Genomic DNA, 61,245 nt, shown 5'->3' on the forward strand with positions numbered 1-61,245 from the left:
TCTGGTAATTACATGAGTTGTATCCTGCATTTTCATTAGCTTCCTTCTCTACAGGCTCTCATTTTTAGTTGTCTGAGCTAAAGGGAGGAGACAAGCTACTATGATGTCTCACATACACAGAAACATAGTTGCCTCTCTCAGTTTAGCACATGTTCAGGACTGGCAGCAGCAAGAAAGACAGTTTTGCGCAGTGTAGCTGTGAATCCAGCTCTGGGATAAACCTCACTAACTGCAGCACATTCTGCCAATGCTTGTTTTTGCACTCTGCTCCTTGCTCCTCTCTCCTCCCTTCCCCAAAGAGTAAATAGGAAACGTAGCCTGACCCCTCAGTGTGACCAAGATAGAGTTGAGCTGCTTTTTCAGAGTAGATGATAAGAGTAAAATAATGGTGAAGGGAGAAGTGGCAACAAAAAAAAAAGAAATCAGAATTCTATGATAAAATATATTAAGAGTTTCTTATAATAGCCTGTAGTTTTGATTTATGCAAGGTGTGCTGAAATGATAGTGCCCAATTAAAGGGAACCTGTCACCCCCAAAATCGAGGGTGAGCTAAGCCCACCTGCATCAGGGGCTTGTCTACAGCATTCTTGTATCCTAAAAGATGAGAAAAAGAGGTTAGATTATACTCACCTGGGCAGGCGGGCGGTCCAATCCGGCGGGCGTCGCGGTCCGGGGCCTCCCATCTTCATAGGATGACGTCCTCTTCTGGTCTTCACGCTGCGGCTCCGGCGCAGGCGTACTTTGTCTGCCCTGTTGAGAGCAGAGCAAAGTACTGCAGTGCGCAGGTGCCGGGAAAGGTCAAAGAAGCCCAGCGCCTGCACACTGCAGTACTCTGCTCAGCCCTTAACAGGGCAGACAAAGTACGCCTGCGCCGGAGCCGCAGCGTGAAGACAAGAAGAGGACATCATCTGGTGAAGATAGGAGGCACCGGACCGCGACACCCATCGGACCGGACAGGGACCACCCCTGGGTGAGTATAATCTAACTTCTTTTTCTCATCTTTTAGGATACATCGGGGGCTTATCTACAGCATTGCAGAATGCAGTAGATAAGCCCCTGATGCTGGTGGGCTTAGCTCACCCTCGATTTTGGGGGTGACAGGTTCCCTTTAAAGGGCCACTGTCACCCCCTCCAGCCGTTATAAACTAAAAGAGCCACCTTGTGCAGCAGTAATGCTGCATTCTAACAAGGTGGCTCTTTTAGTTTTAGGTTCAAGTATACCCCAAAAAACGCGATTTGATACTTAGCCATAATTGGTGTCTCTAGCCACGTAGGCTGGTCCTCCCTCCCCAGCTCGAAACGCTCCTCTGCCGTCACTCACATCTTCTTGGTCTTTCTGCGCCGCCCCCTCAGCGCTGTTTACGTTTTCAAACCGGCGCCTGCGCTGTGTAGTACTGTTCTGCGCAGACGCAGTAAGCTCTGGCCGTCTGCCGTCCAAGCCAGGCTTTCACACTGCGCCTGCGTGGGCAGTGCGGCCCCCACCTTTGGAATCCCCGCTCCGCACTGTGTTATGCATTACGCACAGTGCGGGGCTGGTATTCCTGGGCATGCGCACAGCGTGTTGCATCCTGTCAGCCCGGTCCCCCGCCTTACTGCGTCTGGATACAATATACAGATCGTGCCTCCTCCTCCTAGCAATCGCCGGGCAAGAAGCAACTTTGGAAACTTGCCTGCACATCTTTGGGATGTGCAGCCGACAAATCTGCGGCAACTGTGTGATGCCATCATGTCAATATGGACCAAAATCTCTGAGGAATGCTTCCAGCACCTTGTTGAATCTATGCCACGAAGAATTGAGGCAGTTCTGAAGGCAAAAGGGGGTCCAACCCGTTACTAGCATGGTGTACCTAATAAAGTGGCCGGTGAGTGTATATATAGCAGCCACATAGTATATAGCACAGGCCACGTAGTATATAGGAGCCATGTAGTATATAGCAGACAAACAGTACGTGGCCTGTGCTACATACTATGTGGCTGCTATATACATACATACTGTAGAATACCCGATGCGTTAATACAGGCCACGCAGTATATAACTGTGGCCACGCAGTATATAACACAGCTCAAACAGTATATAACACAGCCAACGTACTATACAACACAGCCCACGCAGTATATAGCAGCCACGCAGTATATAACACTGCCCACGTAATATATAGCACAGCCCATGCAGTACAAAAACACAGGCCACATAGTATCTAACACTGGCCACGTAGTATACAGCAGCCACGCGGTATATAACACAGCCCATGTAGTATACAGCAGTGTGGGCACCATATCCCTGTTAAAAAAAATTATTAAAATAAAAAATATACACTCACCCGCAGGGATCCAGCGAAGCTCTGGCGATGCGCGCACGGCTGCCGCCATCTTCCGTTCCCAGGATGCATTGCGAAATTACCCAGATGACTTAGCGGTCTCACGAGACCGCTAAGTCTTCTGGGTAATTTCGCAATGCATCTCTGGGGACGGAAGCTGGCTGCAGCCACGTGCGCCTCGACGGAAGGTGAGAATAGCAGGTTTTTTTGTTTTTTTTAAATTATTTTTAACATTACATCTTTTTACTATTGATGCTGCACAGGCAGCATCAATAGTAAAAAGTTGGGGACACACAGGGTTAATAGCAGCGATAACGGAGTGCGTTACCAGCGGCATAACGCGGTCCGTTACCGCTGGCATTAACCCTGTGTGAGCGGTGACTGGAGGGGATTATGCGGGCGCCGGGCACTGACTGCAGGGGAGTAGGGAGGGACTAATCGGACTGTGCCCGTCGCTGATTGGTCGCAGCAGCCATGACAGGCAGCTGGCGAGACTAATATAATAATAATAATTTGTATTTATATAGCGCCAACATATTCCGCAGCGCTTTACAACTTATAGAGGGGACTTGTACAGACAATAGACATTACAGCATAACAGAAATCACAGTTCAAAACAGATACCAGGAGGAATGAGGGCCCTGCTGCTCGCAAGCTTACAAACTATGAGGAAAAGGGGAGACACGAGAGGTGGATGGTAACAATTGCTTTAGTTATTTGGACCAGCCATAGTGTAAGGCTCGGGTGTTCATGTAAAGCTGCACGAACCAGTTAACAGCCTAAGTATGTAGCAGTACAGACACAGAGGGCTATTAACTGCATAAAGTGTATGAGAACATGATGCAAGGAACCTGATTATGTTTTTTTTTTTTTTTTTTTTTTAATAGGCCACACAGGGATAGTTAGGTTAATGCGTTGAGGCGGTAGGCCAGTCTGAACAAATGCGTTTTTAGGGCACGCTTAAAACTGTGGGGATTGGGGATTAATCGTATTAACCTGGGTAATGCATTCCAAAGAATCGGCGCAGCACGTGTAAAGTCTTGGAGACGGGAGTGGGAGGTTCTGATTATTGAGGATGCTAACCTGAGGTCATTAGTGGAGCGGAGGGCACGGGTAGGGTGGTAGACTGAGACCAGAGAGGAGATGTAGGGTGGTGCTGAGCCATGGAGTGCTTTGTGGATGAGGGTAGTAGTTTTGTACTGGATTCTGGAGTGGATGGGTAGCCAGTGTAATGACTGGCACAAGGTAGAGGCATCGGTGTAATGGTTGGTGAGGCATATGATCCTGGCAGCAGCATTCAGGACAGATTGGAGCGGGGAGAGTTTGGGAAGAGGGAGGCCGATTAGTAGAGAGTTACAATAGTCCAGACGAGGATGAATAAGTGAGACAGTAAGAGTTTTTGCAGAGTCGAAAGTAAGAAAAGGGCGAATTCTGGAAATGAGACTAATCAGCGACGCGGGATTTCCGTTACAGAAGTTGAGGACAGAAAGACGGAAGTAACCCTTAGACAAATATTATATATATATATATATATATATATCTTTTTTTTTTTTTTTAGTTGGGGTCAGTAGAGCCAAAACCGGTCTACACATCGCGCTCTGTAATCAAACCTGGAAACATGGATGCGTGAAAGCAGCCTAAAATGACGCTGCAGATCCTAAAACCTCGGCACTAGTCAATATACGCTGTAGACATTTAATGCAGAATGAGATTTAGTTAAAGGGGTTTTCCCGTGAACAAAGTACATTTTAATAAACAGATCTTGGAATAATAATAATTTCCCCAATTAGATGGATTTTTTAAAAAATGTTCCTGTGTGGAGATAATGTTATAAATGTGCCCCTGCTGTGTACTGTGTAATGGCTGTGTCTTATGAGTCATGGAAAAAGCAAAAGAATTGTCAATGGAGGTAGTAGAACTGTATAAAACAGGAAAGGGATACAAAAAGATATCCAAGCAATTGATAATGCCAGTCAGCAGCGTTCAAACTGTGATTAACAAATGGAAAATCATGGGCTCTGTAAAAACAAAACCACGGTCAGGGAGACCAACAAAAATATCGTCAACAACTACCAAGGAAAATTGTTCGGGATGCAAAGAAAAACCCACAAACAACATCATCTGAAATACTGGACTCTCTGAAAACTTGCGGTGTGGCTGTTATACTGGAGGCAAATTTGCAATCATCGGCCCGGAAGCAGCGCATGGGATGTACTTGGATGTTCCAACATGACAACGATCCAAAACACAAGGCCAAGTCGACCTGTCATTGGCTACAGCAGAACAAAGTGAAGGTTCTAGAGTGGCCATCTCAGTCTCCTGACCTCAATATCATTGAGCCACTCTGTGGAGATCTCAAGCGCGCAGTTCATGCTAGACAGCCCATGAATTTACAGGAACTGGAGGCGTTTTGGCAAGAACAGTGGGCAGCTTTACCATCTGAGAAAATAAAGAACCTCATCCACAACTACCACAAAAGACTTCAAGAGGTCATTGATATTAGAGGAGCGCAGGCTCCGGGACAGATTCAAACAACGCTGAGGAGGTGGCGCCAAGGGGATATGAATGAGGGCTGTGCTGTGTCTAATTAGAGGTGAAAGACCCGCCTCCCTGGCGATTTGACGGTATGAGGGAGCAAATTTTATAAGTGTTCATTTCAGCGTGTGCAAGGAGCATAACTAAAAGAGCCACCCTGTCCGAATGCAGCATTAGTGCTGCACAAGGTGGCTCTTTTAGTTACAAACGCCTGGGGGGGGGGGGGGGGGTGACAGGTTCCCTTTAAGATACATCTTGTAGATGTGCCAGAAATGTACAACACAAGAACTGCTGAGTGATCAAGTGATTTTCACTATTGATGATTTTATTGAAACTTTTTCCTCTTTACTGTATTTTCCGTGGGTCAGCGGTATTCCCAGAATGACAGCAGGTGGTTGTGAACGGTCACACAAGATATATACACAGTGAAGAAAAAAAAAATTTCCTTTTCTATATGAGAACAGCGGTGGTCTACCTTTGGGATCTTTTTAACTTACATGCATGTGTTTGGTGCTAAACATCACTTATGCAATTGGATTTAAATAAAAATTATGCACCATGTGGCTTTTACAGACTTGTTTCTCTACACATTCAACTTTGATGTGGTCATAAGTTGAGAGGAGCTCAGAAAAAGACAGAAAACAGTTACAAGCTCCCCGTTAGACCGAGCTCACTGAGGATTTCTCAGTTACCTCATTTTGCAGACAGCAATAGCCTCCGTGTAGCACAGTCTATGCTATGGAATGCAATTTATGCAACATTTTTTTATTAAATCTAATTACAAAAGTGGTTTTGGTTCCAAATACATGCAAGTAAGAAAGACCCCAAAAGGTAGACAGACAATCCTGTTCTTGATATAAAAAAAAAAGAAATGTCTTCAAACATAGAGAAGCCCTTGAATATGTTATGAGGATAAATCCAATATGCCGTTTATAGGATATCCCCTTTATACAGATGACGCAGCGGTGCAGGAGGTACAAAAGTAGTGTCCATGAAGCGAAAATTCCAACAAAGGGAATCTGAAAAAATGTCAGCTGTAGGGATCGCTCCCACTTGCGATTTATTTGGACAAATGCAATCCGATTAAAAATCGGACAGCATTCATACCAATTTAATCCTATACTTCTGTTCTCAATGTTTTCTTTTTCCTGCTCTGATCGGACAGGAAAAAAAAGCAGCATAATGAATTTGGAGTGCAATTCTATGGGTGCGTGTGAAACGTCGCACTGTGAATATCACCTGAGTGCAGTGCGATTTCCGCCGACACCAAAGGCGATGGAGAAATTAATTTCTCCATCTCCTTCGCAGCTGAGTCGTAATCCTCTCATACGAGAGAATTGGACTACACGCAGCAGAGCATGAACAGAGTGTCATCAGTTCTCACATCGGACATGATATATAGTGTGACTCCGGCCTTACTGCAATATATTAAAATTCATAAAGAAGAAAAAAAAAAGAAAAAAAAAAATCAGTCACGTTTCAGACACAGCCCCGCGACCAAGGGCTGCGCCCCCAATCGTGCCCCGCAACTAAGGGCTGCGCCCCCAAGCGGGCCCCGCGACCAAGGGCTGCGCCCCCAAGCTGGCCCCGCGACCAAGGGCTGCGCCTGAAATGCATCTTTTTTTTTATGGATATTAATTGCAGTGAAGGTGACTTTTTTCAGATCCCTTTTACTCCTTCTTGGACTTTGCAGTTCCCTTTTACCTTAGAATATTAGTAACCATAGCAACCTGAAAGGCCCCAGCGTTTGTGTTTTATAGGTCCCGTGAGACATTGAATCTGGTTGCTATTGGCAACAAACCAGCTTTTCCCTTGCTCTGATGATTTTGGCAAGTTTCCTCCTTTGTGTTGTTGTTTTTCACCATTTTCAATACCTCTTCTCGCGGTCAGTGACTGGAAGCAGCAGGCAGAGGAGGCAGCAGGCAGAGGAGGCAGCATGAGTCGGCATTTCCTTCCACGTGAAACCTCTGCTCCGCCCTCCCGAAAATCATTGGGGCATGGAAAATAATAGCGGAATCCTCCATAACGGACCTGCCAATGAATGCCGCAACCCCGTACAACGCTCGGTGCGAATTACTACTTGAGTCCCAGGATGAAGCTGCGGCCTAGTCCTAAAAGTCGCGCTCCTATGCGCGTCATTAGCGGTTACGTGGCGTCTAGCGGGCGCCTTACCTGTCAATAAACTTCTCTGCAGAAGAACGAAGGTTTTACCGAACTCTCTCTCCCCGGCAGCGGCAGTGAATCAGCCGAATTTCATTCAAAGCAATGCGTCCAGAGAACTTCCGGGTGCACTGAAACGTCACTTCCGTTCCCCTCCGCACAACCAATCAGAGAACACATTAGGTATTACGTCGTTTACGTCAGCCGTAATACGCTGCAAGTGACGTCCTTTTTTTTATATAGAACACTAGAGGGAAACTGTACTGACATCACGTGTCTGCAGCACAGGAGCCATGTTTCGTAAGACTTTCCCTATTTATGTACTAAGTAAAAGTGACGCTACGACAAAATGGCCACTAGTCACCCCCACTATTCCTATAGATGTGTATGTTGTTATTTTAAACTAATTATAAAATAAGTACCAGTCAGCATCCTGCAGGCAGAAGAGCAGATTATTTTTTTTTACAATGCTACGATAAGGGAATGTTCACACAGATTGTTTTTGAGCTTCATCTTCCTGTCTGAAAAATCTTCACGGGAAAATGGCATTGAAATGTGAGGGGCTGGATTTTTCCGCTTTCGTTTAATGTCAGTGGATATTTCTGCTCGTAAAATGCAACAATAATTGTCGTGTTTTTGTTTTTTTTTTAATTACAGAAAAAAAGCCATCACCGTGTCCTCTAAAGGCATTTTTTTCCAATGAAAGTAATGGGAGGATTATTTTAAGGAAATCTTATCAATTTTTATAAGGATTATATCATAATTTGGATCACACGGTCTGTGTGTTATCACCTATCGACATTGATCGGTGGTTGTCCTCGGACAGCACAATGACCCGTAGAGTTTGTTTCCCTCAGATAGTAACCCTCACATATAGGTGTGAATTTATCCTTAAGCGTTCCCAGTTATGTCGATCAATGCAGTTGTAAGAAGATGGAAGTGTTACCCACGTTTCCCCTGAAAGATATGTGCATTGTTGCAATGTATTTAATGTTTGACATGTTTAGTAATGTGTGTTATTAGTGATATATTGCAATTTACCCAGCAGTAGGGAGCTAGTAGGGACAGTTAGGGGTAATAGTTGGGACTAGCCCAGAGTGAGAGGGACTGATACATTTTCCTGTCAGGATGGTAGATAGGGCCCAGCGTGGAGTGGAAGCAGACCTATGGTTTGAACAGCAAGCTTAAAGGGAACCTGTCACCTGAATTTGGCGGGACGGGTTTGCGGTCATATGGGTGGGGTTTTCGGGTGTTTGATTCACCCTTTCCTTACCCGCTGGCTGCATGCTGGCCGCAATATTTGATTGAAGTTCATGCTCTGTCCTCCGCAGTACGCGCCTGCGCAAGGCAGTCTTGCCTTGTGCACGTGCAGTATGCTTTGCCCAACTGCGGGCGAAGCCGAAAAGCATTAGTGCGCATGCGCCGGCGCACTATGTCCCAGAACACAGCAAAATACTTCCGGGACATAGTGCGCCAGCGCATGCGCACCAATGCTTTTCAGCTTTGCCCGCAGATGGGCAAAGCATACTGCGCGTGCGCAAGGCAAGATTGCCTTGCGCAGGCGTGTACTACGGAGGACAGAGCATGAACATCAATCAAATATTGCGGCCAGCATGCAGCCAGCGGGTAAGGAAAGGGTGAATCAAACACCTGAAAACCCCGCCCATATGACCGCAAACCTGTCCCGCCAAATTCAGGTGACAGGTTCCCTTTAACTGCATGAATTGAAAGTCCCTGAAGTTAGAGACCAAGACAATGGATAGTGTGATCTAGAGTAGAGACAAGGGAAACTAATTGAATGAGTGAGTGATTTACCGGAGAAGGGATCTGGGGCAGGAGGCCTAGGGGACAGTCTCAAGTTTGTAAGCCAAGGAGGTTACGGGACTTATCAGACCCGCAAAAGCGAGTCGAGGCAAGCACCTTGTGTGGTAGTTCCATGGCATCGGCAAGCAGAGAAGCTAAGTACAAGCCAGAAGTAGCACCCCTAGGGTGAAAGGACTCGGAGCCGCAGGTTGAGAATTAAGACTCTCACTTACTGAACTGTAGTGTCATTACTGGGGACAAGGGAAGCTGCTGAAGCATTGTGCGGGGTTATGGTGAAGGCAGAGGAACCAACTGAGAAAGAACCGAGTGAGTCTAGGAAGTAAAGAAAGAAAGAATGTGTGTAAAGGTGTTCCATGTGTTAAGAAAAACGTCCATGAAGATTTGCACCCGCTATCCACTGTACATACTTACTCCCAATGTTAAGATTAGCCAGCATAAGTCACCGTCACCATGTGGCCTACAAGGGCAAAGCGCCCCCATAGTTAAAGTCCACACACCCAACTAGTACCCACGTTTTTATGTAGCATGCTGGAGTGTGAAACACAAGTACATCGCCCACAGCTACAGTCCCGCACCACATTACACGGGTCCCAACAGTTGGAGCCCCAAGAAATATGATAATTTTTTTGTTTCTGGACATTCTCTTTAAGGCTGGCTTCACACACCTGACATTCATAGTCCAATTATGGACTGCAATGTCCGGGCCTGCTGCAGGTCTCCTGATCCAAACTCTACAGTCTTATTGAGGCATTGGAATTCAGAGACCCGTAGCCGCCATGGACATCTTGGTCCATTCTTAGATCGTGACTTTCGAATGTGTGAATCCGGGTAATTGGTGACTACAACACTGGCTGGTATTTATGTTGGCCTTTGCAGTATGTTGGAGCTAAGTCCACATTTATTTCAGTCACTTCAATCAAGAAAGTCACCATGAGTGGTATTGCATGGCAGGTGATGGCTACTATAATTACTACTGTATATCCGCTCCTACCCTGCAGTGGTCACTGCACAGTTGATGGAGCAGTGCTATGCAGCTGCTCATATTATTATTATTTATATGGCACCCTTAATTCCATGGTGCTGTACATTAGACGGGGTTACATTAAAATACAAATATCACTTACAGTAAACAAACTAACAATGACAGATTGGTACAGAGGGAAGAGGATTCTGCCCTTGCGGGCTTACATTCTACAGGTTTATGGGGAAGGAGACAGTAGGTCGAAGGTTGCAGTAGCTCCAATGGTGTTGAGGTGGCCGTGTGGTCATTATAGGTTGTAAACTTTCTTGAAGAGATAGGTTTTCAGGTTTCTTTTGAAGGATCCGAATGTGGTTGAAAGTCGTACGTGTAGGGGCACAGAATTCCAGAGGATAGGGGATATTCGGGAGAAGTCTTGGAGGCGATTTGGTGAGGAGCGAATAAGCATGGAGGAAAGAAGGAGGTCTTGGGAGGACCGGAGATTACGTGAGGGAAGATATTGAGAGATTAGTTTGGAAATATACGGAAGAGAAAGGTTATGGATGGCTTTGTGGGTCAATGTTAGTAGTTTAAACTGGATTCGTTGGGAAATTGGGAGCCAGTGAAGGGATTTGCAAAGAGGGGAATCAGGAGTGTAGTGAAGAGAGATTAATTACTTGGGCAGCAGAGTTAAGGACGGACTGGAGGGGTGCGAGAGTGTTATAAGGTAGGCCACAGAGGAGGATGTTGCAGTAGTCGAGGCGGGCGATGATTAGGGCATGCACAAGCATTTTGGTAGAGTGAGGGTTGAGGAAAGGACGGATTCTGGAAATATTTTTGAGCTGGAGGCGACAGGAGGTGGCGAGAGCTTGGACGTGCGGTTTGAAGGACAGCGCAGAATCCAGGGTTACTCCGAGGCAGCAGATTTCGGGGACAGGGGAAAGTGTGATTTCATTTATTTTGATAGATAGATCAGGTAGGGAAGGTGTGCGAGATGGAGGAAAGATAATTAGTTCAGATTTGTTCACATTGAGTTTGAAGAAGCAAGAGGAGAAGAAGGAGGATATGGCTGATAGACACTCTGGGATTCTGGAGAGCAGAGAGGTGACATCTGGGCCAGAGAGGTAGATCTGAGTGTCATTAGCATATAACTGGTACTGGAAGCCATAGGACCTTATGAGTTGTCCCAGGCCGAGTGTATAGATTGAGAAGAGTAAGGGTCCTAGGACAGAGCCTTGAGGGACACCAACAGAGAGGGGGCGAGATGAAGAGGTAGTATGAGAGTTAGAGACGCTAAATGTGCAGTTGGAAAAGTATGAGGACATCCAGGATAGGGCAAGGTCTTTGACACCAAAAGAGGAGATGATCTGTAGTAGGAGGCAGTGGTCAACTGTGTCGAAGGCAGAGGACAGGTCTAGAAAGAGGAGTATAGAGAATTGTCTGTTAGCTTTGGCTGTAAGTAAGTCATTAGTAATTGCTAACATCCGGGTACCGCCAGCAAGGAGAATTGTTGATCAGTTTGAGTGCTGGATATCGGACCCCTATAATATGATATTGATAACATATCCTATGGACAGTCTGCTCAGATGAAATGGTGAAAGCTGCAGTTGATGAGGACCCGCTGATTGACTGCAGCCTTCCAGTGTCATGTCGTAAGATTAAATGGGGACACAACACTTGGAGCAGAAGAGAAAAGATTTAGTATAATCTGTGATTTAAACATTTAAACCTCTGCTCTTTCTGAGATTTTGTGTTCAGTGGGCGGTCCTATCAGTGATTGACAGCTATCACTTTATGCATTATACAAAGAAAGCTGTTAGGCACTGATAGGACTGCCCACTGGACCCAAAATCCCAGAAAGAGCAGAGTTTTAAATGACTTAATCACAGTTTATATTGAATCTTTTCTTGCAAAGCTATATGTCAGTCTACTCTTGTCCCCCTGCTCTATAACTTGATGACTGCAAATTGGACTGCTTTTTAATGGTGACAAGGGGCTTCTTCGCTGTTCCTAACGCTAGGTGGCGCCTTAGCTTGCCCTGTATCCCGGGTTACTTCTGAAGGTAAAGAAGCCAGGGCCACGTACTTTGCATTAGCTCCTGAATCCGCCCTTAGTTTGTACCCTTCCCCTACCCAGGGAAGAGGGCAGTAGTAGTTCACCATAGTACACCAACCAGACTAATACATAGAACCAAAAAGGCAATGAAGCCAAAAGAACGACCAAAGAAGTCCATATATATAATAATATGAAAAAAAATACTTTATTCAGGGCGCCCCCTGAAGAAGGAGAGTGTCCGAAACGATCGTTGGGGTGTGTGTGCGGTCCCAGTGAACCCTTACACCTAGCAGCTGTGGTGTGTTATAATTTTAACTTTTTTTGTTCATATTCTATCTAATGGTCTATAGAACCTTACTATGCTGCTTTTGTTTAGCCATATTTAGTGTAACAAATTTGTTATATACCATCTATTATATACATTTTTTACGTATATGGTGACAATCTCCCCTATACCGTCTTATTTGACGGGGGATTATTGATGTGATTGTCTTATGGTGTATAGTGGTTCTCGGTGCTCGTTCACACTCGCTTCTTATCGTACCTTCTAGCAATGGTCTTTTTCTTTTTCCCATGCGCATCACTTTTAAATTTGTATCCTGTTCTGTCCAATATATGTATATCTTTTGAATAAAGTATTTTTTCATATTATTATATATATGGACTTCTTTGGTCGTTCTTTTGGCTTCATTGCCTTTTGGTTCTATGTATTTGATTAGCGACTTGTCTGCTTTAATTTGTCCACTAAAAATCAGCAGGTTTAGGATTATGCCTTTAATTACTGTTATCCTCTAATAATGTTCTATTATTCTGCCATGCTGACTTTGTTCGTGAGTTTTTTATGTGCCAACCAGACTAAGGCTACTTTCACACATCCATCTTTCGCCGTCAGGCCCAGTCCGGCAAATTTTGAAAAAACTAGATCCGGCGAAAGGTGGCGGCAAAAATGTCATTTCCGACATCTAGAAAAGCGTACACAGTAAAGTTTTTTGTCTCCGGCGAAAAAGTCGGAAGCACCGGATCAGGCGCTTCCGGCTTTTTGTTAGAATGGATGCCTTTGGAAGCTGGAAGGTGCCTGATCCGGAAAATGATGGATTCTGGCGCCGGATTCCGTCTTTTTAAACTGAGCATGCTCCAATTTTTTTTTAATCCAATTATCTGGATATGCTAGTCGGATCCATCGAAAAAACGGATCCGCTGCATTACTTTTTCACAATTTGCAACGGATCCGTTTTTTTTTAAATTCGCTGGATCCTGCCTGACGGCAAAAAACGGATGTGTGAAAGTAGCCTAACAAGGTAATATGAACAGAAATAATGGAAAATGCCAAACATACAAATATACACTCACATATAACAGAGGAAGGCATCGGGGAGTGGAGGATGGGGTTAAACCAAAGTAGGAGAATAAAGGGAATTATCACACTCATAAAACCAAGCAACTGTCAAAGATAAGTCCACTTAACCGACTACTCAAATAACTACCAACACCTATCCTCCTAGCCATGCAGCATAAGCTATCTCTGACGATGTGTGTCAGTCAGGACCCACATTATATAGGGGATGGGAGTGGCTAACAGTGCACAGCTGAGAGCCTTAGCTCGAAGAGCTCTCAACAGAGCAGATTAACCCCTGCACTGTCCAAAGAAATTTACACCATTTAACAGGAAGGTTATAGAATCATAGAATGTTAGCGTTGGAAGGGACTTCCTGGGTCATCTGGTCCAACCCCCTGCTCAAGGCAGGATTCACTAAATCATCCCAGGTGAAGTGCTTCTATTCAGTGCAGGAGTAGGAGAATTCAGACACTGCAGTTTTCTGGCTCCTCTCTGTGTCAGTAAAACTGTGACAATATGTTAATTAAAAATATTAAAAAATCTTGCAATTTTCACACTGACTACTAGGTCTAATTTAAGACTCCTGGGCCTGGATTCATCATTTGTATTTGTTTTTTAATTCACTTTCCTTTTTTGTCGTGTATTCATTGCCTTCTTTTGCGCCAAATCCTTCAAAATGGCACTTGCGGTTCATGAACCTGGCGAAAAACAAAAATTGTAATTTTTAATGTCTTGAACAGTTTTTACGACTCTTTAGTACAAAAAGTATCATGCTTTTGTAATATGGTGTCACAATTGTACAAAAAACGCTGAAGTACTTAAAAATACATTGGGGGGGGAGATTTGGAGACTATGCAAAAAAGTCGCAATTGGTGAATCACATGAAAACATCTGGAATGGCTAAACTTTGCCCACAAAGCAACAAAAAATAAAAACATGTGAGAACATATAAAATGAACTTATAAAAAAAAGGCGCAAATAGAATAATCAATTGGGTGCAACACAAAAAAAAGGCACAAAAGCGGGCACAAAGACAAAGCGGAATCAAGGCACTGGTGCCTCAAGGGGCTTGCTTGGAGCCAAGGATCTACAAGTTTCACCCCCAAATGGCACTGATGGGAAACTGAACACATGTAGCCAGGATCCCTAACACTAGAGTAATTAGGTTACGGTAGTTTTAGAAGATCCAAAAAAAAAGGGGACATTCCCATAAAGAGATTAAAATTCTCTCATTGATTTATTATAAAAGGTTTATGATGAAGATTTACTTATAAATATTTTAAATTTCCTCATCTATTTAATACCCGCAGGAGTTTTGGGCTGGCGATAATTACAAATCCATAGGGTAGGATAAAAATGCAAATAAAATGTTGATGTTCCAGTAAAGTCAAAGACTCCGATGTAGGCTATATTAAGAGAAAATCTGTTGATTCTTCACTGGTATCTGTGAGTACGTAATGTGTTCTCTGGTAATTCAGTGCCGCTCTTTCTCACTGCTATATTTCTGCTCCCATCTGTTTATGTTTGCTTATGTTAGGATGACTATTCCTCATGCTATGTGTCCATTTCTTTTCCAGTTTTGCAGCTGTCTGTCTGTCTCTTTGCCATTTCTTTTCTTAGTGCAAATTATTTGCATCAATAATTTTCAGAACATGTTGGATACGAGTCAGTTTGGGGTTTGTATTGATAAGTGCAGTTTATTTCTCATTTATATCCTGGTCAAGAATAACAAGCACAAAAAAAACAAAAAAATCATCATTGTATAGATGAGCGAAGATTGCGGCACTCATTCTTTGATTTTATATACTTTTCTATATTTACAATGCAGAAGTTGTTAAAACTTCGTTTTCTAAAGTAATCATTATTACTGGAACTATATTTGGACATGTCCTTAAATTTCTCCCTAACCCCTATATAGCAGTTCTGGCTGGTTATAGGATGTTTCGCCCCCAGCAGTTCGCCCCTGGGTACATTTCGCCCCCGCACATTTCGTCCCCAGCATTTGGCCCCCAGGATGATACTTACCTGTCGCAGCTGCAGCTTCTTGGGTCACGGAGTGCAGTCTAGCGGTTCCCCGTGACGCAGATGGAAACTGTTAATTTAGCATGTCACAAAAGTGCAGCACTCTGTACAGTACTTTTGTGACATTTGGATTGATGACGGAGGGGAATTCATGAACCACAAGGACAAACGGGGGCGAAATGTACCTGGGGGCGAACTGCTGGGGGCGAACTGCTGGGGGCAAAACATCCAAATCCCGTTTTAGCTATAAAACTGATGAAAGGTGCCCTTTAAAAAAAGAAAGAAAAAATAAATAAGTCTTCTCCTTGCCCTTCCTAGAGCTTTTTTTCTCCACCACACATATGAAAAATAGAACAGGGTCTTACCTATATTTCACCGATTCTGCCAAGATTCCCAGCAGAGGTCCCTTATTTAATTTTTACAGTATATGTCACTGTCATTTTTGCAGAATAGAGGGTCTAAGCCTAGGGATTTTCAAATGACCTCTTCATGGAGCAAGATGCTCCATATAAAAATGTGCGACATATAATGCTCCATACAGTTCATTATGGCCCCATAAGATGCTCCATATAACAATGTGCCCCATATAATGCTCCATGCAGTTCATTATGGCCCCATAGATTCTCCATATAACAATGTGCCACATATAATGCTCCATACAGTTCATTATGGCCCCATAAGATGCTCCATATAACAATGTGCCACAAATAATGCTCCATACAGTTCATTATGGCCCCATAGATTCTCCATATAACAATGTGCCACATATAATGCTCCATACAGTTCATTATGGCCCCATAGATGCTCCATATAACAATGTGCCACATATAATGCTCCACGCAGTTCATTATGGCCCCATAGATGCTCCATATAACAATGTGCCACATATAATGCTCCATACAGTTCATTATGGCCCCATAAGTTGCTCCATATAACAATGTGCCACATATAATGCTTCATGCAGTTCTTTATGGCCCCTTAGATGCTCCATATAAAAATGTGCCCCATTTAATGCTCCATGCAGTTCTTTATGGCCTCTTAGATGCTCCATATAAAAAAGTGCCCCATATAATGCTGCTGCAATAAAAAAAATGACATACTCACCTCTCGTCCCTGCTCCCTGCTCCTCAGCGTCCCGTCTCTCCACACTGACTGTTCAGGCAGAGGGCGGCGAACACACTAATACAACATCACGCCCTCTGACCTGAACAATCACTGCAGAGGACGTGGAAGACGGGGTGGCAGTGGAACGAGAAAAGGTGAATATGAAATAGCTGCTCCTGGCGCGGTCCCTGGCAGCTTCTCCCGGACAGATGGTCTCCGGCGCCGGCAACTTCTTCCTCTGTTCAGCGGTCACTGGTACCGCTCATTACAGTAATGAATATGCGGCTCCACCCCTATGGGAGTGGAGTCCATATTCATTACTTTAATGAGCGATACCACGTGACCGCTGAACAGGGGAAGAAGCTCCCGGCGCTGGAGACCATCTGACCGTCGTCACTCCCCCTCACCCGCCAACCCCCCCGCCGACCATAACTCGAGTATAAGCCGAGAGGGGCACTTTCAGCCCAATTTTTGGGGCTAAAAATCTCAGCTTATACTCGAGTATATACGGTAAATGTGAGGACTCAGCGTGGTGCAGTTTCCAATGCTTTACTCACAGCTCTTAGTTGCACCAGCCGGGGTGCTGTGTCCTCCAGGTTTATGGTCCAGCCAGCTCTCAAGCAATTTGGGTGCACTTTCCAGAACCCCATTTCTATGTTCCTTTCTCTGGCTATCTCTCTGCGCTGGCATTGCCTCTCCTGCCCTGCACCTGCCACACAGTGTCCCAAGCCAGCAGCCTCGGATCTTGCCATGCGTTGTGCACTAAATCCCCCTGGATCCTATATGGCTGCCTTTTCAGCGAATGTGTGCAGATGTGGCTGTGCTTCTTAAAAAAGTCGCAGCCTCCGATTAGCTAGCTGAGTCCTTAGTTTCTCCACTAGAATGGGTCTTGCCTGCGACCTGGTCCCTCCACCTGAATCTGGTCAGCGTGAATACGAACCCCACAGGTGGACTTCTCACTACCCGTGCCTCTAGGACCCCTTCTGTCCTTCTGGGAGCTTCCTTCAATCTCTCCCTCTCAATTCTCTCTTCAAGCAGTCAGGAGCTACAGACCCTCATGTCTTCTCTGCTCCCCTTCTCTTACAATCTACCTCACTTTCCCTCCTAATTAGCTTCTCCCCTACTCTAAATACCCCACCCACTCCTCCAACACCCTTTCCTATTCAGACTGGGATGAGGCCATCCTCTCTTAGGGTACGCCCAGGTGCCCTGACTGAGTTGTCTAGTGTTGGATACAGGTGTAGGGTTCTGTGCCATGCCCCCTCCTTACCTGAGAGCAGAATACCACACCTCTGGGTGAGGTGCGGTATCTCTGTAGCGACTGAACCCCAGGGGCGCCACATAAGCGCCATTACAGTTGGAAGAATATGAAATGAAGTCCGTCCATCCATTCAAAAGCCAAGAGGTGGACGTCCAGGAAAATATCAGAGTCAACAAGTCGGCTCATCCCAAGGGCTATCAATTCAGCTCAACAAACATGGCAGTGGAGGTGGCTCATGTACTTCATAATAGTGAGATCAGAGACGTATGTGCAAGCACCGTGCGACGAACGTTACACAGGTCAGGAATGGTGGCCCGCAAAAAGGTGAAGAAGCCTTGACTCCAATATCGTTATAAGAAGTTCCGGCTTGAGTTTGCATAAAAGTACGACAGTAGAAGATTGAAAATGGGTGATTAGGTGCAATGAGTCGAAAGTCAATAGACTAGGTTCTGATGGGTGCAACTAGCTCTGGAAGAAACAAGGTAAAAAGAGGCTAACAGATTGAGAAATTGAAGGAGCTGTCATGTTCAGTAGAGGAAGCCTGACAATATGGGGTTGTTTCACAGCCAAAGGCATTGGATACTTGAATAAGATCAATAGTGGTCTCAATGCTGAACTATATGTGAGTATCCTACAAGAGGAGTTACTTCATACATTCGAGTACTATGGGTATGAAAAGGACAACATAGTGTTCTAGAAGGACATTGAGTCGAAGCAAGCGTCAGTATTGATGAACAAATGGTTCACTGACAATGAAGTAGTGCTGGATTGGCCTCCACAGTTCCCAGACCTCAACCGAATTGAACACTTATGGGTAGAGTTGAAGAAAAAGCTGTATATATACCAAAGTGATTCGACTAGTATGCACAAACTTTGGGAACATGTAGAAGAGACCTGGGACCAGATTTCAGTCGAGACCTGCTTGTATCTGATCAAGAGCATGACCAGAAGGACTCAGACAGTGTTGAAATCCAAAGGTGGGTTCACAAAATACTAACAAAAAAAATAAAAATAAAAATGTTGATTTTTAGGATCAAAACAGTAACAATGCAGTGACATGACAAGAATCTGCATAACTAATCATATGCAAAATAGTTGCAAGTAAAATTTATGTATGAGATAGCCAAGATTATTCTCTATAAAATTATGGTAGTCTCACATTCGAAGCAGTAGTGAATGGTGAGAAATGGAGCCTGAAAGCCAAAAGTTCAAAACATTGTTATTCTTTTATTCATCAGTGTATATGCTACCAATAGTTCATACACTGTAAACTAAACCACATACACAGAGACACAAAGACAGACAGAGATCACGCACACACAGTCATTCACATCACCGAGCTGTCTGTGTTGTACAGGACAGGTACTCCAGAGAGACGCTCTTTTTAACCACTTATACTCTGACTTAGGCCCCCTTCACACGTCTGTTTTTTGTGCCCGTATGAGGCCCATGTTTTAAAGGCTGCAAATACAGACACACGCACACCCATTGTATTTAATGGTGGTGCACACCTGTCAGACTTGAAAATAATTCTCTGATGCCCATGTCCACTCTAAAAAAAAAAATAAATAAACAACCATATCCCTCACCTTTCTGACGTGAAGATAATCCATAATGTCCTATACCGTAATCCAACCCTGCAACATCAAGTCAAGTGGCTAGTAATGGAGAGGCGTCTATAAGATTCCACCATTACAAACCCCAAAGTAAGTTTTGAAATAAACACATAGCAAGAATAAATTCCTTTTTTTTTAAATAAAACAAAACACCCTGTTTTACACATTTATTTAAAAATAAAAATGCAAAGTTATACTCACCTTTACATTCAATCCATTGAAGCCCATGTCCCCTGTAAAAATACAAAAATAATAAACAACCATAAACAACCATATCCCTCACCTGTCAGACATGAAGATAATCCTCCGATGCCCATGTCCCCTTTTAAAAAAACAAAAATAATAAACAACTATATCCCTCACCTGTCTAACGTGAAGACAATCCATACTGCCCGACACCGTAATCCATCAGCAGCTTCAGTAACGAGCGGTGACGTCATAGAGGTTACCGCTGGTCACTGAAGCTGCCTTCTCACCGGCGCTCGCAACAGCTTATTGTGTCCTGGTTTTCAGCGTGAATGGTCGCATGATGCCACCGTTCATTTTGAAAATCAGATGTCACAGAGATGGATTACGGTGTGGGGCCATATGGATTATCTTGACGTCAGACAGGTGAGGGATTTGCAATGGGGGTGTCTTATAGATGTCTCTCCAGTACTAACCCCCAGGCTTAATGTGAGCTGACAATACAAAGCTGACATCAACTCCACAAATATTACCTCACTGCCACCACCACAGGACAAGTGGGAAGAGCGAGGCTAAGCGCCAGAGTTGGGACGTCTTATGGATGTGCCATTTCTGGGGCGGCTGAGGGTTGATGTTGGTAGCCTGTGGGAACAATATCTCTGGCCGTTCACAGGCTTTTAATATCAACCCAAAGCTGTTTGTTTAGCCTTTGCTGGTTAGTAAAAATAGGGAAGGACCCCCATGTCCTTTTTTTAGGTGGGTCCCTTTTTTATTAACCAGTGAAGGCTACGTAGACAGCTGTAAGCTGGTATTAATAGGCTGGGAACCTTTACGGATATTGGCTCCTCCCCAGAATAATAAGAGCCCCCAGCTGTCTGCTTTACTTCTGCTGGTTAGAAAAATTAAGTGGGACCCCATGCCGCTTTTTTTTTTTTTTTCATTTATTTATACACATAGTCCGTAGAAACACATTGACATGTATGTGGACACATAAATTTGAATGGGTCTACCTGTGTAAGTGTCTCCAGTACATGTGGAAACTGTTACCACAAATACTTTAGACGCTGACGTGTGCAGGGGGTCTAAGAGATGAGGATGCTGAACACAGGACTCCTTGTATTAATTAAGAATGACCTAAAAATATTTCACATAATAGGTTTAACATACTGGAGAGTCAGTAAGAAGCACGATCCCGCTGTTCCAAAATTCCTGTGACAATATGTGCTGTATTGTGTTCTAATGGGGTCACTAGTGGAAATGTTGAACTTAATGACTTGTAAGCTCTACCTAACTGTCTACACATTTAGGAATTAGGGTACCGTCACACAGTACCATTTTAATCGCTACGACGGCACGAACCGTGACGTCGCAGCGATCGTATGATTATCGCTCCAGCGTCGTAGACTGCGGTCACACGTTGCAATCACGGCGCTGGAGCGATGCCGAAGTCCCCGGTAACCAGGGTAAACATCGGGTAACTAAGCGCAGGGCCGCGCTTAGTAACCCGATGTTTACCGTGGTTACCAGCGTAAACGTAAAAAAACAAACAGTACATACTCACATTCCGGTGTCTGTCCCCGGCGTTCTGCTTCTCTCCACTGTGTAAGCGCCATAGCCGGAAAGCACAGCGGTGACGTCAGACGTCACCGCTGTGCTCGCTTTCTGGCCGGCAGGCGCTCACACAGTGGAGAGAAGCTGAGACGCCGGAGGACAGACACCGGAATGTGAGTATGTACTGTTTTTTTTTTTTTTACTTTTACGCTGGTAACCACGGTAAACATCGGGTTACTAAGCGCGGCCCTGCGCTTAGTTACCCAATGTTTACCCTGGTTACAAGCGAACACATCGCTGGATCGCTGTCACACACAACGATCCAGCGATGTCAGCGGGTGATCAAGCGACGAAAGAAAGTTCCATACGATCTGCTACGACGTACGATTCTCAGCAGGGTCCCTGATCGCTGCTGCGTGTCAGACACTGCGATATCGTAACGATATCGCTAGAACGTCACGAATCGTACCGTCGTAGCGATCAAAATGGTACTGTGTGACAGTACCCTTAAAGAGATACACTAACCCTAATTACATTTTATAGATAAGATTATTCTTTAGTTTGTTAGTAAACCCAGCATGAACATTTGAAGAATAAAGCCTGCAGGGTGCGCTCATGCTGCTATTATATGGCTATTACAAGGATTTTAACCCCATCACCCTTGTGCGATTTTCCATTTTTGTTTTTTCCTCCCTATTTTCCAAGAGCCATAACTTTTTTATTTTTCTGTTCACATAGCCATATGAGGGCTTGTTTTCTGTGGGACAAGTTGAACTTTTGAGTGACACCATTCCTTTTACCATATTACTGGAAAATGGGAAAAAAATCCAAGTGCGTTGAAATTTAAAAAAAAAGTGCAATTCCACAATTGTTTTTTGAGTATTTACTATGTTCACTATATGGTAAAACTGACCTGAGAATATGATTCTCCAGGTCATTATGAGTGTGCAGATACCAAACATGCACAGGTTTTTTTTTAAGAGGTGAAAAAAATTCTAAAAAAAGGTGTGAAAAAGTAATTTTGTGTTTGTCGCCATATTTCAAGTCCCTTAATGTTTTAATTTTGGGGGATATTGGGCTGTGTGAGGGCTTATTTTTTGCGCCCTGAGCTGATTTTTACTGATACCATTTTGGGGCAGATGCGAGTTTTAATCTTCTCTTATTGGATGTTATTGCAATGTTGTGGCGGCCAAAATAACGTAATTCATGCGGTTTGATTTTTTTTCTTGTTATGCAGTTTTGAACGGCTGGACTTTTAAAAATGCAGTGATACTAAATATGCATATTTTTTATTGCTTTTAAATGTTTTAATGCTATTATCAGTGCAGCTCCTGCTGTAGAGACTTGGGACCCCAAGGTTGTGGGGCCCTGTGCAATTGCCCATTTTCTTACTCCCCAACACTGGCTCTGCCCCCTAAGTAAGAAGCTACAGTGGTCCAAAATGTCTTGTGGTGAAGTATTAAGATTTCCCTTCACTGGAACTAAGGTACCTATTGCAACCACTGAAAACAAGCACATAGCATTATTTCTTCTCCACCAAACTGTACAGTGGGCACAATGCAGTCAGGCGGATAACGGCCTCCTGGCATTCACCAAACCCAGAGTCCTCCATCAGACGCCAGACAGAGAAGTGTGATCCATCACTGCACAAGACAGGTTTCCTCCGGAGTAGAGATGGGCGGACACCTGGATGTTCGGGTCCAGTCAGTTCGGCCGAACAATTACAAAAAGTTGAGGTTCGGGTACCAAAACAGTACTCGAACCCGGACCCAATTCATTTGAATGGGGGCTCAAATGTCCAGTGTTTACCACGCTGTCATGTGCATGACAGCACGGCAAACACTGCTTCTTACCGATCGGCGGTAAAATCATTATCGTTAGACAGATGCGGTTCCCACGCTGTCAAAAGACAGGGTGAGGCCGCAGGTATACTCTCCTAATGCCTAATTCCACTGAATCCCTCATCTCCTGTAATAAAATAAAAAACAACAATATCCCTCACCTGTCCATCGTTCTGTCCCACGTTGTAACCCATGTCTAGGGATAAATCGTTTTCAACCTGGACAGTGCCAAGATGTGACCGTCCAGGCTGAGAACCACTGGTGAATGAGTTGCTGCGAGCGCAGCATCAGTGACAGGCAGTGACGTCATCGAAGTTACTGCTGGTCACTGAGGATGCATTCGCAGCTGGACTGAACTGCGGTGACCTTGATAAGATCCACAGAAGTGTGTTCACCGCAGTTCACTGGGTGAATTTCACTGTGGTGAATTTGAACTGTGGTGAACTTGCCTCTTTACTGTGATACTTTCTCACAGTGCTAGCGGGGATCTCACCGAGGTCACCGCAGTTGAGCAGCTTCAGTGACCAGAGGTGACCACGAGGACATGACTGCTGGTCACTGATGCTGCACTCGCAGCAGCTCATTCCCCAGTGGTTCTCATTATGGACAGACACATCTTGACACCGTCCAGGTTGAAAACTGTTTATCCCCCAGACATGGATTAGTTTGTGGGACAGAATGACTGATAGTTGAGGTATATTGTTGTTTTTTATTTTTGTTTTATTACAGGAGACGAGAGATTCAGTGGAATGGGCGTTAGGTGAGCACAACTGTGCATTTTATTTTTAAACAAAAAAATTAAAGTGTTTTGTTTTATTTCAAATGAAAGACTTTATTCTGGCTGTGTCTTTATCTACTATAAAACTATAGAGCAGCATCAGCTGACACCAGTGACCAGAGGTAAACTTTGTACCTCCGATCACAACTGTGGGCTTACGCTGTCATTTGACAGCGTGGGAACTGTGGCTGTCTAACCGGCAGTAATGATTTTACTGCTGATCAGAAGCGGTGTTTGCCATTCTGTCATGCATATGACAGCATGACAAACACCTGGTGTTCGGGGGGCCGAACCCAAACAGTAACACGGACATCCTGGTGAAGTCTATGTTCGATGTCCATGCCCAAACAGTAGGTGTTCGGTACGGACGCCAAACTTTACGGTTCGGGTTCGCCCATCTCTACTCCAGTGTCCAGTGGTCACGGCTTTACACCACTCCATCTGATGCTCAGCATTGTGCTTGGTAATGTAAGGTTGCATGCAGATGCTCAGCCATGAAGCTCCTTGTGGGGGAGCAGTGTTTGTGCTGATATTAATAACAAAAGAGGTTTGGACTCTGCAGTTATGAGTTGGAAATTTTTCTCCCCTCTGCTCCTCAGCACTTGGTGACCTCATTTTGAAACGTTATAAGGTCACCACTTTGTGGCTGAGTTGCTGCGATTTCTTCCACTTCTCAATAATACAAGTAAGGCCAATCGGTACCGGAATTATCCGTGTCCGTGTGCCCCTATGTTTCTGGTGTACATCAGTGTGGCACACGTGCGGCACACGTGTGCCGCCCGTGTGCCCACTGGGTACCACACGCACCGTGCTGGGTACCACACGTACCAGCATCTGGTGCTGAATCCGCGATTCATATCTTCCCTGCAGCAGCGTTTGCTGCATAGAAGATATAAATAATAGTGTTTAAAAGAAAGATCTATCTGTCCCCCGCCCTCCCACCCCATGTGCGCCCCTCCGCTGTTCTGAAAATACTCACCCGCCTCCCTCGTTGGCTGTCGCTGCTTCCTGTCCTGGCCGCGCCTTCTACTGTATGCGGTCATGTGGGGCCGCTCATTTACAGTCATGAATAGGCGGCTCCACCCCTATGGGAGGTGGAGCCACATATTCATGACTCTAATCGGCGGCCCCACGTGACCGCATACAGTAGAAGGTGCGGCCAGGACAGGACACTGCGAGGGAGGCGGGTGAGTATTTTCAGAACAGCGGGTGTTGTGAATTCTGTTTTTGGGCTCCCTCTGGTGGCTACTGGTGGTACTGGTTGACTTTTGTCTTGTGTTTCCAGTGCACCTGTTTTCATCAGGAAATTGGGAGTTTCCTATTTAGTTTGGCTTCTCAGTCACTTGGGCTCATTTTTGTCTGATTATTGTGATGTGTTTGAGGAGCCTAAACTTAGTTCTCTCCCCCCTCACAGGGATTGCGATTGTGCTATAGACTTGATTCCGGGCAGCAAGTTTCCCAAGGGTCGTTTGTTCAATCTATCTGTGCCTGAGCATGCTGCTATGCGGGAGTATATTAAGGAGTCCTTGGAAAAGGGACATATCCGTCCATCCTCATCCCCTTTAGGAGCAGGGTTTTTTTTCGTGGGTAAAAAAGATGGCTCCCTGAGGCCCTGTATTGATTATCGCCTGTTGAATAAGATTACAGTCAAATACCAGTATCCATTGCCACTATTGACTGATTTATTTGCTCGTATTAAAGGGGCAAAGTGGTTCTCTAAGGTTGATCTTCGGGGTGCGTATAATTTGGTGCGGATTAAGCAGAGAGATGAGTGGAAAACTGCATTTAATACGCCCGAGGGCCATTTTGAGTATTTGGTAATGCCTTTTGGTCTTTCTAAAGCTCCTTCAGTCTTTCAGTCCTTTATGCACGATATTTTCCGTAAATACCTGGATAAATTTATGATTGTGTATTTGGATGATATTTTGATTTTTTCGAATGACTGGGAGTCGCATGTTCAACAGGTTAGGAAGGTTTTTCAGGTTTTGCGGTCCAATTCTCTGTTTGTAAAGGGTTCAAAGTGTATCTTTGGGGTTCAGAAGATCTCCTTTTTGGGGTATATTTTTTCCCCTTCTTCTGTGGAGATGGATCCTGTCAAGGTTCGGGCTATTTGTGATTGGATGCAGCCTACTTCCCTGAAGAGTCTTCAGAAGTTCTTGGGCTTTGCTAATTTCTATCGTCGATTTATAACTGGGTTTTGAAGTGTTGCTAAACCTCTGACTGATTTGACTAAGAAGGGTGCTGATGTTGCCAATTGGTCCTCTGCGGCTGTGGAGGCCTTTCGGGAGCTTAAGCGCCGCTTTTCTTCTGCCCCTGTGTTGCGCCAGCCTGATGTTTCGCTCCCTTTTCAGGTTGAGGTTGATGCTTCCGAGATTGGAGCGGGGGCGGTTTTGTCGCAGAAAAGTCCCGATTGCTCAGTGATGAGACCATGTGCATTCTTCTCTCGAAAATTTTCGCCTGCCGAGCGAAATTATGATGTCGGTAATCGGGAGCTCTTGGCTATGAAGTGGGCATTTGAGGAGTGGCGTCATTGGCTTGAGGGTGCTAGACATCAGGTGGTCGTCTTGACTGATCACAAGAATCTGATTTACCTTGAGTCTGCCAGGCGTCTGAATCCTAGACAGGCGCGCTGGTCATTGTTTTTCTCTCGGTTTAATTTTGTGGTTTCATACTTGCCGGGCTCGAAAAATGTGAAGGCAGATGCTCTTTCTAGGAGTTTTGAGCCTGACTCCTCTGGTGATTCGGAGCCTACGGGTATCCTTAAGGATGGAGTGATTGTGTCTGCTGTCTCCCCAGACTTGCGACGTGTTTTGCAGGAGTTTCAGACTGATAGGCCTGATCGTTGTCCGTCTGGGAGATTGTTTGTTCCAGATGAGTGGACCAGTATAGTCATCTCAGAGGTTCATTCTTCTGTGTTGGCGGGCCACCCTGGAATTTTTGGTACCAGAGATTTGGTGGCCAAGTCCTTCTGGTGGCCTTCCCTGTCTCGGGATGTGCGTACCTTTGTACAGTCTTGTGATGTTTGCGCTCGGGCCAAGCCTTGCTGTTCTCGGGCTAGTGGATTGTTGTTGTCCCTGCCTATTCCGAAGAGGCCGTGGACGCACATCTCTATGGACTTTATCTCGGATCTCCCGGTTTCTCAGAAAATGTCCGTCATTTGGGTGGTGTGTGACCGTTTTTCTAAGATGGTTCATTTGGTACCCTTGCCCAAATTGCCTTCTTCATTGGAGTTGGTTCCTTTATTTTTTCAGAATGTGGTTTGCTTACATGGTATCCCGGAAAACATCGTGTCTGATAGAGGATCTCAATTTGTGTCTAGGTTCTGGCGAGCGTTCTGTGCCAGGATGGGCATTGATTTGTCTTTTTCATCTGCGTTCCATCCTCAGACTAATGGCCAGACGGAGCGAACTAATCAGACTTTGGAGACTTATTTGAGGTGTTTTGTGTCTGCTGATCAGGATGATTGGGTCACCTTTTTGCCGTTGGCAGAGTTTGCCCTCAATAATCGGGCCAGTTCTGCTACTCTGGTTTCTCCTTTCTTTTGCAATTCTGGGTTTCACCCTCGTTTTTCATCTGGTCAGGTGGAATCTTCGGATTGTCCTGGAGTGGATTCTGTGGTGGATAGACTGCACCGGATTTGGAGTCATGTGGTGGACAATTTGAAGTTGTCTCAGGAGAAGACTCAGCAGTTTGCTAATCGTCGTCGTCGTGTGGGTCATCGTCTCCGTGTTGGAGACTTGGTGTGGTTGTCTTCTCGTTTTGTCCCTATGAAGGTCTCTTCTCCTAAGTTCAAACCTCGGTTCATAGGTCCTTATAAGATTTTGGAGATTCTTAATCCTGTATCTTTTCGTTTGGACCTTCCAGCATCTTTCACCATTCATAATGTCTTCCATAGGTCGTTGTTGCGGAGGTACGTTGTACCGGTTGTTCCTTCTGTTGAGCCTCCTGCTCCTGTGCTGGTGGAGGGTGAATTGGAGTATGTTGTGGAGAAGATTTTGGACTCTCGCATTTCCAGATGGAGACTTCAATATCTGGTTAAATGGAAGGGATACGGTCAGGAGGATAATTCTTGGGTGACTGCCTCTGATGTTCATGCCTCTGATTTGGTTCGCGCCTTTCATAGGGCGCATCCAGATCGCCCTGGTGGTTCTCATGAGGGTTCGGTGCCCCCTCCTTAAGGGGGGGGGGGTACTGTTGTGAATTCTGTTTTTGGGCTCCCTCTGGTGGCTACTGGTGGTACTGGTTGACTTTTGTCTTGTGTTTCCAGTGCACCTGTTTTCATCAGGAAATTGGGAGTTTCCTATTTAGTTTGGCTTCTCAGTCACTCTAGCGCCGGCAATCAATGTTACCAGAGCACCTCTGTTGCTTGCTACCTGCTCCAAGTCTGCAATTCAGCTAAGTTGAATTTTTTGGCATTTTTTGTGTTTGTTTTGTCCAGCATGCATTTGTATTTCTCGTGCTGCTGGAAGCTCTAGTGATCTGAAATTACTACTCCGGTGTCATGAGTTGATAACGGAGTCAAGGTAGTTTCAGGATGGCTCCTTAGGGTTTTGAGGTAACCGCGAAGTCCTCTTTTGTATTTTCATCTATCTAGTCAGAGGGCCTCACTTTGCTGAATCTATATTCATACTGCGTTTGTGTTTTCCTCTTGCCTAACCGTTATTATATGTGGGGGGCTACTATAACTTTTGGGGTTTCCCTGGAGGCAAGCCAGGTCTGTGTGTTCCTCTTCTAGGGGCAGCTAGATCTCCGGCTGGCGCGAGGTGTCTAGGGATAAAACATAGGCACACCCCCTGGCTGCTTTTATTTGCGTGTTAGGTTCAGCATCGCGGTTACCTGAGATACCATCTTCCTAGAGCTAGTCCGTTTTTGCCCGTGTCCCTGCCATTGGGAATCATGACAAGCGGGGGGGCGCACAGGGGGGGGTGGGAGGGCGGCAGACAGATAGATCTTTCTTTTAAACACTATTATTCATATCTTCTATGCAGCAAACGCTGCTGCAGGGAAGATATGAATGGCGGCTTCAGCACCATGTGGGGGGGACAGCGCTTACTGTAGCGCTGTCTCCTGCACGGCACAGGGACTGCACACGGAGAACGTCCGTGTGAGGTAGATGTTTTACACGGACCAATTGACTTTAATGGGTCCGTGTAATACGTGCGCTCCCACGAACACTGACATGTCTCCGTGTTTGGCACACGGAGACACGGTCCGCAAAAAAATCAATGACATCTGCACAGATGCATTGATTTTAATGGGTCTACGTGTGTCAGTGTCTCCGGTACGTGAGGAAACTGTCACCTCACGTACCGGAGCCACTGACGTGTGAAACCGGCCTAATGGGGAAGATTTAGGATGGAAGAAATGTCATGAACACTGGTGGCTCCTATTACAGGACCGCACTGGTATCAGTGAGCGCTTTACCATCAGCTATTCTCACAAATATTAATAAAGGTGGATAGCATTATGTTATACACTGGGGGCAACGGGACATAATGAAAAATCTGAATTCCATGAATTCAGACCATGGGTCCCAATATTTTTGGTATACATGGACATGGTCATTGATAAGGAAGCTCACAAGGCATGAGCCCCAAGTGCTTGATACCATGGAGTTGGGAGCACACATTACAGTATATTTAAATACAGGGCTAAGACTATAAACTTATTTTTTTCATCTCATATGATGAAAAACCTACCTCTCTGGGGATTTTAATATTATTATTATGCTTTTGATTATATAGCACTATCTTATTCTGCAACGCTTTACAGACATAGTCATAGCTGTCCCCAATGGGGCTCACAATCTAGATTCCCTATCAGTATGTCTTTGGAGTGTGAGAGTAAACTGGAAAACCCGGAGGAAACCCATGCAATCACGGGGAAAATATACAAACTCCTTGCAGATTTTGTCCGTTGTGGGATTTGAATCCAGGACCCCAGCGCTGTGTAAGGATACAGCAGGCACGTACGATGCAGTAACGGAATGTAGTCAGAGTAAGGGTTATCAGGGGATTTAATTCTACAGTGGATACTCCACGCAGGGAGAAGTAGAGGGAAATTTTCTGAATACAAATTACTGCAACTTGGAACACGGTAGTAAAACAAGTAACAGAGACAATAAGTTCAGAGGAAATAGACTTATCAATTCGACGCAGTCCTCAGTGTATTCCCCGGGTGCAAACGGTGGCGCCAAGGCAATGGCGCTGTGGAAATTCAGCATTGTCCTGGAGAGGATGGCGTCTTGGGTCCTGTTGTGGGCTATGTTTCCTTGTGGTCCTGATGCTGGCTTTGGGTCCGGAAGGAGAAGGAATACACAAGGCAATGTGCAAAAGGAAAAAAAAAGAGCATGAACCGTACATCCCAAAATCATACGTTGATCTAAAGCCGCTAGGCAAAAATTTAAATACTGAACATGAGGTTTTCAGTTTAACATTCTGATCAGACTGTATGAAGCCCACTGCCCCTTCACGGCAAACCTCGTAGTGGGTCCTAACGCCCTAACGAAGCGGAGCCATGCGGCGACCACCGCCGCAGCGGCCATGCACCAGCAGGGCGGACGGCCTGTTGCCCCACAGCACCCATGCTGCGAGACTGAGCCCCCAAGACTCCAGACCGCGCTGCCCCACCAGCACAAAGCCACAGCAACAATGGCCGCCACACAGCACCAGCACCAAAATGAAAAGGAGTATTTAAACTCACCTTCCTCCAGCTCTTCAGTGAGAGCCAAAATGGGCTAGACCCCTTACTTTGCAGTCTCCTGCTAATTAAAATCACCTGAGCCAAATGGGAGGAGTGCTGGTCCAAAAAAAGAGACAAGTACATGCTATGTGCAAAAGGAAAAAAAAGAGCATGAACCGCACATCCCAAAATCATACGTTGATCTAAAGCCGCTAGGCAAAAATTTAAATACTGAACATGAGGTTTTCAGTTTAACATTCTGATCAGACAGTATGAAGCCCACTGCCCCTTCACGGCAAACCTCGTAGTGGGTCCTAACGCCCTAACGGAGCGGAGCCGTGCGGCGACCACCGCCGCAGCGGCCATGCACCAGCAGGGCGGACGGCCTGTTGCCCCACAGCACCCATGCTGCGAGACTGAGCCCCCAAGACTCCAGACACAAGGCAATGTCTCTGTCCTGCACGGCGGTTTCCCCTATATGGGGTCTGTTTAGAAGCTTAACAGGATAAAGTTCACAATAGGTGGTACGACTCTCCGGTCCGCGTGGGTGCAAGGTTATGTCCCATACACTGACCCTTTGTCTCACTGTCAGCGATGTCAACAGTGTCAGCGATATCGGTACGTGGCTCTGACGACAGTCTCCGTTTATTGCCCTCTGGCCTTCAAGTCTTAGGCCTGCTCTCTCAAGATACTCTGCGTTAGGAGCACCTACACTGACCTCCTGCGCATCTGCACGTACCCGCCGTAACTGTCAGATTAGGCCTCTTTCACACTTCTGTCTTTCAGCTCCTGTCATAATCCGTCGTTTTTTGAGAATGCAGGATCCTGCATTTTCCCATAGACTTGTATTAGCGACGGATTATGATGGATGGCCATCCGTTTAATCCGTCGTGCACTGGATCCTGTGTAAATAAAGGTCCGCCGGGCAGAGAAAACGTTCAGAGGAAAGTTTTTTCTGCACGTCGGAAAATCGGTCAGGATACGTCGCCTGTTGTTGGCTATAATGGAAGCCTATGGGCGCAGGATGCGTCGCTGACTGTGAAAAGCAGGAATCCAGCGACGGGTCCTTCCTTTTCAAACTGAGCATGCGTAGAAGAATTTCCCATCAGGGAAATTCTCTCTCTGTCTCTTTCTCTTTTTACTATTGATGTTGCCTATGCAGCATCAATAGTAACAAGATAGAATGTTAAAAATAAATTAAAAAAATAAAAAATCGCAGTATTCTCACCTACCGACGTCCGGCGCAGCGTCACCGATGCTCCCGGCAGCTAGCGTTCCTAGTAATACATTGCGAAATCTCGCGAGAAGTCGCGGTCTCGCGAGACCGCGACTTCTCGCGAGATTTTGCAATGTATTACTAGGAACACTAGCTGCCGGGAGCATCGCTGCGTGGGACGCCGGTAGGTGAGAATACTGCGATTTTTAATTTTTTTTAACCTGGTTTGTGTTGTGTATGCGTTTTCGCAGCGGAAAACCGCTGTGAAGACACATACACAACAGGTGCACATAGGCTCGATGGGTCCGTCAGAAAGACCGACCCAGTGCACACGTTTTCCACAATCTGCACAGGATCCGTCATTTCAACGTCTTGACGGATCCTGTGCAGATTTGGAAGACGGAAGTGTGAAAGTTGCCTTAGGCTTCTTTCACACTTCAGTTGTTTGGCGTCAGTCAGCTCCGACATAGTGACGGATCGACGGATCCGTCACAATTGTTGAGAAAACGGTTCTAACGGATCCGTTTTTTTGACGGATCCGTTACTTGGGGATTGTCTGGGAAAAGTATCTACTTTTTGGAGCATGCGCAATTGAAAAAGCGGATTGGGGTGACGGATCTGCCGAAATGACGGTCGCGACGGATCCGTTGCGAACCTCCATTTCGGCGCAGACAAAAAACGTTACAATGTCCGTCAATGTCTAGATGACGTCCGCCAAATCTCGACGGATCCGTCGCATGGCGGATGGAACGGACGACCATCCACCACAATCCGTCTCTAATGCATGTCTATGGGAAAATAGAGGATCCGCCAAAAAAAATGGCGGATCCGCTATTTGACGAAAATGGCGGTTTCAAACTGACGCCAAAAGACTGAAGTGTGAAAGAGGCCTAACTCGCACGCTGCAATTCCTTCAGCTTAGCCATGCCCCCTTTTCTCAACTGCGGGGAACAGTCCAGGACGTTAAGCTTTCCCCCCTGCAACATAGGTGACAGCCCCAACGGTTCCGGTCCCATCACAGAGGAAGCACGCCTAGCTGGGTTCTTCTCCTTACAGCTGCAAGGCTGCGGTGCTAACCACTGAGCCACCTTGCTGCCCTACATGAGTGAGATTTATCCCAATTCATGCAATGGAAAATTGAATGAGTGACCTACGGCTACTCATCAGATATCAGGTCAAATATTTCTAAGGCTTTTTTTGGGGAGTTTTATCTTTTTTTTTTAATCCTAGGCAAAAGATTTGATTTAATGACCTAAAAGCTCATGGAGGAGTGGCCGGTTGGCACCTACTTGGTATCCAACAACCAGCAAATGAGCAATCTGATTAGTTGCTATGAGTATCTCCTTTTTCCTTTTGCCCAAATCTTTGAGTCCCCCAATGTAGTACATAATGCCTGAAAGCGTCTCACAGTGAAAGAGATGGCAGCCTACAAGCATCTCACTTTGCTTAAGATATAAAAGAAAACTGACAATCCTTTTTTCTTAGCATTTGCATGTGGTGCTATGAAGAGGTTTTGCTTAAAGACTATTCCCTTGCACAGCCCTTTATATAGATATGCATACAGATGGTTTTTCTCTAGATATAACATGCCTTTGCACAGTTGTATAAAAATAACCCGGTGTGACATATGATGGTGGATTATTTCCCCCTCCACTACATATTCTTCTTCCAAATCCTTCCCAAGTGCTTTAACCAGATTCCCTTCCGTCATCGAAAGCAATGTATCTAGTCACTATAGTCTTAGAGGAAATAATAATGGAAATGAATGCCTTTTTTTATCTCCATGGTTCTGTAGGCGGCCACATCCAATTAATTGCTTCTTCTCATTCCGTCGCATGTTCTCCTCCAACTACAGATGCTATTGACTGTTTATGCCTAATTGTAAGTAATGTTGATTTTAATTAGACATATGCCGTCAGAGCCATACCTATGTAGGAAAAGTTCTCTCTTCTAAGTATCATTATCTGTTAATTATGTAAGGCCAGCATCTGGATTACTAACAATATGAATCTATATGAATTCCTTTGTTGCTATATGTCACGGGGATTAGAAGACATGGAGGGCATGAGCCCTTACGCCATTTTGACACCGCGGTTTACCAGTTAATTACTATAAATTAGCTGGGTGATACAACTCTCTATTATATGGATTGAAATACTTTATTGAACTCATTAAATCGATAATAAATCATTTTTAGAGGACGGGATAATGGTTTGTTGCTGTCCAAGTGACCCTTAGACCAATGTGGTGGGGATTTATTAAAATAGCTTATTTTGCTTGATGGACAGCCTTTTATTTATTTTTTTCTTTCTGCGTAAACTATTGTTTTTTAATTGCATTTTCTATACTTTTTCATTTTTATTCTTTAAGTTTATTAAGTTTGTGACATTAGGTCGATTAAAGTGGACATTCTATTTTTTTTTAATTATTATTATTATTATTATTATTTATTTATATAGCACCATTAATTCCATGGTGCTGTACATGAGAAAGAGGTTACATACAGGGTTATAGATATCGTTTACAGTAAACAGGTTTACAGTGACACACTGGTACAGAGGGGAGAGGACCCTGTCCTTGCGGACTTACATTCTAATTTAAACTGTTTGCCGATACTACACTGATTCTGGAACAGTTTTTCTTTTTCTTTTGTTCCCTTCCATTCCAAAGTTATGCCCTTATGTCCACCAAGAATAAAGGTGCAAAGTTTCCCTTTTGCCAACTGGGTGTATATCACAGAACGTCTCGTCGGGCGTGGCCATGTTTTGATTGGCCAGCATCAGAGGAGAAAGGGCAGATAAGTTCTGTGGTATATACCCAGTTGGTTAAAGGGAAAATTTTATTATAGGGGAGCATCACTTTGGAACTGAGTGTCACAGAAGAAAAACAAAAAAAAACCTTCCAGAATCAGTGAAGCGAAATTCTACTATGCTAAACAAACAATGCAAAATGTAAGGCCTTGAGGCCCCTTTCACACGTCAGTGTCTCCGGTACGTGTAGTGACAGTTTTCTCACGTACCGGAGACACTGACACACGTAGACCCATTCAAATGAATGGGTCTATGCACATGTGCGTGTTTTCACACGGACCGTATGTCCGTGCTGAAAACACGTCGACATGTCCGTTTTCCACCGGCAGCACGGACCACAATACGGACAGCACACGTGCACACGGCGAACAGTGTGCACTCTCCTCCGTGTGCACGTACCGCCCGCAGGAGAGACAGCGCTACACTAAGCGCTGTCCCCCCCGCGTGTGGTGCTGAAGGCGGAATTCATCTCTTCTTCCCCGCCGGAGAGAAGAAATGAAAGTTTTTTTTTCTTGTTTTTTTTTTTTTTTGGGGGGGGGGTGAAAAATAAAGTTTGCATGTGCCCCCGCGTCCCCCCCCCCAGTGCGACGCCTGGCCTCTTGCCGCAGAAATACTCACCCGGCCAGCTCCTGCGATGTCTCCTGTGTCCTCTCTGCGCTGCCAGCTTCTCCTGTGCGAGCGGTCACGTGGGACCGCTCATTACAGTCAGGGATTATTCACTGACCGCTCGCACAGGAGAAGCTGGCAGCGCAGAGAGGACACAGGAGACATCGCAGGAGCTGGCCGGGTGAGTATTTCTGCGGCAAGAGGCCAGGCGTCGCACTGGGGGGGGGGACGCGGGGGCACATGCAAACTTTATTTTTCACCCCCCCCCCCAGAAAAAAAAAAAAAAGATCTTTCATCTCTTCTCTCCGGCGGGGAAGAAGAGATGAATTCTACCTTCAGCACCACATGCGGGGGGGACAGCGCTTAGTGTAGCGCTGTCTCTCCTGCACGGTCCGTGTGGTCCTCAGGGGGCACACGGGCGGCACACGGATGCCGCACATATGTGCCACTTGAGCACACGGACATACGGACACGGATATCTCCGGTACCGGTTTTTCCCGGTACCGGAAATATCAGGACGTGTGAAAGAGCCCTTACACAGAGATTTAACCCCTATTTGACCTGTGACATACATTTTCGTCACAAGTCACTGAGAGCTGTATGGAGCGGGCTCAGGAGCTGAATTCCCTGTCCACGATACGCTTTAAATTCCAGCTGTGATCTATAGCCGGCATCTGTGTTTTACAGCAGTGACCGGAGCTGAGCTCTGATTGCTGTTTTTAACCATTTAGATGCTGCTGTAAAAAAATGGACTGAGTCATTGAAATGTCGCGATTTCCTGTGTGCTCGTGCTCATGCGATTCATAGGAGAATTACATATAGGAATTACACTACAGCAGTATATAATATAACTGATTAGGTGACCTCAGGTTTAAGCCTCCTTATGGGACTGAAAAATAAAGTAAGAAAAAAAAGATTAAAATGATATTTATATCACCCCTTTCTTTCATTGAAAAATAGTGGAATTTAAGAATTAAAAAAGCAAACAAAACATATTAGATATCATCACGTCCAAAAAAGTCAGATTTATCAAAGTATAAGCATTTTTAATCTGTCCTAATTGGACTGAAAAATAAAGTAAAAATAAATAAATAAAAAATGTGTAAGTTTATATCACCCTCATTCAAATATAGCGGAATTAAAAAATTAAAAAAACAAAACATATTTGGTATCATCATGTCCAAAAATTCCGATTTATCAAAGTATAGCAATTTTTTAAACTGTACGTTACTGAAAAAAGGAAATAAAAAAGAAAGTTTTCTAAAAAGCAATCAAAATAATGTATGTAACAAAATATTTATTAATAACAGCTACAGCTCAGCAGTGAAAAAAAAAACCTACACAGAGCTCCATAGACAAAAAAACCCAAAACGTTATGAGTCTCAGAAAATAGCCGCAGAAACACATTTTTTATATAAGGTACTGATATTTTTTTAACGGCTAAAAAAACTTTATATACAGCTCTGGCAAAAATTAAGAGACCAATGCACAGTTTTATAAAAATCCGCTTCTCTACATGTCTGACAGCCATTCCACTCCAGTGCCAGTTGATTCGAATGTCAGTCAACAATCGCAGGATGACATCAAGTGACCTACAAAAGGAATGGCAAATGGTAGCTGGGGTGAAGTGCACGGCAAGAACAGTTCGTAACAGGCTCCTAGAGGCATGACTCAAGTCATATAAAGCTAGAAAAAAGCCTTTCATCAATGAGAAGCAAGGGAGAGCCAGGCTGAAGTTTGCCAAAGACCATAAGGATTGGACCATAGAGGACTGGAGTAAGGTAATCTTCTCTGATGAGTCTAATTTTCAGCTTTGCCCAACACCTGGTCGTCTAATGGTTAGACGGAGACCTGGAGTGGCGTAGAAGCCACAGTGTCTTGCACCCACTGTGAAATTTGGTGGAGGATCGGTCATGATCTGGGCATGCTTCAGCAAGGCTGGAATTGGGCAGCTTATTCTTTGCGAAGGACGTGTGAATCAAGCTGCATACGAGGTTATCCTGGAAAAACAGTTGATTCCTTCTGCTCAGGCAATATTCCCCAACTCTGAGGACTGATTTTTCCAGCAGGACAATGCGCTATGCCACACAGCTAGGTCAATCAAGGTGTGGATGAAGGACCACCATGTCAAATCTCTGTCATGGCCAGCCCAATGTCCAGACTTGAACCCCGTTGAAAACCTCTGGAATGTAATCAAGAGATAGTCACAAGCGATCAAAGAAGAACTGCTTACATTTTTGCACCAGGAGTGGCATGAGGTCACCCAAAAGCATTGTGAAAGACTGGTGGAAAGCATGCCAAGACGCATGAAAGCTGTGAAAAAAAATCGTGGTTATTCCCCAAATATTGATTTCTGAGCTCTTCCTGAGGTAAAACAGTATTATTGTTGTTTCTAAATTATTATGAACTTGTTTTTTTTGCATTATTTGAGGTCTGCAAGCAATGCATTTTTTTTGCTATTTTGACCATTTCTCATTTTCAGAAAATAAACACAAAATTTATTGCTTGGAACTTCGGAGACATGTTGTCAGTAGTTTATAGAATCAAAGAACAATTTACATTTTACTCAAAAATATACCTATAAAGAGAAAAATCAGACAAAGTGAAATTTTTGCAGTGGTCTCTTAATTTTTGCCAGAGCCGTATTTGGTATCTCCATAATCGTATTGATGTGAAGAAGCACATTGAATAGTGTTATTCAAAACTACAAGTTATCCCACAAAAAACAAGTCTTCATACGGTTATGTCGATGGAGAAAAACAGACAAACAAACAAACGATATGGCTCTTGGAAGAAAGTGAGGAAAAATGGAAGCAAAAAAAAAAATGACTCTGTCCATAAAGGGTTAAAAAGCACCATAGATATACTTGCCAAAAGTACCAATTTAGCAAAATCCAGTGAACACAAAGGCGGCAAGATTTTGTTTTCAAACTCTCCCCAATGTGTGTGGACATGAGTATTTTAGAGGTGTCCTCAGGGGCAGGGCTTAAATCTTCTAGTTTGGGGTATTGCAATGTTTGTAACTACGGAAAAAGGAAATTCCTGTTCCCCATATGCCCTGTATTTGGCATAGAACTAAGTATCTATCTTACCTGGAGTGTTCTTTTAGAGTTCTAAGCTGTCTCGAACGCTGGTGGCACATATGGACCAACTGTGACACAGGGCTGGGCTTGCCTAGGAGAGCTGCTACCTGGTGTTCACTGGACCTCCTGATGGTGGAGACAGACTTGTACTGCAAGTAGCCACCAGGTACCCCTCCTAGGCAGTCCCCAATACTACAGTTTTTGACCCCAGGGGTCAGGTTTGCAGACTCAGACATGGACTCAGGCTCCCTTCAGACTGCTCCTCGGGCAGGACAGATATTGACACTGGATTCAGAGACTGGTATAACAGTCCAGACAGTGCGGAATGCAGGAATAGGTACACTTTCAGACACACGGGTCTTGGGAACAGGTTCAGGTACTGCCGGTGCTACTTCACGGTTCAGGTACCGCCGGTGTGACTTCAGGGTTCAGGTACCGCCGGAGCAGCTTCAAGGTTCAGCTCCGTAGCAGTGGTTTCAAGCATCATGTGCGACGGGTGCAGCTTTAGGCACCGGGACTGCCAGAATCATTGTCAGGAGTGGTGTTAGGCAAAGGTACTCTTGGGAACGGTGTCAGGCTTCAGCTGCCACAGATGCAGCTTTGGGCACAGGAACTGCCAGGAGTTGTGTTAAGTAGAGGTAGCTCTGGGAGCAGGGTCAGGCTTCAGGTGCGGCTGTAGGCACAGGTGCCATTGGAGCGGTGTCAGGGTTCAGGTACTGCCAGAGCGGTGTCAGGGTGCAGGTAACATACAACTCAGAATATAGGAAAAGGTATACGCATATACCACACAGGATACAGGGACCTGACAACTCAAAAGTTTCCTATAAACGCTAACTGAAAAATGTTGCTCAGGCACCTTTCTATTAAGCAGAGTAAATCTTATACAAGATGTCTCCCAGCTATTGTACAAAAAAAATGGACACACGGATAAAAAAACTGATGACAATCATCCAGAATTCTTAGGTGATGGTCACATGTCCATTAATGATCCATTAGATCTGATCCAGAAGTAATCCGTTGGATCTGTTTTTTTAACATTGAAGTCTATGGAAAACGGATCCATTAATTAGCCTTTTTTTTTTCGTTTGTAACGAATCCGTTTTTTACTTATTGGATTAGTTTCAAATGGAAGATAACAGATCCATTTTCCATAGACTTTACTGTTAAAAAAAATGGATCCAGCTGAAATCAGTTAACAGTAAAGTCTATGGAAAATGAATCCGTTAAATAACCATCCGTTATCTTCCATTTGAAACTAATCCAGTAAGTAAAAAACGGATCCGTTAAAAATGAAAAGAAAATCGGATGGGTAATTAACGATTTCCATAGCCTTCAATGTTAAAAAAATGGATCCAACCGAGATCAGTTATTTAAAAGCGGAATAAAAAGTTGTGTCTGCAGAACTTTTTTACCAGCTGATTCCTGCTGGCTCCGTTCTAACAGATGATTACCGGGCATGTGAACAGAGCCTTAGACGATTTTTCATATGCTCATCTGCATCCGACCTAATACATATAGCACTGTGCTCTGGCATCATTCAGACATTAATTAGTTTACTGGTACTGAAAAAAAAATCGGACCAGTTGCGTTTGATCCGGGTGTCAGTTTTTACCATTTTTTTTTTTTTTTTAGTATTTCTGAATTTGAGGCTGTTTTAAGGGTAGACCCCAGAGGGTAATTAATCCCTGGCCGTTGGACAAAGGCACAGCCTACCATTCAGAGCTAAGGTTAGAGCTCAGGTAGTTCCAATGAATTTTCAGTGTTGAGGATTTTTTTTTTTTGCAGAATTTTATACTATTAATTGCCAATTTGCATATGTGTGCAGCTGCTGTTTTGGCTCCTATCTGAATCCGATAAGCTTGCTGGAGGTAACACAGAGCACTTGGCAGCTTTCCTATTTGAAAAGCAAGCCTTCCCTAACTACAGAACAGCTGATAAACCCTGATGGCGTGAATTACAATTACACTACTTTTCACACTAAATCTGGGTGATAGCTACTTGGAAAGAAGTTTCATCATTTCTTACCACAAACTGGAAAAAAAGAATTACATGGTCATGCTGTGCTTTTAAAGGCAGGTTGATTCACTTTTTGTCTATTTAACACCTAAGTCTGTAATGTCCATAGGCATCCAGAGATCAGATTTCGACGTAATGAAATCTATGTTCGGATAGAATTTTTTTTTTTTTAAATCTACCTCCAATTACATTTATTAACGAGAAGCGCTGGAAGTGTTAAAGTTGTCAGACACCTCACTTATTAAATAATTTGTGAGTATTTTCAGTTTTCATAAAAAGAGTCACAGGGTTTCCTCTTTTTTTTAAATTAGTAATCAAAAACATTTACTAATGCAAGATATATCCGTGTATGAGACAGCAAAAGGAAAAAAAAAAAATCTTATCACCGGAGGAAGATTCTACAATTCCTGTTTACAATAATAGGTTTTCCGAAGCATATTGCTTCTGAGATTGGCTGGAACTGCCGGCTGTAAAGAGGAGACTCGTTAGACGCCTGCATGTTACTCATCTGATGGATGGATGGAGAAAAATCAAATGAGATCTATAGAAATAAAAACGGATACATTTGAAAAGTATAGACATTATTATTACGGTAGATGTTAAGAATTAGCTAAAATGAAAAAAATAAATCCAATGATAATTATTGTTAAAAATATAGATTAACCGTGATCTATACCTTAATTATAATGTAAGAACCAGCTATATTGGAAAAATGAAATAGAATGATCGATATTATTAAAAAGATAGATATAAGGTATGACATAAGAGGCATACTGTGATTGATAGATATTAACTGTTAGCAAAAAAGGTTTGCACCTAGTTCGTGCCTGGTGTGACATCATCCTTGGGGCTTGTTCACACGCCTGTATTTTTGGCCTGAGTGCTGACTAACAAAGCGACCAATAGATTTCAATAGAGCAGCATGGTGTGATTATATATATATATATATATATATATATATATATATACACACATACACTATAAATATATATATATATATATATATATATATATAAATATATATATACCGTATATATATATATATATTTTTTTTATTTATTTTTTTTATTTAAATTGTTTTTTTGTTTTGTGAGTTTTTGACACTGCATATTTTCAAAAGCGCGTCTTACAGTTCCAGCAAAGTGGATGGAATTTATAGAAATCTTATGTGCACTTTTTTTTTTAAACTGACCTGCGGTGTGGAATTGAAATCCACATGTTTTCTCTTGCGGGTATCCTGGGTTTTATGTGCAGATTTTCCCCATAGACTTGCATTAGGCCACATTCACTCGCTCAGTATTTTACATCACCATTTGTAAGCCAAAACCAGGAATGGGTGATAAATCCAGAAGTGGTGACGGGTTTCTATTATACTTTTCCTCTGATTGTTCCGCTACTGATTTTCGCTTCCAAATACGAATGTAAAATACTGAACGTGTGAACGCGGCATTAGATCCGGAAAGTGGGCAAGTAAAAAACATACTATATCAATAAAGTTTTTATAAAAGTCAGCTACCAGGAAATCTCTAAAGCAAAGCAGCTTTATTTGAAACATGACCAACCAAAAAGAGACAAAACTTCACCTGCAAAAACGTCATAAAAACGTATGTAAAAAAAAAAAAATACTCAAACGCAATAAAAAAAGTAACATAATTTGACCTATTAGGTGGAAAATGAAAAAACTCACCAAATATTCAACATGAAAGATAGAAAATTAGAGCTAGCTATATTATGAAAATAGATAGAATGATGGGTTTATTAAAAAAATAGTGCATTGATTGATAGATAGATAATAGGTAGATAGATAGATTGATGATAGATAGGTAGATAGATAGATAGAATCCAAAAATAGACAGAACTCCTGAAAATATTTTCCCAAATTGCAGACTTTATTAGCCCATATGCGGCAATGTTTTGGATGATAAAGAGACATTCTTAAAGCTTTGTTTCGATGCGTGTGGTCCAGTGATTGGAGAAGCGCACCATGTGGGTCATACACTAATTCCGCTTTAATTCCTGAGATGGATGGATAGATACATTATAAGGTACCATCCTGCAAGGCATGCCCTAGAAATCCCTTTGTTCAGTGCCACACTATGAATATGGGAGGTGTAAAAAATTCTGTTCAATATATCAAGCCACCAAATATATAACAATGGTCTAAATGTATAGAAATCTAAATACCCTTTTAACAAAATTACAACATTTTAAATTAAAATATTTTTTAAAAATTCCTGGAAAATTTAATTTAAGAGGAATTATATACATTTGTAATTCAATATTTTAACTAAAGAAACATTTTTTTTCAGTATAAAATCTAATTTAGTTTGTAGGTGATTTTCCTTTAAAAATGGAAAAATTTATATAACATCCAATTTATAATGAAAAATGTTTATTTGGTTAACATAATGCATTAAAAATGTATAGAATTCCATTAAAGTGTGTATACATATACAGTATGTGTATGTATGTAATTACTGTAAATATATATTATATGCATGTAACACATATATATATATATATTACATATAATATATATACATATGGTATATATATATATGTATATGTATATATATATATATATATATATATATATATATATATATAAAAAAATTTTTTTTTTTTTATTTATTTATAGGATTATTTTTAAAGGAACCACTTCTTGTCTACTAACTGTAAAGTGCTGCATTGATACAACTGTTTGTATTTTATTTTTAAAGTGGCAGAAATGTAATTTGTTAGACTGACCTAATTTCTGAAATGAGGAATAGATTTCCTTTTTCCCCACTCGCGCTGACAGTCGGCTTGTTTATTAGATGTCCTACCTCCCACACAATAAGCACCAACTAGCCAGTGAATGACCCCCCGCCGGGCTGCATTTGGTGGAAAGAAAATCCTCACTGCTTTATTGGATCCCGGGGGACTTGAAGAACAGAACAAGATATTGAGAAAAATAATCATGCTTTAACAAGGTAATGATGGAAGGTTAAGACTTCAAGGCTCGGTGATGTGTTGTAAATTATCACAGCGTCCTATTTCATCAATGATTGGGAAAATAGAACTGTGCCCTATAGCTGATTTCATTTTCAGGTCATATAGAAGATTTTATTTCCATTTTATTATATTGTTTAGTTTATATTTGTGTTTTTGTGAATTTATTTAGGTTTTATATCGACTTAGTATTTCAAAACAGAAATATTTCTAATGGGCTTGAAAATTAAAGCCGGTTGCTGACTTTTTTTTTTTTTTTCAGGTCAAAGGGTCCAGAAATATTTGTAATCCCCTTACTGTATATAGGCTTTTTATGCTTTATTTTTCACAACTGTTAGGCTAATGAGAACCAAAGTGGTGAAACGCGTCACAGACCCACCGCCAGTACTTAAGTAACTATATGTCGTGTCAGGTCTTACACAAATATCTGTATTTATATAGGACCGAAATACTAGGCTTATACAGCTATATGGACTCATACTCTATTTTTATGGAGACATATAGAGGGTTTTTGTTAATGATTTTGAACAAATCTGAGAATAAAAGTAGCACTATGGAGGTATTTTTGCCTAGATCCATAATGGCACCACTTGGCAAAGCATTAGATGCCTTTGAGGACATAGTTTAGAGTTTTAGACACCATTTTGGAGTATTTGTAACGTAGCATTTCATTTATATTCATTTTCACAAATGACAGAATGACTAAAAAATAAAACAATTTTTTTTTTTTTTTTTTTTGTTTTAATTGATCACCTTTATAACACATTAACATTATTTTACATGTTGCTGTGGTTGCAAGAATGCCAAGTATGCTTATGTACTTTTGGTAATTTGTTTTTTTTTTAAATATCAAAGGTTTTGATTTCGCCAATTTTATTACAATTCTAATCTAAGGCTAGGTTCACATTGCATTAGTGCAGTCCGTTCAACGCATGTGTTAAACGGACGGCGTTAACGTAAGTGCTGAAAAAGATCACGTTATGCGATCGCGCTAGCGCAGATGCCCTATCTGTGCTAGCAGTGACGGACCCCGAAACGCTGCAGCCCGCGTCCGAGGGTCTGTCACAGAATGACGGCACATCGCTAGCGCATGCCAATTATGGCATGCGTTGGCGATGCACCCGATAATAAGGGTTAATGGCAGCGCTAACGGACTGTGTTATGCCGCGGTGTAACACAGTCCATCTAACGGACTGCCATAACGCAGTGTGACCCCAGCCTAAGAGTATGTGCACACAAAGCTTTTTTAAGGTGGGTAAAAATGATTGGTTTAATAGAGAAAACCATTTCAGGAAATGCTCCTTCGTTACGGTATATGCACACGGCAACTTTTAGATGCTGGCACAGGCACTGAGTTTTCCCAGGCAAAGCCGCTTTAAGAAATCACAGCTTCGGTGGTCAAGTGGCTTTGGTGGTGGCTTTGCCATAGTTTTTGCACAAGCCACCATCTTTTACGTTGTATTATTGGGTTTAGGCCAGTTTCACATATCCATTTTTTTCTGATACTGGAAATGTCAGTGTCCGTGTGTCCTTGTGTGTAATACTTGTGGCACACATGTGGCAATCGTGTGCCGCATCATTACCACACGCTCTGGTGCCTGGGAAGCAGAGGCACAGTGCTGTTCCCTGGTGCCGGGTGCTGAAGATGGCTCTCATCATTCTCCCCTGCTCTGCCAGGGATCAGCACGAGCAGGGGAGAATGATGAGAGATACATTCAACTGATAACAGAGATAGTCCCATCAGCCACCGCCTGCTATTACTCCCATCAGCCTATACCTGCTGTCGCTAATAACAGTGAGAGCAGGAGCGGCTGATGGGAGTATTAATCACCTGCCACCTGTGCTATAAATAAATAAATTAATTAAAAGAACGGCATGGGTCACCATCTATTCTTAATAACCAGCCTTGCTGAAGCTGACAGCTGAGGGTTGCAGCCGCCAGCTGTGAGTTTTGCCTGGCTGGTTATAGAAAATACAGGGGGACCCACACCGGATTTTTAATTTATTTATTTATAGCGCAGGTAGCAGGTGATGAATACTCCCATCAGCCAGCGCCGGCTCTCACTGTTGTTAGTGGCAGCAGGTGTAGGCTGATGGGAGTAATAGTCCCATCAGCCACCGCCTGCTGTCACTGTTATCACTTGAATACAACTCTCATCATTCTCCCCTGCTCATGCTGATCGCTGGTAGAACAGGATAGAAGAATGAGAGCCATCTTCAGCACCTGGTTGCGGGGAACAGCGCTTACTGTACCACTACTTCTCATGCACTGGTATGTGTCACCCGGATGACATCCCTGTGTGTCATCCGGATGACATCCCTGTGTGTCATCCATGTGCACTTGTGGACATTTTGCAGCCCATGCTGCTGTTAAAAACCGGTCCTGTGTGTAAATGTCTCCGGTACTGGATACACGGACATGTGAAAGAGGCCTTAGAGAGTGTGGGCGACATCCACTAGGAAGGATGAGCAGGTCACTCCTCTTGGTCGCTTTAGGGTTTCTGAATGCAGAAGCAGTTAAATTAAATGAAATAAGACTAAGCATGTGCACAGCAATGTCGTTTTAACATTGCTGTGCGTTACTTTTATTTTATGGAGCACCTTGCGGCACAGTGTGCACATACCCTTAAGAAATTTTTGGAGGATTTTTTTCATTTTAAGAACTTTTGAAGAATTTTTTTTGTTTGTTTTGTAGCCTTTGGATTGGACGATGTCTAGTTTGGAGCACCTTCCATTAAGAGCCACTTCAAAGACGTGACCTGCATTGCAATTACTTTTATTCTGCTACTAGTTTAAAAAAAAGCCTACTGGAAAAAAAAATGCTCAAAAGGCTGAACACATGAACGGCACGTCGTTCTACAATAGGAAGAGTCTTTCAAGTTTTTTTTTTTAAGATTTTTTAAACGCCATTGATACTAGACCTGCACCAAAAGGCTCCTCAAAAAAATATTCAAATCGTCTGACAGCCATTGTTTAAAAAAAATCAGCCCTTGGAGTCAAAGCTAAGTCCTGGACTACCACTATATGCATATGAACCTCAAGAATCGTGATGATAGAAAACACGGTAAAACGTTTGTGCCAAGATTTATCTTCTGTCCATTCTGCTCGACTTTCTCCATCAGTCACATGTTTCTCTCCATCAGGCACATGTCTCATCTTCTCTCGACTAAGTGTGAACAGGTGCTGAACCTAGAGTAACCAACTCATATATAGTCAAGTAAAAAAGGCAGCACACTGCAGCGCTAAGACATGCAAACATGAAACATGAAAACTGAACTGCAATACTGCACTAGAAATATGAAAAATGAGAGCGTTTAGCGCATAAAAATGGCCAATTTTATGTGTACCTGATAGCCCCTTTACGGCATCTCTCGTATATCAGGTCCTACGCTTGCCTACCTCACTGAGAATAAACGGTTACTCTAGGTTCAGCACCTGTTCACACTTAGTCTATGTATGGATGTGACGGTCAGTTTTTTCAAATATATTATTTAGCCTTCTGACTGAGCACTCCACCTCCTAGCCCAGGTGTTTTAATCGCAACAGGTCCATTACCCCTCCACAGAGAGAGAGAATATGAGTCTAGGAAGAGGTTTTCACAAGTACCCATTCACATGGAGACGTTTATTCTCAGTGAGGTAGGCAAGCGTAGGACCTGATATACGAGAGATGCCGTAAAGGGGCTATCAGGTACACATAAAATTGGCCATTTTTATGCGCTAAACGCTCTCATTTTTCATATTTCTAGTGCAGTATTGCAGTTCAGTTTTCATGTTTCATGTTTGCATGTCTTAGCGCTGCAGTGTGCTGCCTTTTTTACTTGTTCATCTTCTCTCGAGTCACAAGTTCCTTTTCAGTGCTCCATTCTCTGGATCGGTGGGTGTCTCATGAGTTGGCATCTGGAAGATGTTGTTAGTATCTGTTTAGTTTGTGACTATCCGCCATTTTCTTGTGGGGTTCTGGCTGCTGGTCTTTTTCCTCTGGTGCTGGGTTTTTTTGGGGTCAGGTGTTTGTATCACTCTTTATTAACCAGCACCTGCCTTCCAGTCGTTGCTGGACAACAGTGTTAATCTGCTTGAGTTCTGGCTAGGTGCTTTGCTTTGTCTTCTGTGTGTATAATTAGTGCAGTTCTGGGACCTCTGGTTCTGCTAGTCTTAGTTTCTGTTTTCAGTTTGTTTCTGCAGCCTTCTCTGTGTTTTTTGTTAGGAGGTGACCCGTTTTTGTACCCAGTCCTTAGATCTTTTAGGGACCCCCTTCCCCCTATCTATAAGTCTTCGCTTGAGATTAACCTAGGATCGTCGGTGGGTCTATTTGCAAGGAATGGGTCACCCACTCCATCGTAGGGTATCAGCCTAGTCGTAGTGCAGGGTCAGTTCTCCCCCTTCTACCCTAGTTCTGTGTTGCAGTACCGTAACAGATGTGACTTCCAATCTTGGTACAAACCCTTTCAAAGAGTTGTCCATGATTAGAAAATCATGGTTACTTTCTTCTGTGCCGCTGACTTTCAGATGAGGAGGGAGATATAGGTGGGAAACCAATATCTTATAGAGCAGAGTTGAAAAAAAAAGTTATGCTTTGATATCTTAAATATCTATAAGGGTTTCCTGCAGGTTTCTTGTAAGGGCAAACTAGATAGTATAAATCCCATCCACAATCATGACCAGTACTCCACAATGCAACACATCATATAATACGTTTGGCCCTCTAAATAATAGTCCAGGCCAAATATAAGTGCAAATAGATAGGCAGTCAAACAATATATAAAATATAGCATGGAGTAAAATTTAGCATGAGTCGGATGCATCCTGATGCATTTCCCCGCTAACACGGTTCATCAGGAGGTAGCATGGATATTCAAGATGCTGGATGCCATGATGATAGATGGTCATCTATCATCATGGCATCTAGCATCTTGAATATCCATGCATCCATACATCCTGATGAACCATGTTAGCGGGGAAACGCATCGGGGTGATTTTTTTTTTTTTTTGACAGCTCTATGTTATAAACTTCTGTGAAGCACCTGTGGGTTCCAGGTGCTCATGACACATCTAGATACGTTCCCTAAGGGGTCTAGTTTGCAAAATAGGGGTTTCCGCTGTTTAGGCACATCAGTGGCTCTCCAAACGGGACATGGCATCCACTCTCGATTCCAGCAGTTTTTGTGTTCAAAAGGTCAAACGCCGCTCCTTTCCTTCCGAGACCTGCCGTGTGCCCAAATAGTAGTATTCCCATACATACGGGGTATCAGCGTACTCAGGAGAAATTGCACAACAAATTTTAGGGTCCATTTTCTCCTGATACCCTTGTGAAAATAACAAATTTGGAGCTAAAGTAAAATTTTTGTAGAAAAGTTAAATGTTCATTTTTTCCTTCCACTTTGCTTTAGTTCCTGTGAAGCAGCAGAAGGGTTAATACATTACTTTATTGTGGTTTTGAGCACCTTGATGGGTGCAGTTTTTAGAATTTTGTCACTTTTGGGTATTTTCTGTCATGTAGACCCCCCAAAGTCACTTATTGAAAAAAACTACATGTATATTTTGGATTGATTGGGCAACTTGATGGTTCAGTAGTTAGCACTGTTGCTTTGGTCCTGCGCTTGGGTCCAGGGTTCAAATCCCACCAAGGACAACATCTGTAAGGAGTTTGTATGTTCTCCCTGTGTTTGCGTGGGTTTCCTCCAGGTTCTTCGGTTTCCTCCCACACTCCAAAGACATACTGATAGGGAATTTAGATTGTGAGCCCCATTGGGGACAGCGATGGATGTGAAAAGTGGCTGAATATGATGGCGCTATATAAGCAATGCAAAATATTAATTAAAATTATTTTGAATTATTAATGCCTGGATGAAATGCTCAACGTTTAGAACAATTTTATGCAGAATTCCAGAAAACTCTTAAGGGTTCACAAACTTTCTAATGCCACTGTGAGCTGCTGGTGTGTTTTATGTTTAGTGGCTATTAATTAGTAGACTTGGCCCCATCAAGAAAACTGTCACATCGTACGCATAGCATACACTGGTTACTAAATATAGAGCCAATAGATTCTGCATTAATTACCTTCATTAGCTCATTGTGCATGTTCATGATTAAGTTCAGAGCCTTGTGTATGATGAGCTATGGCCGAATTTCCTGAAATCGCACGTATATTTCTTTAAAGAGAATCCCACTTATAAAAGTTTATATTTACCTACTTTATTGTAAAACAATGCTAATTTGTAAGGGTCCCTCTTTTTAGAGGGTCTTTACATCTGCTCTAATTCAAGCAAGCACTGCTACTTGATAAGTTAGACACTATCTTGTGTAAAGTGTCCGTCTTTTTGGGTAGGAGCCTATCAGCATGGCACAGGTAGAATTGAGCATCATTGCCCAACCTGTTGTGAATTCTGTTTTTGGCTCCCTCTGGTGGCTACTGGTGGTACTGGTTGACTTTGGTCTTGTGTTTCCAGTGCACCTGTTTTCATCAGGAAATTGGGAGTTTCCTATTTAGTCTGGCTTCTCAGTCACTCTAGTGCCGGCAATCAATGTTACCAGAGCATCTCTGTTGCTTGCTACCTGCTCCAAGTCTGCAATTCAGCTAAGTTGAAATCTTTGGCTTTTTGTGTTTGTTTTGTCCAGCATGCATTTATATTTCTCGTGCTGCTGGAAGCTCTAGTGATCTGAAATTACTACTCCGGTGTCATGAGTTGATAACGGAGTTAAGGTGGTTTCAGGATGGCTGCTTAGGGTTTTGAGGTAACCGCGAAGTCCTCTTTTGTATTTTCATCTATCTAGTCAGAGGGCCTCACTTTGCTGAATCTATATTCATACTGCGTTTGTGTTTTCCTCTTACCTAACCGTTATTACATGTGGGGGGCTACTATGACTTTTGGGGTTTCCCTGGAGGCAAGCCAGGTCTGTGTATTCCTCTTATAGGGGTAGTTAGCTCTCCGGCTGGCGTGAGGTGTCTAGGGATAAAACATAGGCACACCCCCTGGCTACTTTTATTTGCGTGTTAGGTTCAGCATCGCGGTTACCTGAGATACCATCTTCCTAGAGCTAGTCCGTTTTTGCCCATGTCCCTGCCATTGGGAATCATGACACCAACCTTCCTTGCAGTAGCTCCACATCTGTTAGATTATGAGGTCATCTCCTGTGTACAACGCCTTCTTCAGGTCTACACAAAGGTTTTTCATTGGATAAAGGTCTGGGTTCAGACTGGGCCGTTCCAAATCTTTGATCTTCATCTGATGAAGACATTTTTTGTTGCTTTCAAGGCATGTCTATGGTAGTTGCTGCTGAAAGGTGAAATTTCTCTTCATCTTCAGCTTTTTAGTAGGAACCTGAAGGATTTGTGGCAACATTGTTTGAAAATTTGGAACTGTTCATAATTCCATCCACCTTGACTGAAGTCCCCATTTCAGCTGTCAAAAAAACATCCTCAAAGCACAATACGGTCTCCACCATGCTTCACTGTTGGTATGGAGGTTTTTTTTGCGACGCACAGTTTTGCGCCAAACATACCTTTTGGAATTACGGCCAATATTTTTAACCTTGGTTTCATCAGACCATCATGCTTATGGCAGACTTGATGCAGGCTTTGGTACAACCTAGCCAGGCTTGAATGTTTTTATTTGCAAAACAAGACTTCCAACTTGCCACCTTACTCTACAGACCGTACATATGAAGAATTTGGAAGATTGTTGTCACATTCAGTTCACAACCAGTTCTTACCAAAACTTCTTGCAGCTACTTTAATGTTGCTTTCGATCTCTTGCCAACCTCTCTGACCAATTTTCTTCATGTCTTTACATCAGTATTTGAGGGACGTCCAGTTCTAGGTAATGTCACTGTTGTGCCAAAATTAGGCTACTTCTTCATGACCGTATTCAGTGTTCCATGGTATATCTAATGCCTTGGAATTTTTTTGGTACCTTTTGCCTGTGTGATAACGTGAGATCCCTTTGCTTTGTTGTAAGCTGTTTACGAACCACACTTGTGCAACCACATTATTTTAGTTTTGTTATTTTTATTTCCTCCTCAAAATAATCTGTTTCTCAGTGGATTTGTACAGATTATGGGTGACGTTGATGTCTGTAAAGCACTGTGGAATTAATGGCGCCATATAAGTGAGTAAAATAAATGTACAATGTAATAAATGGTGGACAGAGACAAGCATCGGATGTAAACTGTAAACATGGTTGTAGCAAATGATCACACCTCGTGCTGAACTCTATGTAAGGAATAACAATCGATTTAATATAAAATGTAAAAATGTATTAAAAAAAACCCCGAACTTCATAAACTGCACATCTATCAAAGGCAACAGACTGCAAGACCCATTCATTACAAGTATCCTAGGAAAATGACAGTTTTTACACTATTAAAACCCATAGTAAAAAAATTATATAAAACACTTGACTGATTCTCTCATAGCCTGACACAGATATTAATGAAAGAAGATGATTTATGACAACAATGGCTAGCAAGATAAGGCAACTTTCTTTGCAGCATAACAAGGCCAATTCTTTGCCTGTGAACACTGGAAACTGCAAAGGTAAGCTTCTAGGGCAGATTGGTACGTAGTAACATGTTCTGTCTGTGCTTCTACCGAGGTTTATTAAAATGCCTTCATTAATATGTATATACAGAATTTTACAAATTATAAGATGTCTACTTCAAATAAAAATATAATAATTATATACTGTTTCCTCGAAAATAAAACAGGGTCTTATATTAATTTTTTTCTCCAAAAGATGCGGTAGGATTTATTTTTAGCGGATGTCTTATTTTTCCATGAACGATAGCCTTCACAAAGGAAAGCAGACACCCCCAAAAGAATCGCACTCCAAGGGCCCCACAAGACCAAAAACATTAAGGGTTGTCAAGTGCTGAACTCTCACAAAGAGATCCGGTAGTCCTGCTGGCGTCACTCTTGCCCGTTCTGTCTGGTCCCTTTGTGTTCCAGCTGATCTCCTCTGCGTTCCACTACGACCAAGTGTAGCGGTTGGCTCCCGCTGGTGACAGGAAGCAGCCACAATGGTCTAATATAATGTGCTCAGATGTGGAGTGACGCTAGCGGGACTGCCCGATATGGGTGTGAGAGCCCGGCACTTGGCAACCCTTATTTGTTTGGGTGTCGTGAAGTCTTTTAAGTGTGATTCTTTTGGCAGTGTCTGCTTATCCTTGGTCAAGGGTCTATCTGTTCTGTTGCATTGTATTTCCAATTAATTTCTTTTTTACATGTATAGCAGCCTGGACACTATTTTTTAAATTTACTTTTTAATGAACTGTAAGTAGGGCTTATATTTCAAGCATTCTCAAAAATCCTGAAAAATCATTGTACAGTTTTTTCGGTTGGATGCACTTGAGCTTAGAAATTATAAAGATCCACTGCTGGCAGTTTCCTTTGCATTTGCCAATCGATAATGGCCCAGATGTGTTCGATGGAAGGCAACTCCGCTGCAGGCACGTTTAACAACATGGGGCCTGATGTTGTGTTGAATAGCAGGACATTTTAGAGAAATTGCCATACCACTGGTTCCACAACCAAAACTATTTAAAACCGAGCTGTTAGTCTACCTGGAATGAAGATTAGAGGGGTCTGGCTATGCTACATTATGCCACCCCACACCATAATATGGGGAGTAGATCCCTCTTGAAGGCTTCTTCATAGAGTTTCCTCCATGTTCTCCAAACCAATCTCCGGTTACCATTGCATTGAAGACAAAAGTGAGTCTCCTCTCTAAAAAAAACAGACCTCCACTCCGACCTCCACTGCTCAATTCCGGCCTTCCGGATCAACAAAGTAGCTCTATACTTTGAATAAATTATTTTTCATTGCTACTTTAAATTTCATTAAACTTTACAGAAACTCCTTGCTTTAAAGTACTTTTTTTAATATACATAATATATGTCAAAACAACAATAATGTAGTCTTAGCCCTCTCACTCGAATTCTACGACCTTTGTATATTTTGACTGTGAGTGATACAAATAATACATGTAATTGCTACATAATGGCAGGTTGGTTATTTGTCTACATTTTCAATTAGAATATATTATTAGAAGATTAAAGGATTAAAAATACAAGTTAATTAATTCCATGCAGTCTATATATGTAATTAGATGGATAGATAGAAATAAATGTAATTAAATAAAATGGAGAAACAAAATCTCTTTGTTGCTACCTCCATAAAAGGCGCATTACAATCTCACAATGTTTATTATTGAGATTTTTAAGATGGCACATAGCCTTAATTATAAACATGTATACTGTCAGGACAGACAGCCATTTTTATGAAGCAAGCTGTGAATTCAGCCCCCAGCAACCAAAACTAACGCATACATGGTCTCTTGGCTACCTACACTTATGCCCATCTGTCACTATGTGTCTGAGACTGTTCACAAGTTGGTTGGACTTTTTCTCTATGGCAGAAATGCCAAGTAATGATACAATATGTCAGCTGCATAATACCATTCTGTATAATGTCTCTCATTTGTGACAGTTATGATCATCGTGACCACATGCCTCTGTACACTTGCTCTCACTTGTTAGCACCTGAGCCTTTCGAAGAGAATAATAATAAAAAAAAAATAATAATCTGGATAGGAAAGGAAATAGAACGGGATGTATCAGTTAATTCCAGCAGCAACAAAGGCAAATCGCATTCAGAGAAAACTGTGGCAATCTCATAGAGAGCAAAAATGTAAAGGCAAAAGGCGTAAAGTAATAAAGTGCGAGGATGTGAAATAGATTGAAAGATATCCGCGAAAGCTCCGGATACAAGTCATGGAGATTCTATTTACTTTCTTACAAACAATATTCGAATTGGAGCATTATATAAAGACTAGCTATTGAACCCGTTCTACGCCCGGGTGGCGAGCATTTATATTGGTATATGGTCACCATCCTGTCATGTGCTGCTCCATCCTGCGTCCCCATCCTGTCATGTGCTCCTCCATCCTGCGGCCCCATCCTGTCATGTGCTGCTCCATCCTGCGCCCCCATCCTGTCATGTGCTCCTCCATCCTGCGCCCCCATCCTGTCATGTGCTGCTCAATCCTTCGTCCCCATCCTGTCATGTGCTCCCATCCTGCGCCCCCATCCTGTCATATGCTGCTCCATCCTACACCCCCATCCTGTCATGTGTGTGCCCCCATTCTGTCATGTGCTGCTCCCATCCTGTCATGTGCTGCTCCCATCCTGCGCCCCATCCTGTCATGTGCTCCCATCCTGCACCCCCATCCTGTCATGTGCTGCTCCCATCGTGCGCAATCATTCTGTCATGTGCTGCTCCCATCCCGCGCCCCCATTCTGCCTGTTCCTGTTTCCATTCTGCCATATGTTGCTCCCATCTTTCTCTCTCCGGCTCTACTGCCCGAGTGCGGCTGTGCTGAGTGCGGGCGGCTGTGCTGAGTGCGGGCGGCTGTGCTGAGTGCGGGCGGCTGTGCTGAGTGCGGGCGGCTGTGCTGACTGCGGGCGGCTGTGCTGACTGCGGGCGGCTGTGCGTGGCTCTGCTGAGTGCGGGCGGCTGTGCGTGGCTCTGCTGAGTGCGGGCGGCTGTGCGTGGCTCTGCTGAGTGCGGGCGGCTGTGCGTGGCTCTGCTGAGTGCGGGCGGCTGTGCGTGGCTCTGCTGAGTGCGGGCGGCTGTGCGTGGCTCTGCTGAGTGCGGGCGGCTGTGCGTGGCTCTGCTGAGTGCGGGCGGCTGTGCGTGGCTCTGCTGAGTGCGGGCGGCTGTGCGTGGCTCTGCTGAGTGCGGGCGGCTGTGCGTGGCTCTGCTGAGTGCGGGCGGCTGTGCGTGGCTCTGCTGAGTGCGGGCGGCTGTGCGTGGCTCTGCTGAGTGCGGGCGGCTGTGCGTGGCTCTGCTGAGTGCGGGCGGCTGTGCGTGGCTCTGCTGAGTGCGGGCGGCTGTGCGTGGCTCTGCTGACTGCGGGCGGCTGTGCGTGGCTCTGCTGGGGGCCTGAGCAGGCGGGGACACCGGCGCGCTGTGGGGGTCAGGTGCCGGGGTCGCCGCTAGCTCAGGCCCCCGGCACTTGCTATATTTACCTGTCCTCCCGTTCCACTGCTGCGCGCCGGTCTGTCTTCCGGGTCCTGTCCTCTGGCTGTGACTGTTCAGTCAGAGGGCGGCGCGCATTAAGCGCGTCATCGTGCCCTCTGAACTGAACGTCTCAGGCAGAGGATGTGGAGGACGGAGGCTCGCGCGCAGCGGTGGAACGGAGGACAGGTAAATATACTCACCCTCCTGGCTCCGTGGCTCATCCCCGCTTCTCCGTTGGAGATCGCGGTGTGCGTTCAGTGCTTACGCATACCGCGATCTCCTGGGAGCGTCACTCTGTGGGGTCCAGACTGCGCCGGCGCTTGCGCTTGCGCAGTCTATAAAGGCTTCGGACAGAGTGACGCTCCCAGCGTTATATTATAGATACACAAGCACAAAGTGAATGAGCTGCCTATGCACAGTACCTATGCACAGTGCCCTAGGCTGTGACTGATGACCTGGCACTAAAGGCTTTGGGCCACCAAAAACTGTAGAGCATTGTGTAACAAAGTTCCCTGTCCCTGCTTCTTCGCCCTTTGGTTCTGCTGTCAAGCGGTGGTGACATCAGTGTTGGCATAGCCATGAATAAGAAAAATATAAAACATCGAGTGAGGGTCCTGCTGACCAGTCTATTAATGGTGCTGGTCAGAAGATCACTGGCAGGGTGGGCTCGGTAATCAATGGGGACTCATGATCCACTGGTCCTTTGCCAGTTAGGCTATGTTCACACGTTGCATTTTTTTCTACAGTACCAGATAAACACAACAGTAACACCCTACGGATTTATAAAACTACAAATTCATAAGTGTATTAAATTTACTATAAAATAACATAAGATAACTACGGTGCTCTGTAAGAGAAGTGGAGATCCACTCAAGCCAAGAAATCAGCCGAAAACCCAAAACATGGAAAGTCAGGGGATATCCAGACAAGAAATATAAGATATATCTTTATACTATAAAATGGCAAAAAATGACAAAAAAGTGGCACAATATATCTACAAAAAATGTGCACGTATCAAGATACATAATAGGTAAGCATAAAGGAAAAATCACATATATATGAAAAAAACAGTGGCAGATTAAAGATATTAGTGACATAATCTTACAAAGTATAATTGAAAACAATTACATAAAAATGCATAGAGATTGGCACCAATAAAGGAATGTAATTATTACATAAAAGTATGTAAAAAAAAAATAAAAAAGGGGAAGCTCAAATGAGGACAAGAATATAAAGTGCATAAGTGTCAGGCAAATACATGAATGCCCAAAAACATATGTCATCAAGAATCATATAAAAAATAAATCAAATTATTCCATACCAGTATATAAAAAATATGTAATCAAAAATAGAGGGCCACAAATGAGGGCAGAGAGTAAAGTACACAAGTGTCAGAACAAACAAGATCCCTTAAATAGCATCCTGAAAATGCATGGTGCTAAAGTGCCAAAAATGAAAAAGGGAGCATATACCTTTAAGAGCTGCCAGATCTTGATATCGCACACCCCGACGTGCGTTTCGGTAGCAAGTTCCTTCCATAACTTTATTAAACATGTACTGTAGACAAAGCACACGTAATCCACACCCAAAAAAATGCTTCAAGACCAGAGTGAAAAATGTTGTGAAAAAGCTGAAAAACGAATGTTTTGAACACAGCTGCAGAAAAACATAGCCATACTGACCAGTTATGCATATATTGGATTGGTGTGTTTGTGTTCTGACCTGGCTTCTGTTCCATATATTCTCTCTTATTTACCTGCTTGGATGCCTTTATGGATTTGATCCCTGGATTGTCTGATTACACTCCTTCTTGATGTCTCCGTCTGACCCCCGGCTATTCATCTGACTGCTTTTGGTATTAGGCGTTGTGATTGTCCCTGACTCTCTAGTTTTGACCTGGCTAGCTGAGTACTTTACTCGTGTATGGTGCAGTATATGTTGGAGGTGGCACAGTGCAACATCATTATTTTGGCAACTGAGAAAATTAACTTTATTCCTCCCAGGAGCCGCCATCTTTCAGTCAAGCATGCAGGCACAGCTATAGTCACCCCTCACAGCACTGCGAGAGCCAGCTGTAAGCATACCACGGCACTTTGACAGCTGGCTCTGCACTTCTGGCTTTCAGTCAAAGTGTCACACCTTGTTGTGAGCGGTATCTTTTGCCATACTGGTGTAAGACTGGTGGACTGTACTGTCACGTTCCTACCCCTGAAGACACCAATCGTGTCATGTTTATACTTTCATGCAATTTATACATAAAATGTGTTATGTGAAATGTGAACTAGATACTGCGATTTTAGTGTATATTGGGTATAGACTGAGATTTGGTAGTGTACAGTGTAAGGACAGACATAGAGGTTGGGATTAGCCCAGAGTGGAAGGGACCAGTTCCAGTAGAAAAACTAGTGACTCAGATAGGAAAGTAAAGTGTCCTGGGTGGGTGGACTGCGGGACTGAACGGGAAATCCCAGGGGCTGAGAGAGCCAATAAACATTGGGATAGTTCAGGAGGAACGGATAGCGATGCTGAGGACGTGCTGTGGACACAAGGAATGGAAAGTGCTGTGCCCAATACTGCGTGTTGCAATCTAATAAACTTGAACTGTCCAGTAAACTTTTGGTTGTTTAAATAAACTGGGTGTCCCTTGATCTATTTGCCACGGCTCATGAAGATGGAGACCTGGAGATGGTGAAGGTTTGTGGCCTACAAATGAGTGTGATCCACCCCAGCACAGTATTCCCACATGTGGAGGGGAAGAGTACACAAAGTGACTTAAAGGAACAGTGCTCCCACAGGCGAGGGGTAGAGTACACACAGTGGCTTAAAGGCACAGTAGTTCCACAGGCGGAGGGTGCGGAGTACACGCAGCGGCTTAAAGGCACAGTACTCCCACAGGTGGAGGAGCACAGTACACACAGTGGCTTAAAGGCATAGTACTGCCACAGGCGGGGGGTGCAGAGTACACACAGCGGCTTAAAGGCACAGGACTCCCACAGAAATGGCTGCAGAGTACACACAGTGACTTTTGGCACAGTACTCTCACAGATCTGGGTTGCAGAGTACACTGTCATGATCTCAATGGCAAGAGAACATAGCATAAGCATATATAGGAACTAGCTCTTGGAAGATGGGAACTGAGCTGACCATGAACTAAACCTAACGCACAACTAGCAGTGGCCGGGTAGCATGCCTACGTTGATTCTAGATGCCCAGCCCAGCCGGAGGACTAAATAAAGCTAGCAGAGGAAAATATTAGTCCTAGCTCACCTCTAGAGAAATACCCCGAAAGGAGACAGAGGCCCCCCACATGTATTGGCGGTGAGTTGAGATGAAATAACAAACGTAGTATGAAAATAGGTTTAGCAAATTTGAGGTCCACTTACTACATAGCAGAAGACAGAAAGGACACTTTCATGGTCAGCTGAAAACCCTATCAAAAACACCATCCAGAAATTACTTTAAAACTCTGGCATTAACTCATAACACCAGAGTGGCAATTCCCGTTCACAAGAGCTTTCCAGACACAGTAACGAAACTACAGCTGTGAACTGGAACAAAATGCAAAAACAAACATGGACAAGAGTCCAACTTATCTAGTAGTTGTCTAGGAGCAGGAACAAGCACAGAGAGGCTTCTGATAACATTGTTGACCGGCAAGCAACTAACAGAGCAGCAAGGTTATATAGCGACTCCCACATCTTGATGGGAACAGGTGAACAGAGAAGATGAAGACACCAGTTCAATTCCACCAGTAGCCACCGGGGGAGCCCAGAATCCAAATTCACAACAGTACCCCCCCCTCAAGGAGGGGGCACCGAACCCTCACCAGAACCACCAGGGCGATCAGGATGGGCCCTATGAAAGGCACGAACCAGATCGGAGGCATGAACATCAGATGCATTCACCCAAGAATTATCCTCCTGGCCGTATCCCTTCCACTTGACCAGATACTGGAGTCTCCGTCTGGAAACACGAGAGTCCAAAATTTTCTCCACAACGTACTCCAACTCACCCTCAACCAACACCGGAGCAGGAGGCTCAACGGAAGGCACAACCGGTACCTCATACCTGCGCAATAATGACCGATGAAAAACGTTATGAATAGAAAAGGATGCAGGGAGGTCCAAACGGAAGGAAACAGGGTTAAGAATCTCCAATATCTTATACGGGCCGATAAACCGAGGCTTAAACTTAGGAGAAGAGACCCTCATAGGGACAAAACGAGAAGACAACCACACCAAATCCCCAACAGAAAGCCGAGGACCAACACGACGGTGGCGGTTGGCAAAAAGCTGAGTCTTCTCCTGGGACAACCTCAAATTGTCCACCACCTGCCCCCAGATCTGATGCAATCTCTCCACCACAGCATCCACTCCAGGACAATCCGAAGATTCCACCTGACCAGAGGAAAATCGAGGATGAAACCCCGAATTACAGAAAAACGGGGACACCAAAGTGGCAGAGCTGGCCCGATTATTGAGAGCGAACTCCGCCAATGGCAAAAAAGCAACCCAATCATCCTGGTCAGCAGACACAAAACACCTCAGATATGTCTCCAGGGTCTGATTAATCCGCTCGGTCTGGCCATTCGTCTGAGGATGGAAAGCGGACGAAAAAGATAAATCTATGCCCATCCTAGCACAGAATGCCCGCCAAAATCTAGACACGAATTGGGTCCCTCTGTCAGAAACGATATTCTCAGGAATACCATGCAAACGAACAACATTTTGAAAAAACAGAGGAACCAACTCGGAAGAAGAAGGTAACTTGGGCAGAGGAACCAAATGGACCATCTTAGAAAAACGGTCACACACCACCCAGATGACAGACATCTTCTGAGAAACAGGCAGATCTGAAATAAAATCCATCGAGATGTGCGTCCAAGGCCTCTTAGAAATAGGCAAGGGCAACAATAATCCACTAGCCCGAGAACAACAAGGCTTGGCCCGAGCACAAACGTCACAAGACTGCACAAAGCCTCGCACATCTCGTGACAGGGAAGGCCACCAGAAGGACCTTGCCACCAAATCCCTGGTACCAAAAATGCCAGGATGACCTGCCAACGCAGAAGAATGAACCTCAGCGATGACTCTACTGGTCCAATCATCAGGAACAAACAGTTTATCAGGTGGGCAACGATCAGGTCTCTCCGCCTGAAACTCCTGCAAGGCCCGCCGCAGGTCTGGAGAAACGGCTGACAATACCACTCCATCCTTAAGGATACCTGTGGGCTCAGAGTTACCAGGCGAGTCAGGCTCAAAACTCCTAGAAAGGGCATCCGCCTTAACATTCTTAGAACCCGGTAGGTATGACACCACAAAATTAAACCGAGAGAAAAATAATGACCAGCGCGCCTGTCTAGGATTCAGGCGCCTGGCGGTCTCAAGATAAATCAAATTTTTGTGGTCAGTCAATACCACCACCTGATGTCTGGCCCCCTCAAGCCAATGGCGCCACTCCTCAAAAGCCCACTTCATGGCCAAAAGCTCCCGATTCCCAACATCATAATTCCGCTCAGCGGGCGAAAATTTACGGGAAAAGAAGGCACAAGGCCTCATCACGGAGCAGTCAGAACTTTTCTGCGACAACACTGCCCCAGCTCCGATCTCAGAAGCGTCGACCTCAACCTGAAAAGGTAGAGCAACATCAGGCTGACGCAACACAGGGGCAGAGGAAAAACGGCGCTTAAGCTCCCGAAAGGCCTCCACAGCATCAGGGGACCAATCAGCAACATCAGCACCCTTCTTAGTCAAATCGGTCAATGGCTTAGCAATATCCGAAAAACCAGCAATAAATCGACGATAAAAGTTAGCAAAGCCCAAAAATTTCTGAAGACTCTTAAGAGAAGAGGGCTGCGTCCAATCACAAATAGCTTGAACCTTGACAGGATCCATTTCAATGGAAGAGGGGGAAAAAATATATCCCAAAAAGGAAATCCTCTGTACCCCAAAAACACACTTAGAACCCTTCACACACAAAGAATTAGACCGCAAAACCTGAAAAAACCCTCCTGACTTGCTGGACATGAGAGTCCCAGTCATCCGAAAAAATCAGAATATCATCCAGATACACAATCATAAATTTATCCAAATAATCGCGAAAAATATCATGCATAAAGGACTGGAAAACTGACGGAGCATTAGAAAGACCAAAAGGCATCACTAAATACTCAAAGTGGCCCTCGGGCGTATTAAATGCGGTTTTCCACTCATCCCCCTGCCTGATTCGCACCAAATTATACGCCCCACGAAGGTCAATCTTAGAGAACCACTTGGCCCC

General features: G+C 43.9%; 1 protein-coding gene and 1 long non-coding RNA gene across 4 annotated transcripts in view; one reads left to right on the forward strand and one right to left on the reverse strand.

Annotated features, from left to right (window-relative positions):
• PSMD14 (proteasome 26S subunit, non-ATPase 14) overlaps window positions 1–7,166 on the reverse strand; it is a 78,572-nt gene extending 71,406 nt beyond the window's left edge. For both annotated transcript variants that reach the window (XM_077272841.1, XM_077272840.1), the window contains exon 1: window positions 7,026–7,166. The gene's annotated coding sequence lies outside the window, so the exon portion shown is untranslated. The remainder of the gene's footprint in view (window positions 1–7,025) is intronic.
• A 12,523-nt stretch (window positions 7,167–19,689) lies between these two features.
• LOC143785991 (uncharacterized) lies at window positions 19,690–51,484 on the forward strand. 2 transcript variants are annotated; one of them, XR_013218189.1, is made up of 4 exons: window positions 19,690–19,801; window positions 33,238–33,323; window positions 42,758–42,929; window positions 51,363–51,484. It is a non-coding gene; the product is annotated as an uncharacterized LOC143785991 (long non-coding RNA). The 2 variants fall into 2 exon arrangements; XR_013218190.1 differs by lacking the exon at window positions 51,363–51,484 and adding an exon at window positions 45,644–45,778.
• The last annotated feature ends 9,761 nt before the right edge of the window (window positions 51,485–61,245 follow it).

The sequence above is a fragment of the Ranitomeya variabilis genome, chromosome 7 (assembly GCF_051348905.1).
Source record: "Ranitomeya variabilis isolate aRanVar5 chromosome 7, aRanVar5.hap1, whole genome shotgun sequence".
Taxonomy (NCBI): Eukaryota; Metazoa; Chordata; class Amphibia; order Anura; family Dendrobatidae; genus Ranitomeya; species Ranitomeya variabilis.